A 64020-nucleotide genomic window follows, 5' to 3' on the forward strand; every position below is an offset into this window, starting at 1 on the left:
AATAAAGATATATAAACAAGGTTTCTATACAATTTTTTTGAACTCGATTGACAAAAAAATAAAAGCTCCAAAATAAAAACAAAAAAAATGAAGTTGTTTCAGTATCCTCTTCAGTTTCACCCAAATTTCGTGAAATTTGTAGAATCACGTTGATGAACAGCAACAAGCAACATACTTAAATTTTAAATACCATATTCCCAGGAGGTACCCCTTACCTGAATGTTGTATTCCGTCATTTTGGTAACATTGTGGTTCAATGCCAATTGTGCTTGGACAGTCTGCCTCAATAAATATTTCGTTAAGTCATTACTTCCTCAATGAGAATTTAATGTTAAAATCTTCCATTGTAGGATTTATAATGACTGACAGTGAAAAAGGGTAATTCTGACAAGACCTGCAGGGGTGTCAGGTCTGAGTCAAAACTCCTCAATGCTACCAAATTTTCAGTCTTGAAAGTTCTAACACAAAACTTACGAACTTGCCATTCCTTCAAATCACGTGATAGAGCAAATTTTAAGGTGTTTTTTTTAAAAGCTCTACTCCAGAGCATTACAAAAAGTATTTGAGCAAAAAAATCTGAGTTGTTTTTGTGGTTGTTTTTTAATGCTCTATCCTGACATGACTGAAGGGTGTAATTGGCAGTTTTGACAACATTTGACTACAGATAGTGTTGTTTGATATATGACTTTGACCGAACACTCAGTCTTGAATTGAAACTGGGATTATGGTGGGAGTGACGAAAGCTATTTGTGATAGTGAGTAGTCACCAGCAGGGGACCTGAATGGTACGAAAACGCCCTGTTGATAGAGAAGGACCTCCACATGGTTCCCACCGGGCAACAGTGTTTAATATGATGACATTGCTCGCAGATTAAACTCTGGCTAGTAACACCTCTCTCTTCGGGTACAGCAAGGGAGGCCCACTTTTGTAAGTGGAGCCTAGATATTCCTGGCACATATTTGCCATCCCATTGGGTTTGGTCTCTTTTGTATTTTTGTATTCTATGATTAACGAGTTTCTATCTCTACAGATAGTGCAACATAGAGTGCAAATTAGAAAAAGGGTTACAGGTTTTTGTGCTTGAGTGAATAACTTTCACAGACAAATAGTGCAGTGCATAAAGTGACAAAAGGGTTCTGACTGTCAGTTCTAGCAGACAGTGATTACATTGGAAAGTGGAAGATGAGGACCTCTTTGCCAGTGCAAATCAGAAAAAAGGGTTACTAGTTTTTGTGCTTGAGTGAATAACTTTCACAGACAAATAGTGCAGTGCATAAAGTGACAAAAGAGTTCTGACTGTCAGTTCTTGCACAGTATTTTACATTAAAAAATGTCTGCCGAGGACCTCTTTGCCAGTGATGATTCCGACAGGGATCCTGACTTTGACATAAACACCTTTCTAAAAAAATGAAAGGCAGCCTCAGTGATGAGGAAGAGGAAGCTATCGTTGCTCCAGGAGACCCACAACCAGGCTGCTCTCACTGGGTTGAAAAATCTGCCAACCATGATGACAAACAGGATGAGGATGAGGATGAGGATGAGGATGAGGATGAAGATGAGAATGAAGATAAGGATGAGGATGAGAATGAGAATGAGGATGAGGATGAAGAGGAGAAGGAGGAGGAAATTGATTATGAGAAAAAAAAAGGAAAAATGCATCTCCGTCCTCAGTTATGCTGCTTCCTCATCCTCTGGGAATAGAAAGAAAGTTCTTGACGAAAAAATGAAATAGCCAGAACTACAAAGACTCTAACGGAGGTGGCATCTGTCTTTAAGATCAAAATAGATGCAGCTGAGAGGAAACTTAAGTCTCTGAAAAGGATATGTCAAGAGAATTGACAGTAAACCAGGCATTCTGGAAAATAACACCGAAATCACTACCTGTAATAGGTAAAAAGGTTTTTACAAGGTGGAGAGAAACTGAGGGTACTGAAGGAAAAAAACTACTATCCTGCCCCATGCCATACTGCATAGGGTTGGTGAAAATCTCTCACGCCACCTTTCCTTGGTACATAGGATCCCAAAAGGGGAACAAAAAAGTATACTGCCCAAAGTGAAGGCTATTTCACAAAAGGAAGCACCACAAAGCAAAAAGTCCCATACCAAACGCTTGACTAAATGTTGCATCTGCGACAAGAAGCTAAGCAGGATTGACGTCCATCTAGTTCACACCCACCGTTTAAAGAGGGGAAGTGCTTCTTTCAAGGAAATGTTCCAGTTGGTAAGTGTCTTACCTCTTACATTTGATTTGAGGTTGATATGTACCAATGAATAATGATTGCTTACCCTCATTCTTACGATGGTTTCTTTACAGAACTGTCAAGAAAAAGGGGGTGATCATGAAGACGATCAAGAAAACGAACCACTAGGGACAACGAAGGAATTCGTTGGGCTTTTTAACAACACTTGCTCAATACATCAGTATTGAGCCCATCATCAATAAATGTATCTGGCAGACTTGTTGGAGACCTAATTAAGCATTCCTATGCCAACACAGAGGACACTCTTAATGGAAGAAATCTACAAACGTTCTCTTCTCTGGGAGACGCTGATAGCTTTATTCAGAGAAGAGGCGGTACCCTCTCTGGCAGTTACTGCTGCAAAATAATTCATGCTTGCCTGAGTTATAGAATTCCTAAAGGAGAAAGACCCTCCTCCATGGAGGATTGATCATGCAGAAAGTAAGGAAGTTGAGGAGTGCTAAAACGCCTTCTGGTAAGATATCAGAAGATAGAAAAGAGAGGGTCCATTCCCGTGAGAGAAAAGAAATAGATATGCTCTCTCCTACAGATATAAAGAAAATTCTGACATCTCCAGCTGTAAATGTGATTCTTAAGAAGGCCGCTCAAAGTCTAGAGCATGAGGATATGCGCCCAATTACAAGTAGGAGCTTCCTTGAATTGAGAAATGCTCTTATATCAAGCTTCCTGGTGAGATCTCTGCAGAGGGCGCAAGAATTCACTGAGTACACGATAGAGGAATGGGATAATAGATCCCTAAATAAAGATGGAACCATGCTAAGGATCAAGACGCACAAAACCATGAGCTATGGTAGTGCAGAAGTAGTGTTAAGTGAAACTGAGGAAAAGGCAATGGAGGCTTACATTAAATTTGCAAGGCCCCTGGTAATGAAGTGCACACTGCCAACGTGCCCCGTATTTTTTAGTTCCTATCTGTCAAGTAATACTGCAAACTGTTGTTCAAAACTCCATATCTCTAACATTACCGCCATCTTAAGAAAAATGGCGCTAAAAGCAGGTGTAACTTTACGTGTTGTTAACACCAGAATGATGAGGAGGTCAACGATATCTTCAGCATGGAGTAGAAACAAGGACCCTTCATTTCGTCAGGAACTGTCACACCTGGCAGGACATAGCTATGAGACAGCCAGGCGTTACTACGCTGTTTATGACACCTCTGAACAAGTGTAGCAAAGCCAAATTCTGTGGCCGCATGAGACTTCACTTCATAGCTAAACTTACTGCCCTTGAGAACAACTTTGGGTATGAATACTCAAACATCATCACTCATCTCCTTGGAAGTGAAGCATCTATACAGGAAACTATGAGGTGGTTGGATAAAGAAAGAGTTCAGCATGCAACACCAAAAGTGAAAAGGAGAAAACAGAAGAAAAGGACGACTCATATCAACCTGGGGAGTTCTCAGATAAAATCTGGCGACAATGAGGAAGGTGGTGCCTTCTGAAACCCTCACCTTTGAGTGAATCATTCCTTTTTAAAAGGGGGACCAGATACCATATCTAATCCAGGAAGAAGACAGAATGAGCTACATTCTGTGAAGTTTTCATGCCAATCAAAGCACTACAATAAGCAAGACACCAATAAGATGAGAAAAATTTTCAGGAGCCGTTTTCTCGAAAACGTGCAATTTTCACTTGAAAAATTTCAAAAATCAACAAAAATCTCAGAGTCCATTGTGATATATCAATGAAAAGTACAACTAAAGAGCTATTTTTGTGTGGAGGAAATTTGGAAAAGATGAAAAAACATGCTAAAAAAGTATAGAAAATCGAAGGTGAATTTTTTTTTTTTTTTTCTCGAAAACTAAAGAAAACTTTACAATTTCATCCACACAAAATAAAGATATATAAACAAGGTTTCTATACAATTTTTTGAACTCGATTGACAAAAATAAAAGCTCCAAAATAAAAACAAAAAAATGAAGTTGTTTCAGTATCCTCTTCAGTTTCACCCAAATTTCGTGAAATTTGTAGAATCACGTTGATGAACAGCAACAAGCAACATACTTAAATTTTAAATACCATATTCCCAGGAGGTACCCCTTACCTGAATGTTGTATTCCGTCATTTTGGTAACATTGTGGTTCAATGCCAATTGTGCTTGGACAGTCTGCCTCAATAAATATTTCGTTAAGTCATTACTTCCTCAATGAGAATTTAATGTTAAAATCTTCCATTGTAGGATTTATAATGACTGACAGTGAAAAAGGGTAATTCTGACAAGACCTGCAGGGGTGTCAGGTCTGAGTCAAAACTCCTCAATGCTACCAAATTTTCAGTCTTGAAAGTTCTAACACAAAACTTACGAACTTGCCATTCCTTCAAATCACGTGATAGAGCAAATTTTAAGGTGTTTTTTAAAAGCTCTACTCCAGAGCATTACAAAAAGTATTTGAGCAAAAAAATCTGAGTTGTTTTTGTGGTTGTTTTTTAATGCTCTATCCTGACATGACTGAAGGGTGTAATTGGCAGTTTTGACAACATTTGACTACAGATAGTGTTGTTTGATATATGACTTTGACCGAACACTCAGTCTTGAATTGAAACTGGGATTATGGTGGGAGTGACGAAAGCTATTTGTGATAGTGAGTAGTCACCAGCAGGGGACCTGAATGGTACGAAAACGCCCTGTTGATAGAGAAGGACCTCCACATGGTTCCCACCGGGCAACAGTGTTTAATATGATGACATTGCTCGCAGATTAAACTCTGGCTAGTAACACCTCTCTCTTCGGGTACAGCAAGGAGGCCCACTTTTGTAAGTGGAGCCTAGATATTCCTGGCACATATTTGCCATCCCATTGGGTTTGGTCTCTTTTGTATTTTTGTATTCTATGATTAACGAGTTTCTATCTCTACAGATAGTGCAACATAGAGTGCAAATTAGAAAAAGGGTTACAGGTTTTGTGCTTGAGTGAATAACTTTCACAGACAAATAGTGCAGTGCATAAAGTGACAAAGGGTTCTGACTGTCAGTTCTAGCAGACAGTGATTACATTGGAAAGTGGAAGATGAGGACCTCTTTGCCAGTGCAAATCAGAAAAAGGGTTACTAGTTTTTGTGCTTGAGTGAATAACTTTCACAGACAAATAGTGCAGTGCATAAAGTGACAAAAGAGTTCTGACTGTCAGTTCTTGCACAGTATTTTACATTAAAAATGTCTGCCGAGGACCTCTTTGCCAGTGATGATTCCGACAGGGATCCTGACTTTGACATAAACACCTTTCTAAAAAAATGAAAGGCAGCCTCAGTGATGAGGAAGAGGAAGCTATCGTTGCTCCAGGAGACCCACAACCAGGCTGCTCTCACTGGGTTGAAAAATCTGCCAACCATGATGACAAACAGGATGAGGATGAGGATGAGGATGAGGATGAGGATGAAGATGAGAATGAAGATAAGGATGAGGATGAGAATGAGAATGAGGATGAGGATGAAGAGGAGAAGGAGGAGGAAATTGATTATGAGAAAAAAAAAAAGGAAAAATGCATCTCCGTCCTCAGTTATGCTGCTTCCTCATCCTCTGGGAATAGAAAGAAAGTTCTTGACGAAAAAATGAAATAGCCAGAACTACAAAGACTCTAACGGAGGTGGCATCTGTCTTTAAGATCAAAATAGATGCAGCTGAGAGGAAACTTAAGTCTCTGAAAAAGGATATGTCAAGAGAATTGACAGTAAACCAGGCATTCTGGAAAATAACACCGAAATCACTACCTGTAATAGGTAAAAAGGTTTTACAAGGTGGAGAGAAACTGAGGGTACTGAAGGAAAAAAACTACTATCCTGCCCCATGCCATACTGCATAGGGTTGGTGAAAAATCTCTCACGCCACCTTTCCTTGGTACATAGGATCCCAAAGGGAACAAAAAGTATACTGCCCAAAGTGAAGGCTATTTCACAAAAGGAAGCACCACAAAGCAAAAAGTCCCATACCAAACGCTTGACTAAATGTTGCATCTGCGACAAGAAGCTAAGCAGGATTGACGTCCATCTAGTTCACACCCACCGTTTAAAGAGGGGAAGTGCTTCTTTCAAGGAAATGTTCCAGTTGGTAAGTGTCTTACCTCTTACATTTGATTTGAGGTTGATATGTACCAATGAATAATGATTGCTTACCCTCATTCTTACGATGGTTTCTTTACAGAACTGTCAAGAAAAAGGGGGTGATCATGAAGACGATCAAGAAAACGAACCACTAGGGACAACGAAGGAATTCGTTGGGCTTTTTAACAACACTTGCTCAATACATCAGTATTGAGCCCATCATCAATAAATGTATCTGGCAGACTTGTTGGAGACCTAATTAAGCATTCCTATGCCAACACAGAGGACACTCTTAATGGAAGAAATCTACAAACGTTCTCTTCTCTGGGAGACGCTGATAGCTTTATTCAGAGAAGAGGCGGTACCCTCTCTGGCAGTTACTGCTGCAAAATAATTCATGCTTGCCTGAGTTATAGAATTCCTAAAAGGGAGAAAGACCCCTCCTCCATGGAGGATTGATCATGCAGAAAGTAAGGAAGTTGAGGAGTGCTAAAACGCCTTCTGGTAAGATATCAGAAGATAGAAAAGAGAGGGTCCATTCCCGTGAGAGAAAAGAAATAGATATGCTCTCTCCTACAGATATAAAGAAAATTCTGACATCTCCAGCTGTAAATGTGATTCTTAAGAAGGCCGCTCAAAGTCTAGAGCATGAGGATATGCGCCCAATTACAAGTAGGAGCTTCCTTGAATTGAGAAATGCTCTTATATCAAGCTTCCTGGTGAGATCTCTGCAGAGGGCGCAAGAATTCACTGAGTACACGATAGAGGAATGGGATAATAGATCCCTAAATAAAGATGGAACCATGCTAAGGATCAAGACGCACAAAACCATGAGCTATGGTAGTGCAGAAGTAGTGTTAAGTGAAACTGAGGAAAAGGCAATGGAGGCTTACATTAAATTTGCAAGGCCCCTGGTAATGAAGTGCACACTGCCAACGTGCCCCGTATTTTTTAGTTCCTATCTGTCAAGTAATACTGCAAACTGTTGTTCAAAACTCCATATCTCTAACATTACCGCCATCTTAAGAAAAATGGCGCTAAAAGCAGGTGTAACTTTACGTGTTGTTAACACCAGAATGATGAGGAGGTCAACGATATCTTCAGCATGGAGTAGAAACAAGGACCCTTCATTTCGTCAGGAACTGTCACACCTGGCAGGACATAGCTATGAGACAGCCAGGCGTTACTACGCTGTTTATGACACCTCTGAACAAGTGTAGCAAAGCCAAATTCTGTGGCCGCATGAGACTTCACTTCATAGCTAAACTTACTGCCCTTGAGAACAACTTTGGGTATGAATACTCAAACATCATCACTCATCTCCTTGGAAGTGAAGCATCTATACAGGAAACTATGAGGTGGTTGGATAAAGAAAGAGTTCAGCATGCAACACCAAAAGTGAAAAGGAGAAAAACAGAAGAAAAGGACGACTCATATCAACCTGGGGAGTTCTCAGATAAAATCTGGCGACAATGAGGAAGGTGGTGCCTTCTGAAACCCTCACCTTTGAGTGAATCATTCCTTTTTTAAAAGGGGGACCAGATACCATATCTAATCCAGGAAGAAGACAGAATGAGCTACATTCTGTGAAGTTTTCATGCCAATCAAAGCACTACAATAAGCAAGACACCAATAAGATGAGAAAAATTTTCAGGAGCCGTTTTCTCGAAAACGTGCAATTTTCACTTGAAAAATTTCAAAAATCAACAAAAATCTCAGAGTCCATTGTGATATATCAATGAAAAGTACAACTAAAGAGCTATTTTTGTGTGGAGGAAATTTGGAAAAGATGAAAAAACATGCTAAAAAAGTATAGAAAATCGAAGGTGAATTTTTTTTTTTTTTTTCTCGAAAACTAAAGAAAACTTTACAATTTCATCCACACAAAATAAAGATATATAAACAAGGTTTCTATACAATTTTTTTGAACTCGATTGACAAAAAATAAAAGCTCCAAAATAAAAACAAAAAAATGAAGTTGTTTCAGTATCCTCTTCAGTTTCACCCAAATTTCGTGAAATTTGTAGAATCACGTTGATGAACAGCAACAAGCAACATACTTAAATTTTAAATACCATATTCCCAGGAGGTACCCTTACCTGAATGTTGTATTCCGTCATTTTGGTAACATTGTGGTTCAATGCCAATTGTGCTTGGACAGTCTGCCTCAATAAATATTTCGTTAAGTCATTACTTCCTCAATGAGAATTTAATGTTAAAATCTTCCATTGTAGGATTTATAATGACTGACAGTGAAAAAGGGTAATTTTGATTATATACATGGAGGAGAAATGAGCAGAAAAGTGTGATAGACTATGCTTTATGTAATGACAAAATGTGTAAGTCTTTTGAAAATATGAATGTAGACCAGAATCAAGATCATATCAGATCGTAACCTTGTTGAAGTGAAACTGAAAATAAAGAAGAGAACAAACCCACATTTCAAGAAAATAAAAGAGAGAATTCACAATATTACGGTACAGATACAAACAAACTAGAAATATATACACAGAAAGTGGAAGAAAACCTAACACAAGGGAAAACAAATGATATACAAAGCATCAACTATGTTATTGTGCAGAGTGCAAACAATACACTTAAGAAGACTTACAGCAGGAGAACGAATAAAAAGGACAACACAAATAATGAAATAAGAAATGTAATAAAGAACAGAAGAGAAGGAATGCAGCCATAGAAGAAGCCAGAAATGAATTTGAATGTTCATACGAAATACAGAAGAAAAAAGTACAAGCATTAGTAAAGACAAAAGTATATAGATATGAAAAGAAACTGACTCAAGAAATACGAGACAGTGCAGACAGAATTAAGATGTGGACATACATAAACAATCTAAAAGGAAAGGGGAGGAAATGACGATATACGGATTTTTTATGGAAATGATGGCAGTAGAAGCAATAAAGGAAATAGAGAACAAGTAAAAGGAAGTGCATAAAAAGTACGACAACGGAGTTACAGAGGCTTGGAATGCTGAAGCCAGTAGACACTATAGAGACAGCAACCATACAAAAGCCCATTTGATGGAAGGAGATGCAGATTACCGAGTACCAGATGAGATCAGGGAACACATGGATATGGCAAGAGTTATAATCAAAGAAATACAACCAATGGCAAAGGCAACAATAAGTACACAGGAAGCAATTAAGGTAATCAAAAACTTGAAAAATAGAAATAAGCTAACTGACCAGACTAATGTAAGCCATAATTCCTCAAGGCATTATTAGAAAAGAAGGAAAGTATTAACATCATCACCAGAGTCCTTCATAACATGCTAAGCACTGGAGACATCCCTGAAGACTAGAGACAGTCAAACACCAAAATGATACCAAAAATAACAAGCCAACAGGAAAAGATTGAAGAACAATTACACCTATAAAATATTTATGGCAATATTAAGAGTCAGTATTGAAGACCACCAGAAGAAAAATGAGGAGATAAGGCAGACACAAGCAGGATTTACTAAAGGAGTCAGAATAAAAGATAACTTATTTATTCTACAATATTGTATAGAAGACACTTACAAACAGAAGAAAATGTAACCTCAGTACACTATTCTAAAGCATTTGACTCAATAAGAAGAGAAAAATAATGGAAGTGCTAATGAAATATAAAATACACTCAGCAATAACTAACATTTACAAAATGACATAACAACAATCAATATATCAGAAGAAACAAGTTGTGAAATGTCAATAACAAATGATATAAGGCAAGGGTGTACTGGATCTACTACTTTATTCAAACTCATAACATACATCATACTAAAGAAGAAGGAAGAAGAAGGAAAAGGATTTAAGAGTAAGGGCTTCCATATTAGTCAACTGTTCTTTGCAGATGACGGACTACAGCTGTGTCAAAGTGTCAAAGAGGCAGAGGACAATATAAAAACATTGACAACAATCAACAGGGAGTGTGGAATGGAAATAAATAAAAGCAAAAGGACATAATGATATTTAACTGTGACAACCAGCCAAGGACAATAGAAGGTATAGAAGTAAAAGAAGAAATACAATATTTTGGAATTACGTTAACAAATAAAAAAAAAAAATGTTTTATGAAACAAAAAAAAAAAAAAAAAAAAGAAACTATAAAATAGGCTGAGCAATTGGCAAATATGAGTTAGCCCATAATATTAAAAAGTTATAATAAAGTAACCATCAGTAGAACTTATTGGAAGAACATATGCCCACCATCAATCCTACATGGAACAGATGTTATAAGTTTTACAGAAAAGGAAATAGCTAAACTGCAGACAATTGAAAATAGTGTATACAGACAGACTCTAGGACAGTGTTTCTTAACCTTTTTCGACCTCACACCTCTTTTGGTCAGGCCTAAGCAGTCCAGCACCCTCCATCATTGACTAACACCGTACCGAACGTGTACACTGGTAATATACACTGGGCTCAGCCGCGGTGGCGAGGGAGCGGGGGCGTCTTGCCGTCTGGTGTACACGTACCGAACGTGTACACTGGTAATATACAATGCTTGTAATACTGATTAGATATTAAATAGTGGAATGCTCGTACAAATCAAGTATCTTATATCACTATGCTACAACATATATGAATATGAATCAAGAAATATGCAGTTGAAAGAAGAATGCAGGAGAAGTACAGCTGGACAAAGAGTTTAAATAGATACGTAGAATGTTTAAAGATTAGAAAAGCAGACCTGGAAACAATGACTAGGGAAGAGCTAAGAAGAAATATAAAAAGCTGGTACACAGACCAATGGAATAAATCATCAAATAAAAGAGTCTGGAAATTTATCAAACATTCAAGAAAAATATCGACTGTGAAGAACAAATATATGACAACACATCAGCCTCCATAACCCTTTATAGAGCAAGGACTAAACTTAGGATTGGGTGACAGAGAAATATTCACTAATGGACTACACGAAATGTATAATGTGTGAAGTAGAAAATATGGAACATTTTATTTTATACTGTCCGGGATATCAAAGTGTGCCAAACATCCACAGCGCTGCATATATATCATATATATATATATATATATATATATATATATATATATATATATATATATATATATATATATATATGTGTGTGTGTGTGTGTGTGTGTGTGTGTGTGTGTGTGTGTGTGTGTGTGTGTGTGTGTGTTTAACGAACAAGGCTTGGTAACAGTGGTAGAGTGACATCTCTAAAGTTTTGAAATCTGTGGCATCAAAAGGACGATCACTGATATGTGAGTGTGCTCTGAAAGCAGTAAAGAGGAATTAACTAATTGTCTATTACTTCTAACGGAAAAACCTTTGTGCTCCGCTATCCTGTGTGTAAGGTTTCTGTGAGTCTCGCCAATGTATCGTCCTTTACAGTAACAACAATTGCACTCATAAGCGACATTAGAGGCGAGATTTGCAGGAACACTATCTTTGAATTTGAAAAAAGACCCAATGGTATAAGAATCGTGAAAGTAAAAAAGTAGTAATAAAAAAAATAGCGTCAGGATAATATATCTTTAAAGAATTACTGAGAGTTTTCCTGACGGAGTAACTCAAGTGACCATAAAAGCGTAGCGAAATGTATTTTTTGTTTTCACCGGAATCTGAGAAGGGAGGGAGGCATTGGTAAATTTGTTTTCAAGAAATTTTGAGACAGTTGTGTTAATATTACGAGAAAACCATTAAGAAAAAAACCTCGATAACTCCGATCCCGTTAACTTGGATTTTGCGATAACTCGGACCCTGACCGTGGCAGGGACTGAGGTCCGAGCTGATCTGCCCACCCGTTTTTATTTATTTATTTTTTTTTATTTTTAACTTCTTTCGTTTTATAATGACATTATCAAACATCTAATACCAACAAAAACAACTTTTTTGTTATAGTTTGAAATAAATCCAAACAAAAGACGATCTGAGGTTAAACCGATTCTGTGAAAAATTTTGAAGTGTCAAACAAACACCGAGATATTCGCCCTAAAGATTTTCCATAATTTCATTCTTGTTTTGCTATTTGTATTCATCTGATTGACATGAAATTTTCACACAAGATTGTTTATTCAGTGGTGACTTCCAGGAGCATGATAGGATGATAATGCATCAGATCTCTGCTTCTCTAGAAAATATCACTCACTCGTACATCGCAAAAAAGTTTAGGGTAATAATTTCTCTAATTAGGCTGCAGAACACATTCATTGGTCACTTCCGCAGCTGGGTTTGTGGTTGAGTAGGGCTGTGAACCCCCACCGTGAAGGAAGGGACTCAAGGAGGAGGAAAGTGAAGGAGGGCCTATAGTCCTCCAAATCTAAACTTGGCTTTCTGGCTGGACTCCTTAGGGAATAGCAGACCTTCCAGATCTGCCAAGTCTACATGAACTGGCAAATTAGGAAGACTCCATATACATAAGTAAGAGGCATATAATATGCTTTAACGGAAATCAGTGTAATCAAATGTTAAAAGAAATTGATTAAAGAAAAACAAACATTCCACGCTTACAATATGCACGTCACAATAACAAATACCGGCATCCTGTGTAACAGTGTTGCTGTGAAAACGTTATAATCTTTTTGAACGTTCACCATAGTCATTAGTAAGACAAATGGTGCAACAACTGTGTTCCAAATTCAATACGAATGAACATCTAAAGAACTGGGTTATTCATAATGAATAACCTGGTTCTTTAGATGTTCATTCATAATCAATACGAATGAACATCTAAAGAACTGGGTTATTCATTATGAATAACCTGGTTCTTTAGATGTTCATTCGTATTGAATTTGAACACAGTTGTTGCACCATTTGTCTTACTAAGGACTATGGTGAACGTTCAAAAGATTATAACGTTTTCACAGCAACACTGTTACACAGGATGCCGGTATTTGTTATTGTGACGTATATCGTAAGCGTGGAATGTTTGTTTTCTTTAATCAATTTCTTTTAACATTTGATTACACTGGATTTCCGTTAAAGCATATTATATGCCTCTACTTATGTATATGGAGTCTTCCCACTTGCCAGTTCATGTAGACTTGGCAGATCTGGAAGGCCTGCTATTCCCAAGGAGTCCAGCCAGAAAGCCAAGTTTAGATTTGAGGACTATAGGCCCTCCTTCACTTTCCTCCTCCCTTGAGTCCCTTCCTTCACGGTGGGGTTCACAGCACCTACTCAACCACAAACCCAGCTGCGGAAGTGACCAATGAATGTGTTCTGCAGCCTATTTAGAGAAATTATTACCCTAAACTTTTAATATATATTATAAGATAAAATATTTCTGACTCCATTCACGCGGCAACACTCACTACTGACAAGGGCACGTGTCACGGTGGTAGGTACCCATCCACACACACACACAGTGCGAATTTAAGGATGGAAATTGAAAATGGGCATAAGGAAGGATTGTCACGGAGAGAGAGAGAGAGAGAGAGAGAGAGAGAGAGAGAGAGAGAGAGAGAGAGAGAGAGAGAGAGAGAGAGCGGAGCTGAGGAAGGAAGGAGAGCGATACACGAGATGTGGGTCAGGTCACACACTTGGCCATTCATATTCTGGATGAAACGTGGCAGCATTGGAAGGCCTGCTATTCCTCAGGTAACCCGCCAGAAAGCCTCGTTTAGATTTGGAAGACTCTAGCACCAGCCTGGAGCTGCTTCTCTCTCTCTCTCTCTCTCTCTCTCTCTCTCTCTCTTGTTATTTATTATCATTATTATTATTATTATTATTATTATTATTATTATTATATTATCATTATTATTATTATTATTATTATTATTATTATTATTACCATCATCATAATTATTATCAGCGTGCGCATGCGCAAACAGACACACACCACACACACACACATGCAGTGAAGTGCAGAGTGAGGCGAGGGTCTCTCTCGGATGGGAAAACAACACGCGTGACGGAGGGGAGGTGAGGGTTCAAGGTCAAGCCGTCAGCCACAGCTGTCTGCAATTAAACGTTTGTTTCTAGTTGACTTCTTTTCTTGAAGTATCTGATTTTAATGTCCATCAAATTTATGCCTGTAAGGACGTAACTATTTCTGAAAAAAATTGAGAGCTATATGACCACGACTCCTCTTGACGCCTGCCAGTTACTGAGTCTGAGTGGGAGAGAGACACACCAAAGGTAAAAATTTATCGAGAAAAATATTCTTATTTTATTTATTTATTATTTATTTATTTATTTATTTATTTATTTTTTTTTTTTTTGCGTAGACACAAGCATTAAATGATACATAATTTTTTAGGGCGTGAGTCATGCTATGATGCAACCGCACAAGACATTTAAAAATGGCATCCTGATGAGAAGGGTATTTAATTATCTGAAAATAAACTACACCATCTGGTAATTTAGGATCTGAAAAGTTCGGAGACAGTAATCCCAAAATAAATCTTGTATCCTCCAATTGAACTGCCGCCCTTTTTTTTTTTTTTTTTTTTGAGGGAGGGCGGAGGAAGAGGTGAAATTCGTTTAAGTCGGACATTCCCGTTTGTTGGACCAGCCTTTTCCCTTTTTAGTCCGACTTGAAAAAAAAAAACTTAATCTCTGTCAAATAGATCCCAAGAGAAAGTTATGCTGTAACATCTATATAAGAATATCTTTATTGCATTAACTTTGAAGAGCTGTGACACAAAAGAAAGGAAATTTATTCCTAATCCAGTGAAAGTTGGTTTACAGTAGACAATGGTGAAGCTTATTATCGACACAAGATAAGAGTACATCCAGAAAAGATAGAGTACCATTATTCTTTATTTCACAAGTAAATTCTATATTCGGGTGCCTAGAATTAATGCAATCCAAAAACAAAGGAATTTGCGTGGAGTCTCTGAAAAGCACAAAGCAATCATCAGCATATCTACACAAGTAAACAGGTTCAAATGAGGAGGGACAATCCCCTAACCAATTAGTTTTATTTAAACAAAAAAATATTCGCTAATGTAGGACTCAAACAAGAACGTTCACCATAGTCCTTAGTAAGACAAATGGTGCAACAACTGTGTTCCAAATTCAATACGAATGAACATCTAAAAGAACTAGGTTATTCATAATGAATAACCTAGTTCTTTTAGATGTTCATTCGTATTGAATTCAATACGAATGAACATCTAAAAAGAACTAGGTTATTCATCATGAATAACCTAGTTCTTTTAGATGTTCATTCGTATTGAATTTGGAACACAGTTGTTGCACCATTTGTCTTACTAAGGACTATGGTGAACGTTCAAAAAAGATTATAACGTTTTCACAGCAACACTGTTACACAGGATGCCGGTATTTGTTATTGTGACGTGCATATCGTAAGCGTGGAATGTTTGTTTTTCTTTTAATCAATTTCTTTTAACATTTGATTACACTGGATTTCCGTTAAAGCATATTATATGCCTCTTACTTATGTATATGGAGTCTTCCTAATTTGCCAGTTCATGTAGACTTGGCAGATCTGGAAGGCCTGCTATTCCCTAAGGAGTCCAGCCAGAAAGCCAAGTTTAGATTTGGAGGACTATAGGCCCTCCTTCACTTTCCTCCTCCCTTGAGTCCCTTCCCTTCACGGTGGGGGTTCACAGCCCCTACTCAACCACAAACCCAGCTGCGGAAGTGACCAATGAATGTGTTCTGCAGCCTATTTAGAGAAATTATTACCCTAAACTTTTTTAATATATATTATAAGATAAAATATTTCTGACTCCATTCACGCGGCAACACTCACTACTGACAAGGGCACGTGTCACGGTGGTAGGTACCCATCCACACACACACACAGTGCGAATTTAAGGATGGAAATTGAAAATGGGCATAAGGAAGGATTGTCACGGAGAGAGAGAGAGAGAGAGAGAGAGAGAGAGAGAGAGGAGCTGAGGAAGGAAGGAGAGAGCGATACACGAGATGTGGGTCAGGTCACACACTTGGCCATTCATATTCTGGATGAAACGTGGCAGCATTGGAAGGCCTGCTATTCCCTCAGGTAACCCGCCAGAAAGCCTCGTTTAGATTTGAAGACTCTAGCACCAGCCTGGAGCTGCTTCTCTCTCTCTCTCTCTCTCTCTCTCTCTCTCTCTCTCTCTCTCTCATTGTTATTTATTATCATTATTATTATTATTATTATTATTATTATTATTATTATCATTATTATTATTATTATTATTATTATTATTATTATTACCATCATCATAATTATTATCAGCGTGCGCATGCGCAAACAGACACACACACACACACACATGCAGTGAAGTGCAGAGTGAGGCGAGGTCTCTCTCGGATGGGAAAACAACACGCGTGACGGAGGGAGGTGAGGGTTCAAGGTCAAGCCGTCAGCCACAGCTGTCTGCAATTAAACGTTTGTTTCTAGTTGACTTCTTTTCTTGAAGTATCTGATTTTAATGTCCATCAAATTTATGCCTGTAAGGACGTAACTATTTCTGAAAAAAAAATTGAGAGCTATATGACCCACGACTCCTCTTGACGCCTGCCAGTTACTGAGTCTGAGTGGGAGAGAGACACACCAAAGGTAAAAATTTATCGAGAAAAATATTCTTATTTTATTTATTTATTATTTATTTATTTATTTATTTATTTATTTATTTTTTTTTTTTTTTGCGTAGACACAAGCATTAAATGATACATAATTTTTTAGGGCGTGAGTCATGCTATGATGCAACCGCACAAGACATTTAAAAATGGCATCCTGATGAGAAGGGTATTTAATTATCTGAAAATAAACTACACCATCTGGTAATTTAGGATCTGAAAAGTTCGGAGAGACAGTAATCCCAAAATAAATCTTGTATCCCTCCAATTGAACTGCCGCCCTTTTTTTTTTTTTTTTTTTTTTGGGAGGGCGGAGGAAGAGGTGAAATTCGTTTAAGTCGGACATTCCCGTTTGTTGGACCAGCCTTTTCCTTTTAGTCCGACTTGAAAAAAAAACTTAATCTCTGTCAAATAGATCCCAAGAGAAAGTTATGCTGTAACATCTATATAAGAATATCTTTATTGCATTAACTTTGAAGAGCTGTGACACAAAAGAAAGGAAATTTATTCCTAATCCAGTGAAAGTTGGTTTACAGTAGACAATGGTGAAGCTTATTATCGACACAAGATAAGAGTACATCCAGAAAAGATAGAGTACCATTATTCTTTATTTCACAAGTAAATTCTATATTCGGGTGCCTAGAATTAATGCAATCCAAAAACAAAGGAATTTGCGTGGAGTCTCTGAAAAGCACAAAGCAATCATCAGCATATCTACACAAGTAAACAGGTTCAAATGAGGAGGGACAATCCCCTAACCAATTAGTTTTATTTAAACACAAAAAAATATTCGCTAATGTAGGACTCAAACAAGAACCCATGGCTACTGCATCAGTCTGAATATACAACTTCTTATTGAACAAAAAAGGCGATCGAGTCTTTCTCAGCAAGAGATGAATGAAATATTGTTGAAGTGTTTTCGAAAAGTTGCCAAAGGTCATGTTGTCCTTAAACAAGTCATCACAAAACAAACGTATATCCTTTTTTCAAGAGAGATATTAGTGAACAGTGATTTTATACCGAAACTGATAATGACCATGTTGCCAACATCTAAATTACGTATTTCATTAATGAACTGATATAGATTTTTAAGAGTAAAGTAAGAGGTTCAAGGATGAGAACTAGATACTTAGCAAAGTTGTAATTAAACGTGTCAATAGTGCTGAGAATAGATTCGAGGGTTTATGTGTTATCGGAAGACCATACAAGATACCTGGGAACGAACCACTAGTGAAAATGAAATTATATGTATCTTTAGAAGTCACATTAAGTTTAAAGAGCCGTCTGAGAAGTCTGACTAGTTAATCTCTGATTTAGTAATATACTCAAGGCATTGGACTTGATACGTTTAAACTTAGAGGAATCACTAAGAATTGCTTCTTAGAGATATAATCAACTTTATCCATTATTACCGTGCCTCGTCCCTTCTCAGGTTTAGTAATAACAACAGATGAATCAGATTTATTAAATGAAATGAGAAAGTTGTACAAAACATTGGGTAATTTGAAAAAGAACGTTGGGCTAACGGTAACTCACGAAAGCTAGAATGGACCAACTTTGAAACCTGCTCGACTATATTTTCCCACAGAGAGGGCATAAGATAAATTCTTGAAACTGTTATTTCTTCAAACGAATAAAAATGGTTAACAAAATCCACATTAATTTAGGAAGGCCAAATGAAAGTCCAAGGGACAAAACTTCAAGTTCAGAGCCAATCAGCACTCTGCTAGAAAGATTAATGATAACTTTATCCTTGGCAACAGAATGATTAACAGGAAAGCCTAGATTATCAAGGTTTTTGTAGTGTATAGTCCCAGTGGTATTCAATTTTCTGTCATTATATACCTACTTTGAGACGAGCAAACAAGCAACTGAAGTCGAGAAAAGAAAGGTTATCTTTAAGTTTGTTATATGCAATTTCAAAGCCAGACAATTGCCGTTTGAGGAAGGTATTCTTGTTGCTGATTTAAGTAATTTGAAGTGGAAAGACAAACAGGTTTTTATTTCTAATTTGCACATTATGTAGCTTATAATTAAGAAAATTAGGAATTACGGTGAACAATTTACACTTAGTTAACAAGCTGATATCTAATTTGGTTTTGTTAAGTCTGAAGTATAACCTGTCAACTTTTCTATAAAAAACGAATAGGTACATTGGGATTATACCTTTCACAACAACACTCGTATGAAAACAACCTCTAGGAAACCTTAACCTCAATAAAAAAGAAAAACATATGAGCTCACTATAAGCCACTGCATGGCAACTTGGTGAGTCCTTCAAAACCATAAGCACTAGTGTTCACTATTTCTTATGGGAGGAGGTTGAAAAATCCTCCAAAGCGTGTAGGTGCTCCCTGCTGGGTCAGGTAGATGTAGATGTTGATAGTTGGAATTAAAGATACGAAACAACAGGGATACCAGCGGACACCTTCACATTTCTCTTGCTCTTTTATACACGTTTCGTCTTCAGGATCTGCAAAAATATTGAAGAACTAAAACACAAATAACAGTAAGTCTTACACAGACATTATAAAAAGTTAAAAGGATAAAAAAAAAAAAAAGAAATTCTAGAAGAGAAATACCAATAATGCACAGGTGATGAAAAATGCAGATTACAATAACACAAGAAAAAAAAAAAAATAAATAAAAAAAAAAAAAAAAATATATATATATATATATATATATATATATATATATATATATATATATATATATATACTGTTGACCCTTGCTAACTCGGACTAATAGGAGGAAATGTTGGTCAGAGAGACGAGACGGACAGGTCAACTTGGACTTTGTAAGAGCGGTGCAGGATTTATTTTAGGACTATCTCTCCAAAACCTTCAGTCTCTAAATTACCAGATGGTGTAATTCATTTTTTTATAATTAAAAATACCCTTCCCATCAGGATGCCATTTTTAAATGTCTTGTGTGGTTGCATCATAGCATGACTCACGCCCTAAAAAGGATGTATCACTTAATGCTTGTGTCTACGCAAAAAAAAATTACATGAATATTTTTCTCTTGATAACTTTCAACCTTTGGTGTCTCTCTCCCACTCAGTGACTCAGTAAGTGGCCAGGCGTCAAGAGGGGTCATGCGTCATTTTCCTTTACTTTTTAAGAAATAACTCCTTACAGGAATAAATTGGCAAGAATCAGAATCAGAAATTTCATACAGAGACGACAACACAAAATAAATGTATAATTGCCAGACAGCTGTGGCTGACAGCTTGACCTTGAACCCTCGCCTCCCCTCCGGCACACGTGTTATCTCCCCCTCCGTGACCTTCACCCTTGCCTCATCCCACGCCTCGCTGCCACCTTGATCATCCTCTCTCTTTATCATAAGACTTCTATGATCTCTTCGAACAGTTTTTTTTCTTTCTCACTACCTTCATCATCACAACTATACATCACATAAATCTCATAATAACAATATTACAAAATATAATTTTGAGGCAAAGGTATAAAGCTGAACAAGACAGTAATAATGCTTTCTGGAAGTCAGTCGAAGTCAAGGCCTCAACCAGTGAACACAACGCCTCTTGGACTACCATGGGATCCACCTCACCCAGCGCTTCACCACTGCGACACCTCATAAGTATCACTTCCCCTCGTCCCGTTTTTTTCCACATTGCCTCCATATAGGATTAGTATTATTGTTAGGTATTAAGTTTGGTTCTTTATTGTTGTATTTATTTATGTGTTATGTATATGTGTAAGTCAGTTTCATGTGTTTCATGTTATATCTATATGTGTATGTCAGTTTCATTATTGGGTTATTAAATAGCTTTTAAGTGCCCCTTTGCATTTCCTCACCAGTTGAACCTGTGTGTTTTTTTTTTTATTGTTATTGTTCACCGGCTCCCCGATGCCAATCTTACCCGTTTAACCGGTGAACGTAACAATTGGCGACCGTGACAGGACCATTATAACCCTTGTTCAGTGTTCCATTTTTCCAGTGACTTTTTTCTGTGATTACATTATTTTTCTTGTGTTTCTGTGGTGTTGTGACTTTGATGTGTTTTTTCTGTGACTTAATCTGCGTGTGGTTTAAATTTACTTTTGTGCGATCAAGTGGCTCCCTTTGGCTTAAAAGTGCTTCGTGACTTTCATTGGTATCGCATAGCAATGGTAGAGCAGAAAACCAGGTAGAAAGGCGTGTTCACCGATAGCACTTATCTCTATCCAAGTGTTGGGATCATCATATGTTCATGCGAATCCTCAATCCCCTCACTTAGCGGATAATTTTTCTCGCTAGTTAGAATTGGCCTTTTTTAACTAGTCCCTCAGACTAATCCGCCTCCTTATCAATAACAAGTCTCAGTACAATTCGCTCCTCACTCTCAAGTCTCGTAACTAGAGTAATCCGGATCCTTTTTAATGCCGTAATTCTCTAGTTTACCCCTCATTAGTGATTGTACTCATAAGTGTTTACTTAAGTATAATCTAGGTAATTTCCAAGGTTGCCTTTATTATCACTCTGCCAAGTTCCTCACTTAAGTAATTCACTTATCATTTTGTTGTTGTTTGTTTAACATCTATTTAATATGGCTTCCGCTCAGTTTAACGTTGAAGATTTTTGTGCTGACCCTTCTCTGGAACAACTTAAAGGTGCTAATATAAAAAGGACCAGTGGAAAGCCATCGCTAAACATTTTGATGTTCCCATCACGTCTCAGATGACTAAAGAGGTCATTAAGAATGTAGTTGTTGAACATCTAGTGCAAGAAGGTCAGTTGCTAGGAAATGCCATAGAAGAGTTAACTCCCATGTCAGCAGCCTATGAAGACTATAATACACAGTCCCCAGGAAGAACAGGATAAGAGTAGGATAAGTCAGTGGGAAATTGAGAAGCTTAGACTAGAATACCGGATGCATGAAAAACAAATGCAACTACAGGCAGGAAAAGAAGCGAAAGAAATGCAACTACAGGCAAAAAAAGAAGCGAAAGAGATGCAACTACAGGCAGAAAGAGAAGATAAAGAGAGAATTTCAGTTACAACTTAAAAGGCAGGAGAAAGAGTTAGAAATTCAGGAGTTAACCCTACGAAATGACGCTAAGTTTAGAGGGAAGAAATAGATATAAAGAAAAGTTAGCAAGCTTTAATCCTGCTACAGCTGCTCCGCTAGTTCCCCCTTTTGATGAATCTGATGTTGACGGGTCATTTCGCGCTTTTGAGAGCATTGCTAATAGGAATAAATGGCCCAAGGATCAGTGGGTGTCTCTCCTTGTCCCCAAGCTAGTAGGAAAAGCTTACAGGGTATACAACGGCCTTAGTGATGAGGTAGAATATGAAGAGATCAAAGGTAACATTCTAGACGCTTACTCTATCACTTCTGACGGATACAGACAACAGTTCCGAAAGTATGTGAAACCAGACTCTCACACCTATGTTGAATTTGCTAGTGAGAAACTAAGACAATTTAAGAAATGGTTAGCCGCCCTTAACATTACCACCTTTTCGGAGTTGCTCAATCTAATGGTCCTGGAAGAATGGAAGAACAAGTTACCCTTTAATATTCTGAGGCATGTGGAAGAACGGGAGAGAGTGATCTTATGTCTGCCGCTAAAGTGGTTGATGCCTTTGTTTTGTTGATGGGATCCCTGGGTTGTAGAGGTCGTGGTTCACTATCTAATGTTAGGTCCTCCTTTGGGGAAGGTTTTGGGGGCGTGGGTGGTATGTCGACCGGATTCTCGCCAAATGCGTATAATTCCCACTGGTGTACACTCTGTAAGAAACCAGGTCACACGATCCAAAAATGTAGACACCTAAATTGCAAGGCCTCTCAACGTCTACCTTCTTTTGTGGCCGCTAAACCTAACACATTTGAGAACAAGAAACCAGTGGCCCTAGCTAACCCTGTCAACTCTCCTCTAGAACTTTATGACTCGTACACGTAAAGTGTCCCTGACTGATGAAACAAGGCAATAAATGTCAAGGTTCTGCGTGATACAGGTGCTGCCCAATCCATCTTAAGGGAAGATGTCATCCCTAATATCAAACAGGCTTTCACTGGGGAGAAGGTGATCCTTACCGGTCTCGAATCACAGCTCTCCTATCCCTTGGCTAAAATTAGCTTACATGCCCTTTCATTTCAGGAGAGGTTGTGGTAGCCATTAAACCTGGTGAACTGCCAGTACCGGGGGTACATCTTGTACTGGGTAACGATCTTGCGGGTAACTTGGCTGTTCTAAACTTAATTGTTTTTGATTCCCCCTTAACAAAAAGTCCCACTAAGACCCTGGACGAAACATCCCCTCACTTCTTCCCAGTGTGTGCAGTCACCAGGTCTCAGTCCAATTCCCCTGCCCTTTCACCACCTCCTCCACCAATGACTGCCTCTACTGACAACTTATACAATAACCTCATTTGAAAGGAGAATTTGATTAATGCTCAGGAACAGGATCTCACTTTGGCTAAGATCAGACATGTTGCCAGTGAGACAAAGGATATGTCTAAATTGCCTTGTTTTTATTATCAGGAAGGAGTCCTGATGCGTGCCTACAGACCTCCTGAACTGAAACAACTAGATACCTGGTCAGAAACACATCAAGTTGTCATCCCTTGTCTGTAAGACCAGCCATTATAGAACTAGCTCATGATGGATTGTCAGGTCATCTAGGCATCCAAAAACCTACAAGAAGGCTCTTCAACATTTTTTTTGGCCAGGAATGAAAAAAGATGTCACACTATGTAAAAACATGTCATATATGTCAAATTGTGGGTAAGTGTAAGGGGTTTGCCCAGTAAAGGTTGAATTAGGACAATACTCTGTAGCTAGACGGCCACGACCCCTTTAGATTCTTTTATATAGACCCGGGTAATAATCTCACCACGGAAAATAACAATATATTTCACAAACAACACCTAAGCAAAACACTCACACCCCAACTTTCACACAACCCTCATTCACACAAGTCATTCACACATTAACAATGGATGAGATGAAGTGCGGGAGTAAGCCTCGACAAGCGACACTCCTGTGAGCAGGTGGTGGCAAAGACAGATATCCTTATAGCTTTCCCGACAGGTAGCTGGCGTTCACACAGGACAGGCCACACGTCCATCGACGACTCAGCTCCATGGGGCGTAGATAAGTTGACCACTAGCGGCAGCAGGCAGAAACCACGGTACCAGAAAGAGGAATCCATACGTGCAAGATTCTAGAGGTACCTTCTCACAGGTATCCGAACCAAGGCACGGCGTAGGCCAGGTACGCCAGACGCTGCAGGTCGAATATGCGCTGGTAAGAGCCGGCAGGCCCTCATGGAAGCTGTCAAAGGCACAGCCATCACTTCACGCCCATGCACACAACATAACACACAACACATATTATACAACCATAACATCCCAAAAATGCTGTACAAAAATTAATAGTATAAACGTCTTACCAAGGGCAGGATGTGTGTGTCACACACATGTCAAAGCAAGTTAACATTGTCAAAACATGAACCCTGACAGTAAGCCTAACGAAGGCCTTGTGCCAGCTCCTCTGACGCCTATTCCAGTTCAGACGGAGCCCTTCGAAAAGATCGTTCTGGACTGCGTAGGGCCCTTACCCAAAACCAAACGAGGGAATCAGTATTTGTTAACCCTCATGGATCCCACTACCAGGTACCCTGAAGCATTCCCTCTTATAAACATCACATCAAAGACCATTGTAAAACATCTAATACATTTTTCACCTCGGTAGGAATTCCAAAACAAATTCAGTCTGACAAGGTAGCAATTTCACTAGCATTTTTTCCAACAGATAGTGAATGAGCTAAACATCGACCATGTAACCTCCTCGGCTTACCACCCCAATCCCAAGGCTGTCTGGAGCGGTTTCACCAAACATTAAAATCCATGATGAAGAAGTATTGCTTGGAGCACCAAGGAGACTGGGATGAAAGTATCTCTTTCCTTCTTTTCGCTTTAAGAGAATCTCCTCAAGATTCTTTAGGTTACTCCCCTTTTGAATTACTCTATGGTAGACAGATCAGGGCGCCTTTCAAAATATTAAAAGATCAATGGTTTACTCAAAATACTCCTTCAAGCCCCAGTGTGTCTGACTACATCACTAACCTTAAGAATCAGTGAAGTCAGATCTTTTGCCAATCAAACTTCCTCAAATCTCAAACTAATATGTAACAACAACCAGGAGACAAGGTTTTACTTTTCTCCCCACTCCAGGCAATGCTCTTCACAGTAAGTTCATGGGACCTTATGTTGTGGCTCAAAAACTAAGTCCATTAAACTATGTGGTCCACACTCCTGACCTTCATAAGGATTCCCAAGTAGTTCATATCAATCTAATGAAACCTTACCACTCCAGAGAACCAGAGGACGACTTGTCTCGCACTGTACCTGTATGTCTGGTAGGGAAGGAGTCTGGTCCTGTGCCCCCCAAGGAACAGTCCGACATCGAATTCCTCTTCTCATCACCTAAAGGACGCCTCTCAAACAGCCAAATCATGTCCAACCTTGATGAGGTTTTTCTTTCCTTAACACCTTCACAACAGTCTGATCTTAAAAAGTTATTGCTAGACTTTTCAGAAATCACAGGTGACCTTCCAGGACTTTGTACTACTATCCAACATGATATAACATTAATATCTAATGACATCAAGCCTATAAGACAACCAGCCTATCGCATTTCACCCATTAAAAGAGACTTGATGAAAAAGAGGTAGACTATCTGCTCTGTCATCACCTTGCAGAACCTAGTATATCCCCTGGGCTTCTCCTGCCTGTTAACATCTAAGCCAGATGGTAGTAGTCGATTTTGCACCGACTACAGGAAATTAAATAAAGTGACGGTGCCAGACTCCTACCCATTGCCCTTGATAGAGGACCTTATAGATAGCATAGGAGTAGCCAAATTTGTAACCACCATAGATTTACTTAAGGTTACTACCAGATTCCCTCTCGGACGAGGCCCGAATAATATCCGCCTTCATCACCCCTTCGGACTATACCAATACACAGTGATGCCCTTCGGCTTGTCTAATGCTCCCGCCACCTTCCAGAGGGCTATAAATTACATCACCCAGGACTTGGAGGGAACATCTGCCTATCTGGACGACCTGGTGGTGACTTTGGACGACTGGGTGACACATCTGACCCGTCTCCGGAGGCTGATGGGTCGGTTGCAGGAAGCCGGTCTTACAATCAACCTGGCCAAGTCCACCTTCGGGAAGTCTACGGTGGTCTACCTGGGACATGTGGTGGGAACGGCAAGGTTCGCCCCAAGAGAGCCAACGTGAGGCCATCCTTGGCTTCCTGTCCCTACCACCAGGAAAGCTCTCATGAGGTTCTTGGGGATGGCTGGTTTCTACAGACGATTCTGTAGGAACTTCTCCACCCTGGCCGCCCCCCTGACGGACCTTATCAGCACTTCCGTCCCCTTCCACTGGACCCCGACCTGTGACCAAGCCTTCCAACATCTCAAGGCGTTCCTCTCCTCGGAGCCAGTGGTCTGGACGCCAGATCACTCCCGCCCCTTCCATCTACAAGTGGACGTGAGTGGAGTTGGAGTGGGTGCTGTCCTCCTACAAGCGGACCCCACAAGCGGCATCCTCCATCCCATCGCCTATCACTCCACCAAGCTGAAGAAACACCAACTCAACTACTCCACCATCGAGGAGGCTCTGGCACTCGTCCTGGCGCTCCAACGTTTTGAGTGCTACCTTCATCCTGGTCCTCAAACTACGAAGGTCTTCACCGATCACAATCCTCTGGCCTTCCTTCACGCCATGAAGAACCGAAACCAACGCATTCTTAGGTGGGCCTTGTTAACTCAACCCTTCAACTTGGAAGTCCACCATATCAAGGGGGTGGACAACATCATCGCCGACGCCTTATCAAGATCTCCCGTCTCACCTCCTTCATGAGCCCATTACGGAGGTCTTAGGGGGGAGGAAATGTTACGGCCTGCCCGTAACATACTCCACTACCATCACCTCCTCCGCTTGCTACCTCGTTCGCCACCTCTCCACCTCCCCTTCCACGTCACCGTCTCATGAACCTTCCACGCAACCGTCTCATGAACCTTCCACGTCACCGTCTCATGAAGCCCGCTACTGTCCCGAAGTTGGATTCACGCGGCCCCATTCGACTCAAGCGGAAGTGTTAAGCAAGCTCCCTGCTTTCTGGAAGTCAGTCGAGGTCAAGGCCTCAACCAGTGAACACAACGCCTCTTGGACTACCGTGGGATCCACCTCACCCAGCACTTCACCACTGCGACACCTCATAAGTATCACTTCCCCTCGTCCCGTTTTTTCCACATTGCCTCCATATAGGATTAGTATTATTGTTAGGTATTAAGTTTGGTTCCTTATTGTTGTATTTATTTCTGTGTTATATGTATATGTGTATGTCAGTTTCATGTGTTTCATGTTATATCTATATGTGTATGTCAGTTTCATTATTGGGTTATTAAATAGCTTCTTAAGTGCCCCACTCTGCATTTCCTCACCAGTTGAACCTGCAGTTTTTTTTTTTTATTATTGTTCACCGGCTCCTCGATGCCAATCTTATCCATTTAACCGGTGAACGTAACAATTTCTTGTAATTGTATTTTCTGAATAAAATAATAAACATCATTTCACTTCAAACAAGCCATTTAACTGACGTCACAAGGGTATTCAACGAGATGCATGCGTGGCCAGTCACCCGTCAGTTTGCTGTCGGCTCCCGCTTAGTGCACACCTTCACTCTGCTCTGCTCAGTCTGCTGCCGGCTTCTCCGAGGAGTTGCTCTGGTTAACCTACCTACTCTACAGCCTACCCTGAGGGTAGTTGTTCTTCTATAGCGATCTGAGGATCGTATACGACACATACATGTACGTTTTTATGTGTTTGTTCTTGGCTGCTCATGGTGTTTTTTGTTGGCAGACTACCGCTTTGTCCTGTCATGGCGGACCACCTAAGCCAGTGTCAGGAAACGCCGAGGCGTTCCTCTTCCTCGTCCGTAGACAAGAAACGGCAGAGACGTGAGGATGACGTGCCTCGTGGAGAAGTTAAGAAAAGGAAGGAGAACGCTGGCTCCACACCTCGGCAACGTGATGATGACGTTCCACCCCCAGCTGTTGTGGGTCCCAGTGGTCATAACGTAAACAGTGCCGCCGGGGACGCAAATTATGAACGCTTGAGCTGCCTGTTGGGCAGTTTAATAGAAAAACTTGACAAGAAGGCAAATGCTTCTCGGAGTGGTTTTACTGGGATTCATGACCTCTCCTCTTCAGAGGGCGAGGATGGCGAGTTTTCAGAGTGCTTGCCAGACCCTCTAGACAGCCTTGACACCTTGTGCTCCCCGCTATTTAGTGGCGCAGATCCTGAGGAAGAGATGTTTACTCAGGCCTTGGATGAATTTCTGGAGTCTTCCACGGTGAGGAAAAGAAAGGCAAGCCGTTGGCAGACCGTCTGGCGTCTATTCTTAATGATAGCCTAAGGCGCCGTCTTTCTACAGAAGGCGTCAAGACAGCCTGTAGCAAGATTAAGGTACCTAGTAATGTGCCAAATATGACGGTTCCTGCAACTAACTCGGCCATTACCAAGGCCATGAGTGTCGGTGGCAAACTTTTGGACACAAGGATCTGCCATACCAACGGTGTGCTCGTTAAAGCTTTAGTTCCTATCGCGCAGTGCATCAGCGATATTGGTGAAAAAATAGAAAAACCGATCTCCTCATACTTGGGTGATTTAAACAACAGTCTCAGACTTTTGTCCTCAGCAGTGAACTACTTAAACCAAGTCAGGAAGGAAGTTGCCCGCATCCACGTTAATGACTCTGCCCTGGCGGAGTTATGCAAGTGGGAATGCGAGGTAGGGCGAGACGAGTTGTTCCCTTTTGATGTGATCAAAAAAGTGTGAGGAGATACATAAATCCCGGAAGTTGGGCAGACCATCCTTCCGACCCTACAAGTACAACAGGGCCAGGAGGCAAGTTCCCCACAGGCAAGACTCAAGGAGGTCCACCTACCCTCAGACCAGACAAAGACATTCACAGAAGTCTTTTATAGGCCACAGAGCCCCTCAAGGAAGGGGCATTCAGGCCTACAGAACTCCCCAATAATTCCTCCTAAGGTAGGTTTACAAATATCTCCACATAATACCCCAGAAAATTTTTTGGGTGGTAAGATTAATATGTACAGTCATGTATGGCAAGCCCTGTCTTCAGATAACTGGATTCATGAAGTGGTGAGCGGTAAGATCCTAGAATTTGATAATTTGCCTTTTCAGGAGTCTTTACCTAGGCCTCTGAATCTATCTTTTACTGATCAAAAGGCACTGGACAGTGCTATGCTACACTTCATCAATCATAAGATAGTGGAGAGTTGTGAGCCCACGAATAAACAGTGTTTTTACTCCAATATTTTCCCTACTCCAAAGAAAGATGGCACATGTAGAGTAATTCTGAACTTGAAAGAATTTAATCTTCATATCAGATATGAACATCTTAAGTTGCACTCTATTACAGATGTTATAAATTTAATACAACCAATGTGCTTCTTCATGACTATTGACTTTAACAACGCATACTTTTCTGTGTTTGTAAAACCTGAGGAAAGAAAATGGCTCTGCTTTATGTGGGAGGGTCAACATTTTCAGTTCACATGCTTGCCTCAGGGGTTGACTTCTGCCCCACGTATTTTCACAAAATTGCTCAAACCAGTCTTAGCCCATCTTAGGAAACTTGGAATAACTATTTGTTGTTATCTAGATGACTGCATCTTTATTGGTGCTTCGGAGAAGGAATTGATGGAGAATGTGAGATATGCTGTATTTCTTTTTTTTTTTTTTACTCCTTGGGACTCACAGTTAATGTTAAAAGTTCGTTTTGGCTCCCACTCATGAGGTAGAATTTCTTGGAATAATTCTTAACTCTGTCAGCATGACTGCAACACTACCTCAGCGTAAAAAAGACCGTATCAAGGATCAAGGTATCTCTTTACTCAAAAGTGAAGTTTCCTTATTTTCCCTAGCTTCTTTCATCGGCCTCGCCATAGCTGCAGCTCCAGCTGTTAGTTTAGCTCCTCTCAGGTATAAGTACCTAGAAATTATCAGAAATCAAGGACTTAAGCGGAATTTTGGCGACTACAATGCCAAAATTTTTTGGATGACCATTCTAGGGAGCTAATAACTTGGTGGATTAATAACGTTGACTCTCTTTCCAAGTCATTGCTTTCTTGTCCACCTCAACTCGAGATACATACAGATGCCTGCCTCACTGGTTGGGGGGCATCAGTCAGTGAGTTAACGACAGGGGGTCACTGGGCACACGAGGAACTTGACCATATAAATTGCTTGGAGTTGAAGGCTATCTTACTAGGACTGAAGTCCCTCTGCAAAGACTATAACCAGACCCATATCCGACTTAGATCTGATAATACTACTGCAGTTGCTTGTATTGACAGGGGCGGTAGCACAAAGCACTCTCTAAATTCTTTGATTGAGGAAATCTTTACTTGGGCTGAGTCAAGACAAATCACTTTGTCAGCACAACATATTAAAGGGCTTGAGAATGTGGAGCTGATAGAGCGTCAAGGGCAAAGAATCTAGATGGAGAATGGATGCTAAAACCTAAAATTTTTCAGTTACTTTGTCATGTGTTTTTATTCCAGACATTGATCTTTTAGCCTCACGTATAAATGCTCAATTGCCTATAGTAGTTCCACTCTATGAAGCCCGTTCAGGGCAGGGCACATTCTGGAATTCCCATGAGTGCGACGTTGCCAGTTCGACTCCCAATTATCATATTAAGTACCGACAACCACCCATCTGTTGATCTCTCTCTCTCTCTCTCTCTCTCTCTCTCTCTCTCTCTGTAATTATTATTATTATTATTATTATTTTAATTATTATTATTATAATTATTATTATTATTATTTAGGTAGTGTGGAAAAGTCAAAATGAATAATAATAAATAATACTCCGGCGCATTAGTTTTTGGTCCTTTTTCTCTCAAACTTTCAGAAAACTCCTTTTGTGTGTGTGTGTGTGTGTGTGTGTGTGTGTGTGTGTGTGTGTGTGTGTGTGTGTGGGTATTGTTACGGTTTTACGTACTTCACCCGGCTGCGGTTAACTGCTACAGATCATTACACTGTTATTCTGGCAAAATCGCCAACTTTGTTACGGTCAGTACCATGGGGAATATAAAAACTCCACCGAGTCCCCACTACTGTAACTCACAGCCGCCGTAACCCTCAGGTTCTTTCAAGGTCGCCAACAGTGTATAATTTCCCCCACTGTAAGGGAATCTCCTCAGCAACTCCTTCTCCTCCTGTACCCAACCAAGTAGAATTTATAAATGGTAGATGCTATGTGTAACAGGGCGAGGCCTTAATACCCCCTAGAGAAACAGCCCACAAGGACAATTCCACCCACTTCTCTATGAAGTATTAATGCCTCTCCGCACGCCTTGCACCCAGGCTGTGATGGTTCACAGACTGGGACAAAACGTGCAGTATATATATATTAATATACTATCCTACTACAACAGGTGCATCCTAACACCTCTCAGACTGACATCCCTGGCCTACTACTACTGCAATATATGATGTGTACAGCACATCCGGTGATGTACACACAAGCCCAGACACCACCTACGGGTGACACCAGCTATACACGAGTCCAAATACTCGTCGCAGAAAAAGTCTGGCGGACGACAACTATGCACCACTGGCCGACATGAAGCCTCTCAGCCTTCAAAGGTGTGCGTGGCTACTACCACTACAATACAGTTTATTACTGAAACTATCCAAAAGATGGTGGGGGCACACAGCCGCCCACCAAACCCCACTGGTGACCACGGCCACCAACAAAACAAACAGGACGAGACAATGCCGCGTCTCTCCCACGCGTTGCCGCCACAATACATAGTCCAAGAGCCAGGGGTCATTTATTTATTGGAAGTGACCAGGTGTTTGAGTGTTATTTCCTTATAGGGTATGGCTTGAAGTATCAGAAAAGCCAATCCTTAAGGTTAGCCAGTGGTGGACGAGGTCATGAGGTCAGGTCAAAGTTAAACTGCATGCCAAAATTTTACGTCTTAAAAATTTTATTCAAACTTATGTAACTCACTTATAAATAAAGCAACTGACCTGGGGTTTGTGGCAAATTAAAGGGTGATAATAGTTCTTTCTTTCATATTCAGTAAGTAAAATACCTAGAAACAATATTTAACTGCGAAAAAATAAAATGACAGTCGGAAATAGCAAAAAATTTTACATACATAATAATATAATTAACTGTAATTTCCTTAATTACACACTTATATAACTATAAAATTTACATGTTATAGAGAATTTAATGGGCTATACACTGAACTTTTAAAAAATACGATTGCTTGAGTTGTTTGAGCGTGAGAGTGAAAATAGTGAGCAGCAGTGTAGTGTGCGGTGGCAGCGTGTGACCTCCAGCCACCCGCATTTATCTGTGTTGACGTAGAAGTGAAGGCTAGTTACATTTTGGTAGTGAACAGATATTTGGATGGGAATTTTTGGAAGATTATAATTAATTGATATTAAACATTTAATAATGGGTATTGATATTTAGTGAAAGCGATTGTCCATACATTTAATTATTTCACACGAAGTCATATACCTTTTTTCTCTCACGCAAAAGGCGGCGACAATTTGAACCCCAGGACCATACAATCTTACCCTATAAGAAGAAGCCTTCACTTAGAAATTTTGAATACAATTTATATACAAAAGAAGATCCACCCAATCTTGATAATATGAAAAAATGGATCAAATATGGATGTTAGCATGCTATCTTCTGAAAGAGACCCCAATGTGGCGAGGATGGAACTCCTTGACCTATAAAGATACTTTACCACAGCAGGCTATAGGTTATATGGAGAACATTGATCTTCCTCCAACACGACTCGATGTGGTCCAAGAAACACTTCGCTTAGCACAAAGGGTGGCTGGGGAGTGTGGAGAAAATATGCAATCGTTCATTATGACCTTGGTATTGCTAAACCTGCACTCCAAATACAAGCCCAAGAATCACCAAGATATGACAATGTATTCATTTGTATAGGCACATTTCACTTATCTTTGGCTTATTTTGCTTCCTTGGGTTACATTCTAGATTCATCAGGAGCTGCTGAGATTCTCAGCAACTCAGAGGTCCTTGCTTCTGGGTCAGTACGCGGCTTCCTAAGTGGAAAACACTACAATCGCTGTAAGAGATTGCACCCCCTTCTAGCGACAGCCCTCCAGATTCTACATTTTCAGAGGTTTACAGAAGAATATGGCCCGGTATCAGATGAATTCAGAGAATTATTAACTGCGTTCTCAAAGGCACCATCACAAGAAGCTCTTTCATGCCTTCTAGAGAATGAAGTCTGTAATTTATTACTTGAGCAGTATACTGCTTACTGTGAGAAGACAAGAAAAGGTGATCATGGGAAAACAGCCATGTTCTGGATGATTTATGTAGACCTGGTTCATTACTTTTTGCTGTTGGACCGTGCTTGTAGAACAAATGATGTTGATCTATATATCTTCATTCTCAGTAAAATATGTCCAATATTTTTTGCTACACATCGTCCCAATTACGCCAGGTACACCACTAGATATCAACTCAATATGATCAATATGGACAGCACACATGAAGGAATCCGTGCCAACTTCGAAGGTGGAGCACTCTCTATTCGCCGTACTTCAAAGTCCTTTTCTCGCTGTGCTGTTGATCTCACGCTGGAGCAAACAATTAACAAAGATGCAGCATCCGTCACACAGGTATTTCTGCCTTTACCCAGTGTGTGAGAGCCAGAAAGCGATGGACTGTAACTCGGTCCATGAGAGGAGCAGTCTTTGCCTGCCTTCTAGATATGGCTGCTATTACCACCAAAGATGACATAACACAGAAACTGAAGCCATATCGAATCAAGCGTGACAATTCTGACTTGGAAAAGCTCATGAAATGCCTGGAGGACACCATGAACCCTTTCCAGGACAACCTTTAAGACAAGCTCTACTGTCTTAGTACTGGTCGGGCTGCATCAAGTGAGGTACAAAGAGACTTAACAAATCTTGAAGAGAGAGGTGGTTTAATGTATCAAAATTTTATCAATGAATGTCAAGAAGATCCTACACGTTTTGAAAGACCAATAAAGAAGAATAAAATCAAGAATTTTGCAAGTGATGCATTGAAAACAAAAGTTAGTGCAAAGGATAAGACAATAAAGGAGGTTCGCTGCACTCGTGATCTCTTTGGAAGATTACTCTATCTTGGACTAACTGCAAATTTAGACCTAAAGTCAATCCTCTCACATCCACTGACTCCTGTCCCTTTTTCTCTATGTCATATAACAGGAGCTATGAACAAAACAGAGAAGTCAGCTTTGATGAGAGCACTAGAGGAAAGGGTACCAAATAACAAAGAGCTATTGGATAATAACACCTATATTATAGATACTATGTTCTTCTTACGCACTTTACCTGAACTACCTCCAACATTTGGTGGTATAGCTAAAGTAGTTCTTGAACGTGCATGTTCATTTTCACAAGATGTACACATAGTCTCTGACACTTACAGAGAAGGACCCTCAATCAAGAGCTTTGAGAGGGACGAGCGTGGGAACTACAGTATGAGTTCATACCAAATTACAGGACCATCCCAAAGAAGACCTTCCAACTTTAATTCAGCACTATTATCTAACTCATTCAAGAATGGTTTGTTGAAATTCTTTAAGAATGAATGGATGTCTGACAAATATGCACCAACATTAGAACACCACACAGTATACTTTGCTCTGGAGGAAAGCTGCTATCTCTATACAGCAAAAGATGGACATGTTGAGCGAACTGAAGTAGTGGACCTTCAGAGTTCCCATGAGGAAGCCGACACGAGAGTTATATTGCATGTTAATTATATATCTGAAAAGAGTTCAAACCCAGTTATTGTTGTAAGAAGCTGTGACACAGATGTCTTCATTCTGTTACTCTACCATTCATTTCACCTCAAAGCAAAACTCTGGATGGACACAGGCTTGTGCTCGAAGAATACAAGACGCAACATAAACATAACAGAACTAGGAGACGTACTGACCCCTGAAATATGCTCAGCTTTGCCTGCCTTCCATGCCTTTACTGGCAGTGACTACACCGCTGCATTCCTTCGTAAGGGAAAAACTAAACCCTTCAAACTAATGGAGAACAATAAGGTATACAGACGAGCATTTAGTCAACTGGGATCATCAGAAGTAGTAGATCAAAACGTTCTCTCCATCCTGGAGGAGTATGTGTGTACCATGTATGGTGTCAAAAATGAAAGAGATGTAAATGCAGCTAGAACATACCTCTTCAAGAAATTCTATGGTCCAGGGGACTCAGACAAGCCTTTGAAAAAAATAAAGTCAGCTGACCCATGCTGCCTACCACCATGCAAGGATGTGTTGATACAGAAAATTAAAAGAACTAACTATGTAGCCCATGTGTGGAAGAATGCACACCAGTCTGATCCAGTTAAATTTTCTCTTGATGGTAATGGGTGGAGGACTGATAACCACAAGATAGAATTTGTGTGGTATGAAGGTGAACAAAGTCCAAGTAAAATATTCGTTGAAGCTGGTGAAGCAGTAAATATTCTAGGTGATGAAGAGTCTGACGAAGAAAATGAGTTACAAGAGTACAACCTGTCATCAGATGAGGATGATCTTACATAAACTTAGTGAATATCAATGAACCACAGACATTGTTTACCTCTTAGAGCATAATAAGTGAATAGAACATAAATGAGTTGAATACACACACTGTAACAATGTTGGAAGAATTAATTATTTTTATTGACTAAATAGTTATTAATGATGTATAATAAAGCAGTGACATATGCAGAGCAGCTAACAAGTGTACGTGGATAAGGGAAAATGTAGACTCTTCTGTCGTGGCTATCTCCTGGGGGAGGGAGGTGCTCCTAGGAACAGGTGTCAGATATATATATATATATATATATATATATATAGAGAGAGAGAGAGAGAGAGAGAGAGAGAGAGAGAGAGAGAGAGAGAGAGAGAGAGAGAGAGAGAGAGAGAGAGATACATAGATAGATAGATAGATTTATACTGTATAATAAAGGTCTGTTAAGGGATGTGTAAGAATTTAATAATCACGAATACTTTTCTGTAACCTTGTCTCCCTTTGGTCAACTTTAAGAAGTGTTTTATAATCGCTAAATTATAATCTTCCAAAAATTCCCATCCAAATATCTGTTCACTACCAAAATGTAACTAGCCTTCACTTCTACGTCAACACAGATAAATGCGGGTGGCTGGAGGTCACACGCTGCCACCGCACACTACACTGCTGCTCACTATTTTCACTCTCACGCTCAAACAACTCAAGCAATCGTATTTTTAAAAGTTCAGTGTATAGCCCATTAAATTCTCTATAACATGTAAAATTTATAGTTATATAAGTGTGTAATTAAGGAAAATACAGTTAATTATATTATTATGTATGTAAAATTTTTTGCTATTTCCGACTGTCATTTTATTTTTTCGCAGTTAAATATTGTTTCTAGGTATTTTACTTACTGAATATGAAAGAAAGAACTATTATCACCCTTTAATTTGCCACAAACCCCAGGTCAGTTGCTTTATTTATAAGTGAGTTACATAAGTTTGAATAAAATTTTTAAGACGTAAAATTTTGGCATGCAGTTTAACTTTGACCTGACCTCATGACCTCGTCCACCACTGGCTAACCTTAAGGATTGGCTTTTCTGATACTTCAAGCCATACCCTATAAGGAAATAACACTCAAACACCTGGTCACTTCCAATAAATAAATGACCCCTGGCTCTTGCTCTAACAGGACGGACGCAAAATAGAAGTGAAGCCAGACCTACTACACCTCTCCCAGAGCAACAAGCCCGTTGCTCTAACAGTCACGGTCTACCCAGTAGCAAGCCAGCTACTCAAGGGAGGGCACAACTCCCAGACCAATGACTAATGAGTACTTGTAAAGCACAGTCCAGCCACACACACGTGTCTCTTCCTGTGCCGAGAACGTACGTGTTAACTCCGCTGAAGACTGGCCGGTACTATACACAGTATACTACTGATACTACACAACAGATAGTGGGGGCACACAGCTGCCCACCAAACACACTGGTGACCACGGCCACCAACGAAACAAACAGGACGAGACAACACGTATCTCTCCTCCGCGTCGCTACCCCACGAGTGGACGAACGCACAACAGGAAATGCAGCCCCAACCGGCTACACTTTCCTCAGGACCACAAGCCCGTTGTCCTACACAGCCACGGTCTACCGAGTAACAAGCCAGCTACTCAACAGGAGGGCACAACTCCCAGACCAATGACTAGTGAGTAACAAGCGAAGCCCAGCAACACGACTCTCCCTAACACTGTGCCAGACCGACGAGAGTGCGTGTCTATCTCCGCTGAAGGCTAGCTGGTTACTAACTGGGAAGCTCGCAGGCACACAAAATGGTGGAGAGGGAGAGGCGGGTTGTCTGCTCAGCAGAACAGCCCGAGGGGCCCGCGATGAGTGTCTATAGGCTACGCATATAATGAAATAATAAATTAAAGGGGATTAAGACGGTGCCCATCACAGTATATATATATATATATATATATATATATATATATATATATATATATATATATATATATATATATATATATATATATATATATATATATATATATATATATATATATATATATATATATATATAAACCACACATTTGGCGGAAACCCGCCAACCTGGTAACTCTGGCCTGGCCTGACTTGACCCAGCGCCCAGCGGAGAGATGAAAGGGACACCACCACCACCACCACCAACGTGGCAACATGGGAAAAAAACGCTGCCACATGCCATAGAATTTATGCAAATCGTCGTTATCATCGTAAACATAGACAGTCATTGTACTATGTAACTTCCTTTACTATACACGCAATACATAAAATATCACTTTCAAACACCACATGGATGATAAATAAGAGAGACGCATGTATACGAATGTTGATTTGGCAGCATGGCTAGTTGTAAACGACCATACCTGCCCCACCCTGAACGGACTTCATAGAGTAGAAAGACTATAGGTATGTTTCTTGGAAACCTGATCCTATCGCTTTTAGTGCTATTGCTTTTGCACTTCATTGGGCTGATATGAATCCCTATGCCTTTCCACCTTTCAGGATCATAGGCCGGATGCTCAAGAAATTACTAGAGGACAAGGCAACGCTATTAACAGTCCTACCGCTTTGGCCAACCCAGGTATGGTTCCCGTTGGCGCTTCACTTACTGGCAGACACTCCATTCATTCTTCCACGCAATTCACTAATACTTCCACAGGACCCGTACCGTATACACCTACGGGCACAGAAGTTGACGGCCATGCTGTTATCGGGAGATCTCTTGAAGACCAGGGCCTTTCGCCAGAGGTTGCCGGATTCTTCCTTAAATCTTGGAGAAAGGGTACAGTTGCACAATATGGGTCACATCTCCAGAGATGGATGTCAGTTTGTCTCAGCAGGGAAGTGATCACGTTAGACTTTCTACTACAAGAATTTAATAAAGGGAAGGGCCGTAGCTACAGCACTATTAACTCCATTCGTTCGGCTATTTCCGCCATAGCTACGATTGATGGCAAGCCTGCTGGCCAACACTCCTTAGTTAGCAGATTTATGAAGGCGGTTTTTCAGGAGAGGCCCTCCCTTCCTCGTTACCGTAGTACTTGGGATCCAGATTTGGTTTTGTCTTACTTGCAGATCTATCATCCAATTGTCCCGGAAACTAACTGGTCAACGTGGCCAGGTCTTACATTTTCTAGATACTCGAAATATGACAATTACAGAAGTTGCGGTTTCCTTCACGATAGGTGACCTTCTTAAAACCTCTAGGCCAAGTGATCATCTTTCTGAGATCGTATTTGAGTCCTATGCCCATGATGAACGTTTGTGTGTTCATGCTGCAATCGTTAATTACCTAGACAGGACGTCAGTTTTTCGGGGCTCAATTACCAGTTTCTTCTTAACAACCGTGCCACCTATCACACTTTGAGACATTGGACAAAAGATGTGCTCTTGGCTGCTGGCATTGACCTTTCCATTTTTTCGCCCCATTCCACCAGATCTGCATCATCCAGCAAAGCAGTCCTGACACTCCTCTCTCTACCATCATATCTACTGTAGGATGGTCTAGTACGACCACCTTCGCAAAGTTCTACTGTAGGCCCCTTAAGAAACAGGGCCTTTTTGCACGGGCTATCTTACCCTGATGAATTATGCACCTACTGTTTTGGGGTTTCTTGTACACCTCATGGGATTTATTTAAGAATGTGTTCTTTATAATAATTTTTATTGAGATGTGACACATTGTGGGCATTTTGTTTATCTGTTATCAAATATACTTTGGTCCGGATTGCGTTTTTTTTTTTTTCCCTACCTAATTCAGAGGGCACCGTCGAGTGTTCCTGCGGGTTGAGGGCCTTCTCTAAAGCTCTCGTTGAATACCCCTGTGAGGTCAGTTAAATAAATGGCTTGTTTGAAGTGAAATTGTAAGATTAAGCGAGTACTTACCAGTACGATGGTTGATCGTAATTTCACGAATGCCATTTAACTACGTCACTGCGGTATTAAACGCTCGCCCTTTCCCTTCCCTTTGTTTTCTTTGTTTTCTTAGTTATTATGGTGTCTTTTTGTCCTCAACCCCTACTCTAAAGGACTGACGGGTGACTGGCCACGCATGCATCTCGTTTAATACCGCAGTGACGTAGTTAAATGGCATTCGTGAAATTACGATCAACCATCGTACTGGTAAGTAGTCGCTTAATCTTACAATTATACAATAAAGCACGAAGATCAACTTACTGACATTGGTGATAGTAACCCTTACTTCCTGTTTCTTTCCTCCGCTCTCACATACATATAATCCTTGATCTTCCATTGTAACATTTTCTATTGAAAATCCTTTTGTAGGGTCATACTTCACTCGGTCCTCTTCGGTAACCTAACAAGAAGAGAGAACAATTTATCAAAACATTGGATCTATTAGAAAGAAGCGAGAAAAAAGTCAACACCATGAGAGTATATTTGCAAAGAGCATCACAATAGTATTTTGCTTTTAAACTTGGTATTATACTGATGCATAGCAGTTGACTCATCACTCAACAAGTACCAATAAAAGTCTCATTTTGATGCACCACTTCCTTATTGAAAAATTTATTAACTATTTAGTAAACACAGTCATCCCTCAACATTAGGGAGACGAAGGCGTAGTGGATAAGGTGGTGACCGTGGGATCGAGCAGACGTCCAAGCGTAGGTTCGAATCCCACCACGTACAACCTTAAACACTTTGCCATTTGCCGAGTGGTTTAAAATTACCTACATGTCACCATGATACCCAGGTTCTAGGTGATTACACCCAAGATGAGCTTCGCGGGTGGTGATATGGGCCCTAATATGAGTACAACTATAAATAAAATTGCCTGCGCCACTAATGGGCGGAAGCTGAACAGCGCTTTCCATACACTCTTCAAGTGTGCCTACAGACGCTATGGGCCTTGACGTAAAAGAAATAAAAAATCAGATTCGGTCATTCACAAATTGATACAATATGGGAAATTTACGTAATTTTAACTTTTCAGTGTGACTCACCACACCACACACACACACACACACACACACACACACACACGTAATAAAATATCACTAATACTAATAATACATACATCTATTCCATTTATCTTCAGGGTGACATTGTAGTTACGATTAGTGACAGCACAAAAAATATGCAGAGTTTCTCCAGCGGGACGAATCGGTGCAGGGTTCAGGTGATGGTACAAAAATGACTGGTCTCGTCCTGCGGAACAATGTGTAAAATCAAAGTTTGAAATGACCACTCATACAAAATGCTTAACTATCTGCGTTCACAAAACAATGTCTCACAACATGGAACAACACATATTAATGAAAGTAAATGCAATCAACACCATCAATGACATCATCAGCTGACAAATACTGGTTAATGGTGTTCATCAATTTCAAGGAGGAAATTACTTTTACATGCTGAATTCATATAGCTACACAGATAGTAACAATTTTTATTTTAAATTACTGGTTCGTAGGATGGAGAGGAGAAAGCACTGGGTGATGGCAAAAAACACACAGGTTACATTATTAAATGAATTTCCTTGTTTTGCCTAGTTTAACCCAAGCTAACCTAATCTATCCTATAGTGCCACTATCCACAGCCACTGTCATTACAATATTATAAATTTCTGATTGATATGAGATTCAAATTATTCAAAATTAAAAGATCCATTGAATGAAATAGTTAAGTAAGAATAATTAGAGATGGCAATGCCTACTAACGAACACGTAGTACCTTTGTTTTGAAAGGCATTTTCTGTGTTTACTTGTGCAAGCCCTTCTTACCTATAGAGCCCAACTGAAAATGAAATATTCAAAGTGGGAAACTAGACACTGAAAACAAATTGTGCACCTCCAGCAATCATGTGCATTACATGTATACTTCACAGCAAAGCTTGGCATAATCTGAACATAACTATTTACAGTTATAATAACAAATGATTTGGACTTGTAAAACTGAGATTCCACAAAAGAGTGGACATGAGTGGTTGACTCCTAAAGGACCAGAGGCAGCTGGAGCCACTTCCCCAGGCCAGGACTGGAGGTGGTTATCACTAGCGGTGGTCAGGAACCGATAACTCAAGTATCCAAGGAACCGGTTCCTTGGGCGGTCTTGAAACGCGTTGCTTGATGGTGATGAGGGCAGGGTGTAGCTAGTGTTGCGGGATTTATTCAGAACATGATTAAACAATACAGAGTACTGACTTCCAGTCCTGACAGACTTATGATCGGTGATGGATATTGAATGTGAATGGATGCACGGTTAAGCCAATGATTAATCTTGTCACTCACAAGATTCCTTTGATAATATATGATGTCTGTTCCATGTGATTCCACACTGCTTCGATGCCATTGTTTTACTAGGTTTGAACATGATCACTTTTGTTTTCTAATACCGCAAATTTAGATATAATCTCGATACGTGCACTTTTAACTCTATGTTCTAGAAAAATCTTTGGTGCCAGGGAAAAATTTAAGTTATGATTCGAGAAAAGAAGAGTTAGAGTACAATAAGCAAATAAGTAATTATGTGTGTGTAGTCATATTAGGTTTTTATTTAATCGTGATAACGGTGGCCACTTCTCACTTGGGCAGGCTTAGGTCTTACGACGTGTCAATAAAGGAAAGGCTTGGAATTAATGCTTATCGACTGCACAAGGGTTATTAAGCAACCATGTCATCTTGTAGCCAAGCCTTAGCTGGGTTGAAGAGAAAGCACCACCAATCTCACTAGGTAACTGCCGTGGGTCAGGATCAATCTTGCGACATCACGGCCTCGAGCCGACCTCTTTATCACGGAGCCACCCAGCCCCCAACGTGTCAATGGGTGCGCACCAGTAATATATACCCTATGTTATAACGTCATAGGATTTTTACCGTTCAGAGTACAAAGAGAATTGATGCCTACACTATACCAACACAGTGAACCCTGGCACTGAGTACATTCTAGGTTATGTTAAGAGTAGCATTAGTGATCAGTTGGAGCCTTGTTGCCATAGGGGCAATAGCACTAGTCTTCACTATGCACGTGTCTCCCAGAGCTGTGCTTACACCTACGGGAGACACACTGCATCACACGACATAGTGGCAATGAGGCCCAGATTAGGCTACAAATACTTTTGGGAAGTCAGTGCTTCTCCTGGTGTGTACTGTATGCTGTTTGTTGCACCAAGGGGGGGACAATCTGTATCACTATATCATGGAATGTCCTCTCATTGCTAAATTTAGACCACAAGGTCAGCATTACATGTACAGCCTCATTGACCATCTAGACTCAACTGCCGTGGGTCAGGATCAATCTTGCGCCATCACGTCCTCGAGCCGACCTCTTTATCACGGAGCCACCCAGCCCCCAACGTATCAATGGGTGTGCACCAGTAATATATACCCTATGTTATGACGTCATAGGATTTTTACCGTTCAGAGTACAAAGAAATTATTATGATTTGCCAACACTAAATTGGTGCCTACAAGTGACCAATTTCTTTGAATAATGGAGGAAAGATACGAAAGATTTTATCACATCCTACTTCCTTCATCTGTAGATACTGAGGTTTGCAACAATTCCTAAATAATATTATTGATAAGAAAGAATAATAATTAATATTTTACACACAAAAATGTAGCTTTACATATGAAATTGATAAAAGTTTCTAAACATAAATAAGTGTCTGTCATTCAGAAACCTTCAACGTTTGCATTACTTTAAAATAGCTTATGGAAATTGATTTATATATATATATATATATATATATATATATATATATATATATATATATATATATATATATGATTGAATAAAACAAACAAATAAACAAACAAACACAACAAAAAAACTATATAACTAGAAATAAAAAAAAACTAGAAAGGTCACCTATCTATGTTCTTGAGAAAATGCACTTGAAGTATTGCTTCCTTTATTCAAAATCAGATAATAACTAAAATTAAAAATTTTCAATAATTACTAAGCTTATAAATCCACAATTCTAAAACTTTGTGTCATTCCTTTGCATTCAAAAGAAATTATGAGAATCCAAATCTTTTAATTTTCAACATCAAAAAACTAGGAACAGTTTAATCTCTTACCGTTTACAAACACAAAGACAGAGGCCACACTTTTCTTGTCATTGCTGGAGTCGTTCGAATCATTGTAGCGGCAATAGTAATATCCAGCATCAAAGGGAAATATTTCTTTTATCTGTTTATAGAGGAAATAAAGTAATCATAACATTATAAAATTAATCAAAAGTTACTAAGAACACAACTTTTGAGGTCATGCACTTTGAGATCTTAAGACAACGGTAAAACCTTACTATACTCAGCGCAGCATAAAATGAACATATAGGCATTGACTCTGGGTTTACTGTCACCTCTCCATAGATAACCTGCTTGCCTTCCTTCTTTTTTTTTCATTTACAGGTTAATATTAAATGGCATTTTAAGTTGCCAGAAGTGCACAGTGAGATGCCGAAAACTATCTTTGGCAGAATATAAGAACATGAAAAATGCATTGCACAATACAAATCATTGCATACGCTTTCTTGGATATACACGCCTTTCTCCAACAGTACCCCACCTGTCTCAGCCTTTCCTTCTCTCCCTCTGTTTCTATATACATGTGAGAATTGCATACCCCACTGAGTCCTCCTCTGCCAGGTGCAGTTACAAAGAGAAAAGTTCATAACGAGTATTTCAATAGTAGTAGTTCACTATCACCCAGCCCACGGAGTCAAGGTGATCCTCATGGCATGGTTGTATGTCAATAGGTACACAGATATGATATCCATATTGACACGTGTGAACCTGCCTTAAGTTGAAGGATATGGGTTGTGGGATACATACCATATGTTTGGTAAGCCACTGAGAGAGGAGAGCGGAGGGAGAATTCAACGCTAGCAGTGCGCGGGTATGATGAAACATCTTAAACATTTTATTATCACATATAGATAGATGTTTGTTTGTTTTTTTCCGTAAGGAAGAGGACCAGCCAAGGGCAAAAAAAAAGAAAGGATTAAAGAAAAAGGACCACTTGAGTGCTGGCTCTTCAAAAAGTGACAAAGCGTCAGCGAAAATTCTGGAGCAAATGTTTCGATACCTCCCTCTTAAAAGAAGACAAGTCGTAGGAAATCGGAAATACAAATGCAGGGAGGGAGTTCCAGAGTGTGCCAGTGAGAGGGATGAATGATTGAAAGTACTGGTTAACTCTTGCGTTAGAGTTGGACAGAATAGGGATGAGAGGAAGAAGAAAGTCTTGTGCAGCGTGGCCGTAGGAGGAGGGAAGGCATGCAGTTAGCAAGATCAGTACAAGAGTTAGCATGAAAATAGCGATAAAAGATAGAAAGAAATGCAACATTTCGGCGGTGAGAAAGTGGCTGAAGACAATTAGTCAGAGGAGGGGAGTTGATGAGACGAAAAGCTTTTGATTCCATCCTATCTAGCAAAACTGTGTGACTGGGACCCCTCCAAACATGCGAAGAGTACTCCATACACGGGCGGATAAGGCCCTTATACAGAGTAAGCAGTTGGAGGGGCGAGAAAAACTGGTGGAGACGCCTCAGAATAATTATTTCTTTAGGGTGCCCATTTAAAGGCAAGCTTTTTGGGCACAATTAATGTGTTGGCTGGGAAAACATATGGTGACATCTGGTAGCCGCCTCACGAAACAGAACCAGCTAAGCAATTTGATTTTTTGACCGTGTTATTGTAAACAATCCGTGTAATTTGAAAAAAAAAAAAATCCTACATTTTCTACCTTGCGTTATTCCGAAACTGCATAATCTGAATGCGCCTAGATTGAGAAATATCTGTACACATACACCCCGCCCCCCGGCGCGGCGAGGCAAATGGGCAAGCCTCTTAATGTGTTGCCCATGTTCACCTAGCAGTAAATAGGTACGGGATGTAACTCGAGTGGTTGTGGCCTCGCTTTCCCGGTGTGTGGAGTGTGTTGTGGTCTCAGTCCTACCCGAAGATCGGTCTATGAGCTCTGAGCTCGCTCCGTAATGGGGAAGACTGGCTGGATGACAAGCAGGCGACAGTGGTGGTGAATTACACACACACACACACACACACACACACACACACACACACACACACACACACACACACATATATATATATATATATATATATATATATATATATATATATATATATATATATATATATATATATATATTTTTTTTTTTTTTTTTTTTTTTTTTTTTTTTTTTTTTTACATTACAAGGGCACTGGCCAAGGGAAAACAGTGTTGGAAAAAAAAATCCTGCTGGTTGCCAGGCCCTGTTGAGAGGAAAGTAGGAGAGAAAAAAAAAAATCTAAAAGGAGGGTCCAGTTAACGTAAGAGGTGTCTTGACACTCCTCTTTGAAAGAGTTTAAGTCATAGGCAGGTGGAAATACAGACACAGGTAGAGAGTTCCAGAGTTTACCAGTGTAGGGAATGAAGGAGTGAAGATACTGGTTAACTCTTGCATTAGGAAGATGGACAGAATAGGGATGAGAAGAAGTAGAGAGTCTTGTGCAGCGAGGCCGCAGGAGGGGGAAGGCAAGCAGTTAGCAAGTTCAGAAGAGCAGACAGCATGAAAACAGCGGTAGAAGACAGATAAAGATGCAACATTGCGGCGGTGACTTAAAGAATCAAGACAGTCAGTTAGAGGAGAAGAGTTGATAAGACGAAAAGCTTTAGATTCCACCTTGTTTAGTAAAGCTGTGTGTGGATCCCCCAGACATGAGAGCCATACTCCATACACGGGCGGATAAGGCCCTGTACAGAGCAAGCAGCTGGGAGGGAGAGAAAATGGACGAAGACGCCACAGGACACCTAACTTCTTGGAAGCTGATTTAGCAAGAGTAGAGATGTGAAATTTCCAGTTTAGATTTTTAGTGAAGGATAGACCGAGTGTGTTTAATGTAGAGGAGAGGGAAGTTGAGTGTTATTGAAGAAGAGAGGATAGTTGTCTGGAAGGTTATGTCGAGTAGATAGTTGTAGAAATTGAGTTTTTGAGGCATTGAACAAAACCAGGTTTTCTGCCCCAATCAGAAACAAGTGAAAGATCAGAAGTTAGGCGTCCTATAGCATCTCGCCTTGAGTCATTTAATTGTTGTTGGGTTGGGCGTCTGTTGAACGCTGTTGAATAATGCAAGGTGGTATCATCAGCATAGGAGTGGATAGGGCATTGAGTCAGATTTAGGAGATCATTGATGAATAATAGAAAGAGAGTGGGTGATAGGACAGAACCCTGTGGAACACCACTGTTGATAGTATATATATATATATATATATATATATATATATATATATATATATATATATATATATATATATATATATATATATATATATAAGAGAGAATATATATATATATATATATATATATAGAGAGAGAGAGAGAGAGAGAGAGAGAGAGAGAGAGAGAGAGAGAGAGAGAGAGAGAAAGCGAAGGAGAATGGCTTGGTGAACTGAGTAAATGTGGCAACAGTAGAGGAATGGGATGCCACGCCTAAACTCTTATTTTATGCTCTAATAAGTATAGTAAAATATAATAAAAATAAAAATAAATAAATAGATAAATAAACATAAATAAATAAACGAAATGAAATAAATAAGTTAAAAAATCTGACAGGTTGTGTTACTGGTTTGTGTTGAGCTGGTCGTGTAATTTTGCTGGAAATGTGCAAATAAACTACACACTTGCCGAGCTGCTCTAACCATGTAAGGTAGAGTTGATTACACTGACAGTAATCACTTGCCATTTTATTGCAAACACTAACAGTAGCATTTTTTTTCTATCAATAAAACAAGTTAACTAACAGCAAAATATGCTTAAAGAACATTAAGTGTAGGGAAAACTCTTCAGTGTTCAGTTATACGTAACAAATGTTCATCAGTTTGAAACACTTACTTCAAGTGTGGAGAGATGGGGCAAATCTGCGCCCTCTTCTACTGTATTTGTAACCTGCACATAATCAGACGTTTGCTGAAAAAAAGTTCATTCATTTCAATAAATTCTTTATAATGACATGAGTTTTGTCTCAGCTGTAACTTGAAAGGAAATATTATTAAACTGAAAATTAGGGTTTTACCACTTCAAGACAACTCAACATACATTTAACTCATAAAGTGTTCACTGTCTGGGAAAGTAAGACCATTGCAAGGTAAAAGGCAACATGCATATCATGAGGCAGTTTCTATTTAAAATTCTACTTAGTATCTAAATCAGGGGTTCATAACCCGAGGTTAGCAAACACAAAGCAGTTCACAAGATTTCCAGGGGTACTTAGATGGCTGATCTCATAATATCCTTTGCAGTACCATTGCATATTGAGTTAGTTCTAGTCACTAAATTAATGGAGCTTCAGGCAGATGGTATTATAACTCGGGATTCTTACCAAGAAAAAGGTTGAGAACCTCCTGATCTAGATGTTGGGCATATACATCCTACATTAAACTCTTTGGGAGAAGATGCATTCAGCATATTGACTAAGTCAATCTTAGACACAAGTGATCATGAGAATGAAGAGATCTAGTAATGTCTAGTTGTTTCCCTAATCTAAAATTCAGTTATTCATGAAGTAGATGCAGACTCTAACCCAAAAGCAAATCAGGTGAGGAGCTGGGCGCTCATCTTTGTTTTTGTATCTGTGGTACAGGAACTATACGTCCAAGAGCTCTTGACAAGTCTTTTATAACAAGTATCTATTTGAATACTTTTTTTGCAAAATGCTTCATTTGTGACATTTTCCACCATAATCCTTCTCTTTGGAGTGTTGGGTATTTCAGGTATATGTATGGCTGTACATGATGTTGTCTTATGAATAACAGCAAAGTGGGAATAAAATTGTAAGTGTTAATTTTGTGTTTGAATTCAAATTGATAGTTTTCCAGAAATTAAATACTTTTCCAGAATCCTTAATTTCTCTAATGCTTTTTTGTACAAAACGAGCAGGTTTGACAGAGAGGGAGACCCACATTTTGTAGTGTCAGCAGTGGGGAAACTTCATTACCATCCCTTGCAACTTTTCTATTTGTCGTTTGCTCTCCATTATTTGAGGGATGTGTTTGTACAGTGCTCATTAAGGGTGGAGATGGGGGAAGGAAGGGTAGGGGGGGATCTCATGTCAGGCAAGGTCAGGTAAAGACAGCGTTAGACAGTACAGTGCAATGAGTCCCATGGAAGCTGACTTGGCAAAAGATGAGGTATAAAATTTCCTGTTAAATTCTTAGCAAAAAAAACTTCCTCAAAACGATGCGATGTAGAATGGAATCCTTTCTCTCTGTATTCATTATTATTATACTTTTTATGTATCTGGGAGACGAAATGAGGAGAGCAAAAAGGGATACAAAAAATCCCATTCAAGTGCCAATTATCCATTTGGCAGACAAGGCACAGTGCCAGGTAGTACGAAGCTCTGTTGGCCTACGAAAATATACACTTTACTTTTGTGCTTGACTGTTTGTTATATTTCATATTCATCTTGTGGATAAGTGTATTAATAAAAAGCTTTAGATATCAGTAACAATGCAAAAATTGAGGAAAACGTAAATATAAGCTGAGCAATACAGCCTACAAAATAACAAGGAAAAGAAATTAAAGTTGTTTAGAGAACATCGAGATGCATTTGTATACCTACAAACTGATGGTCAAAACTCAAGGCGGTGAGACATGCAGTCACATACTTTACACTTTATTTTCCTAATTAAAGCATCTCTCAAACCAACAACACTACATTGCTTTCCTTGAACTAAAACATCACATGCTGTGGCTTGGCCTACAAAATGTATAATCCAGCCAATCCCAAAAAGAAAACACCAATACTAGGGCGGAGGAAGAAGGTATATTATTTCTTCTGATTTATCTTAGTAGCTCTTGGAACAGTGGAGCTGTAGGCAGAAGGAAACACAGGAGGACTTTCTGAGTCTACCAGTAAAAGGAATGAAAGTGCAAGTAAACATGGTGCAAGACAGTAAAGATAAGCTACATTTAGATGTAACTGAATATTTTCCAAATCAAAGGATAAAAAAGATTTATCATTATGATGACTGAAATGTGCCATGACTATAGACGTACAGTCTATATACTGTGGATATTAAAAGATGAGAATAATTACAACTAAATATGACTAACAAATGAATATTCATGAATTATATTAAGTTTACTTGTCAATAGAAAAAAAAGTGAATACTGACATCAACATTTTCCCAGTGTAGGGCCTTGGAGCCTCGGCAGTGCAGGATCAGGTCACCAAACTTTTCTACATCTTGCATTTCTTCACCGTCAATTTGTGGTGGTCTGATGCTCCACACTGCTGGAATTTAATCAGAGGTGGAAATGCTACTTGTTTACTGAACTTATCAGAAACATGTAATAATAAGGATAATAAAAGATAGTAATAACAATACTACTACTACTACTACTACTACTACTACTACTACTACTACTACTACTAATGAATATCCCTCAGAATATGATAATCACATGAAGTAAACAACTGTCAACCTCATTTGCTGCTAACCTAATATAAACCATGAAACCATTACACATACTTTATATCTAAGAACATTTCCTTCTCCTGTCTCTGGTAGGAGTAGTTAGTAGTGGCGTTAGTTATGGTACATGTTAGTCTGACTGGAGCATCAGCCTGATGCCCACCCTCGCCCAGTCTTGGCTTGGCTTTACCAGGTAAGTCAACCAGGTGGGTTAACTAGTGTAACCTCACCTAATTAACATTACCTTACTGTCTCCCCCTCCCCTGACGCCCGGAAGGTTACGCGCCGGCCCCCTGCACACCGGACCCCCAATGGATTAGTAATGTAGCCTCCACAATCCATATGATCCGTAGGGAATCACCGCAGCTTCTCACCAAGACCAAAATCACTGTAGCCTCTAACGAAAATAAGAAATAACTACGAAATATTCATCGCGAGGATCTCAAGCTGCGAGAGAAAATTAGGAATCCTGGCTGATGAGAGTGTACCAGTTGTACAGCACTGGTCCAAGTCTGAACAGTGAACAATTCATGACGGCTTTCACTAGAGACTAGAGACTAGAGACTTGACTGGTAACAAAAGTGAACCGCGGTCAGGCTACCAGCCACGAGGTGGTGGAATAATACAGTGCCAGCATTCCCGGACCCTGTCCTGAGGATATGCCTCGCTACCTCAACGTCTCGCAGTGAGGAAAAAATTGAAAAAAAAGTCAGTAATTATACTTTCTAATCTTGTTTATCTGCAACTCTCAAAATTCCTGTGAAATAAGATTTTCTGTACAGTCAAGTGGGAAATATCCATGGATATTATAATACCACCAAATCTTCGCTAATTAGCATCAATGATTCTTGGTTGGTTAGTATGTTCCGACAATTCCGGTGGTTATTCGCTAATTACACGACTTAATATAGGGCACGTTCCTTCACGGAGGAATACAAGATATACGCCTTACGTTGTGCCTCGTGATTTACCGGAAGACAACTACAAGTGTTATAAATCGCTTGGAGTTGGAGCATGAATGAATACTAGAAATAGGTTGAATAAAGAAATTATTATTCGGAGTTACACAGTAATATATATAATCACGTTGATGGAAATGACACAGAGGAAGGAACTACAAAGCCTCCCGCCGCCGCGTTGTGACTCGGGCAGCATTGAGGCTCACTCAGTTTACACTTTGAAAGCCGCAAGGGAGCGTGGCAGGGGCGTTTCTTGGGACTGAAAACACTGGGAGCTGAGCCCAGACCCTTATAGGGATGTCTAGGAGATCCTTCCGGGGAGAAAAACTCTATTTCTGTCTTTTCTTTAGCCTTGTGGTGACTTCAAAATGTGTCAAAATTAATTGTATTATACAACTACAAGTTCTTAACTCTTTAGTGGCTCGTTAACGTACACTTCTCTTATATTTCTTCTTTCTTTGGCCGTCTCATACCGGAGACGACACACTACAGTAGGGGTGACTTTGTCCAATATGAGTATGTTCACACCAGGCGCGATGCTAGGCCATTCGCTGTAGTGGAGGCTGGTTGACTGACAGTTGTTGACGTGGAGGAGGAAGAGGAGGAGGAAAGAGGAGGAGGAGGTGAAGGAAGAGGAGTTATTAATGTTATCTTTGGTCTTGAATAATAATAAGAATAATAAGGAAGGAACTGGGTATATCAAGCAAATATGAAACGACTGGAATGTGGTGAATATCATCATCATATTTAAGAGACAGAAATGGATGAGGGAAATTTGGATAGTATTTCAGACTGACTCCAGCTCAGTTCTCTGAGGTTCTATCATTCAATGAACAAGGAGGCGGTGGCGTAGTGGATAAGGAGGTGAGTGTGGGATCGGGCAGAACCCCACCCGTATGTTCAAATCCCACCACACATCACTTTGAAACTATGCCATTTGTCGAGTGGTTTAAAGTTACTTACATATCACCATGATATCCAGGTTCTAGGTAGTTACACCAAGGATGCGTTTGGATGATGATATGGGCCCTAGTATGGGTAGCACTATAAATAAAATTGCCTGCATCACTAATGGGCGAAAGCTGAACAGCGCTTCCTACGTACTCTTCAAAGGCGCTATAGGCCTTAACATTAAAAAAGAAAAAAAAAAGCAAGGCACCAACTACAGGACATCCATCAGTTCACGGTGAAGAACGGTGAGTGAGTGAGGGAGAGATGAGGAGTCAGGTCAATGCGGTCAAATAAAGTTATGCCTCTGGAGACGAGAGCACAAAGGCGGGAGTCTCAAGGCGATCTTGGAATCGGTGCAGGCAGATTGGGTGGCATCTGTTCCAAAGTTTCTAATCCGGTGTGAACACTCCAATGGGGAGTTTTCAGAATTAGTGGTTGCCACCAGGTGGCAGCACCAGGGTTGTCCCCTTGTCACTCATAAGAGCAATATCAGATATACCTACACTGTCATTCTACATACATAAAGATACAATAAGCTTATATTACATATTTTTCTACATACTTTCTTCAAAGTAGTAACACATGTAAAGCCAAACTCTATTCATGAACAAATGTATACAAGTTGATTTTCTAATGAATCGGCAGTTTAGATTTATTTAGTCATCTCAGATTTCCAAAACAGCACACCCTTGATCGGAAATGTATTAATCCAGACGACAGGAGACATACGATAACGTTTCGTGCTAGTTAAAAGCCCAAAATTACATAGATCTACTTTCTAGTACATGAAAACAGCAATATGAATTAAAAATAGGCAACTCGAGTGTCTTGGCTATAGTAATGCTGTATCTCTAACCAAAACAAACACCTGACTCTGCCGCGCTGGTTGAACCTGAGAAACACGTTGTTATACAAGAAGTTGATTCTTTTATGTGGTGCCCATCTCCACTACGCCGTGAGCAATGGATTACGGTAGCTGGACAATACAACAGCTCGTCTGCTGCTCGATTACTTTGCCATGTCGCTCGCTTCGTGAGAAGAGATGCTAAAATCCCCACGAAAATAACTAGATCTATTTATCACGATCTTACTGAGTATGCAGTGTCATATTATATAGCGCAGTCTGATTATTTATCTTTGCCATTGTCCAAATCAATAGATTTTATACTTGTAGTATCCCTTATTTAATATATTGAAAGCAGTTTACTCGATAATCACAAAAAAATATTTCTGTTTCCCCCTATATTATCCACACAGGATATTTAATAGTCGATACATCATTTCAATACTATCATGATAATCAATGTTCTATGTATATGTAACCAGCTGGGATTTACTAAAACAATATTTTAGCTCATGTCACTAGGGGACAACCGGCGGCCATGACAGTTCTCAAAACTCCCCATTGGAAATACGAGTACAGTGAGGTGATTTTAAGCCACACGGCTTCGCGTCTCGTGCGTCGTCTGCGTCGTCTCCGGTGTGAAATGGCCTTTAGGCTCCACCCATTTGACCTTCCCTTCCCGATCCATGCCCTGTTCCTCCCCTTGATCAGCCCCCCTAGATGGGAACCGCCTTGTCGTGGTGGGGGCTTGCGTGCCCTGTGACCTGGCGAGCTAGGCTAGAGGGGCTTAGGCCCCTGCTCTGCCCTTTCGAGGGGAGAGGGCTACCCATGCTAGTACGGTCGCCAGTGAGGGGCCAGACTAAATGGTTCCTACGTAGGCTGCCAGTGGACCAGCGGAGCCACCCGCTGGAGGGATCGCCCAATAGGGGCCGTCCTGTGCTGGATGGTTGGGTGTCCAGGCTGGGATGCTTTGGGAGGGGTCTCAGCTCTGTCGTGGACAAACATTCGTATCATGTGGGGCCTTTTTAAAACGACTGGTCCGCATGGGGACGAGGTACCCGTCCACGGCAGCCAGCGCTCCTCCCATTGTAGTCCCAGTAGGTGGTTTCCTTGCCCCTGGAGCCAATTTTTGTGTAGCTGTTTTTTTATGGGAAAACACAAAAACATTCAGGTTCTCGTGAGGTGGCTGACCTGGCCCACGAGACGTCATCTTCAGGTCTGAGTGGGAAGGAGGATTCCCTCCACAAGGGCCTCCCACAGCAGTCTCCTGTTCTGGGAGTTCTTCTGAGGGACGCATTTCTGCTGCATATGACTCTCTTGATGGTAAATGTTAATCCATCATTTTCCTATCATGCCTTGCACTCACTTCTCAAGGCGTATGGCACGGTTGTTCGCATTCGACTGGTTTATGATAAGGACTTTCCTTCTAACCGCTGCTATGTAACGTTTATGTCATGTGATGAAGCCCGTTTGGCTTATGAACATGTAGCATCTCTGCCCTTGCCGGCCATGGCTTTAAAACTGAATTTCTCCAGTCACGTAATATTTCAGACAGTGACATGGATTACATCCCAAATGTTTTTGAAAACTATTTAGAGAATTCAGTTCCTGAGTCCGCCAGATCCCGCCTCCACGTTGGTTTGTGGCGTACTATAGAAATGGGCGTGGGAATTTCATCCATGCCTCCCGGTACCTGTCCAAAGAAATCGGCACGATTCCTGAGGGAAACCTCAAGAAATATGGAAGGGGTGCTAGTGCGAGCTAAAGATATTACGCAAGCGAGGATGTTGCAACATCTCCCATGCCCTTCTGACAGCATGTTTGAGACTGTTAAGGCTCATCCCACCTTTAATTATAGCAAAGGTTGTGTTTATAGTCAAGATCTTTATGAATTTCCAGAAGAGGAAATACTAGCAATGTGTCCTAGCTCAGTACAAAAGGTGACTAAGATGAGGAACTCCTCCAACATGGTCCTTCTCACCTTTTTGGTTCCACCCTTCCTGACCGTGTTAATATCGGTCCTATTAATCTTAGGGTGAGGCGTTTGTTTCTCGCCCTCTTCAGTGCTTCTCATGCTATGGGTACGGTCACGGCAAAAGCTCGTGTAAGGAAGCTTCCCGATGTGGTAATTGCTCTGCACTCGACTCACATTCAGAGGAGCATTGCAATGGTGCAGCTTATTGTTTCCATTGCCGTGATGCTCACCAGGTACGTTCCAGGCAATGCCCCAGGTATCGCCTGGAGCAGGACATTCTACAACTTGCTAACACTCAGTTCATAAGCCTAGGTAGCGCCCGCCGTGAACTCCTGTACCGCCAGAAGGACGGTACTGGTGCGACATCCTATGCTGCATTGGCCGCTCGCTCTTCTGCTGAGTTGGCCGGTCCGAAGACGACAACTCCTGCTACCTCTCGCTCTGTTGGGGCGGGTGGTCCTGTTCATTTGGCCAATAGGTTTGCCCTATTGTCCGATGACTCGGTTGAGTCAACTCTTAGAAGTGACGAGACAAATACGGACTTGACCAAAGTCACCCATGTAGTAGATGTCCATTTGCCACCTGTATCGCCTAAGCCTTTGAAGGGCCTGACCAAACGGCACCGCGGCTCTGCGGAGTCGATAGATTTAGCTCAGCCTAAACAGTCTAAAGTTTCTCCCGGTGTACGTGATCGTGAGTCCTCGAGGGACCGTTCTGCAATGGTAGCTCCAGTAGTTTCTGTCCAGCCTCCTGTGACGCCCTCCGTCTCAGATCGGGCTTCTTGTGATGAGGACGGTCTGAGCATGGAGACGTCCGATGATATTGTCACAGCCGTCCCTCGTGGACCCACTGTATCGGAAAGTGCAGTCCAGCCTGATCCTCGTCCTCCGAGGACCGGTAAAAGTGATGATAGTTCGCATCACCCACCGATAAGCCGAAAGGCTGCGGTCCAACGACCCGGCACATCTCAACCCCGGTGTCTTCTCGTCGTTTGATTATTTCTAGTCAGGTCAGTCACGGGCAGCCTCAAAAGGCTCGCTCGTCCACTGCACCCAAATAGTCGTCTTCAAGCTTCTACAGTGGAACTGTAGAGGCCTTCGCGCCTCGTGGGGAACTCCGAGCTTTGCTGTCGGAGTTCTCTCCAGCCTGTGTAGCTCTACAAGAGACTATGATAGGTGATAGTACTTATTCTAGTCCTCCTGGCTATCGTGCCTTTTTTAACACTCCTTTCCCTGACCAGGGCCACCACGGTGGCACAGCTATTCTAGTCCGTCAGGATATACCTGTTATCCCGGTACAACTTAACTCTCCCTTCAGGTGGTTGCTGTTAAGGTCTTTATGGGACGACTGTACACCATCTGCAGTTTATATCTCCCTCCTCGGCTTCCTGTCTCCAGGGGTGAGCTTGACGGCCTGGTGCGTCAGCTACCTTCGCCATTCCTCTTGTTGGGAGATTTTAACGGCCGTCACCCATTGTGGGATGAAGGTGCTAGTAATCCTCGTGGGGTTTTAATCGGTTCTTTTATTGAGGATGAGGGATTGGAGGTTTTAAATTCTGGGGATGTTACACATTTCCATAGTCCTACTGGGACTTTTACAGCTATCGATCTTTCTATTTGTACATCTAATTCTTTACTTGATTTTAATTGGCGGGTCCTACCAGATTTACACGGTAGTGACCACTTTCCGATTTTATTAGAATCTGTGAAATCTGAGCCACAGTCCCGGCCCCACGCTGGGTTTTAGACAAGGCAGATTGGCCTCGATTCACAGACCTTAGCTCTTTTATCCGTCCGCTGGCTGACTTTTCTACTTGTGCTGAGGCTGTTGATTATTTTACCGATTTTTTATTTCAGTAGCGCTTCAGACAATCCCTAGGACGTCAGGTCGCTTTACTAAGCGTCCCGTTCCTTGGTGGAACGCAGCATGCACTGCAGCGGTGAAAGAGAAACGGGCAGCTTTCTCTCGTCTCCGGCGACATCGTGGGGACCCGCAGTGTCTGGAAGCTTTTCGGCGCTGCCGAGCTCGGGCCCGCCGCGTTTTGAAAGAGGCACAAAGAGCCTCTTGGAAAGCTTATGTGTCTTCCATTAATGCCCACACCCTCTTACGGATGTCTTTAACAAAGTCCGGCGAATTGCTGGGAAAAATTCTGCTCCTCTTCCACCAGTTTTGTTGTCTGCTGGGCGAACGGTGGCAGACCCTAGGACTGTCGCCGACCTCTTCGCGGAGCACTTTGCCAATGTTTCCCGGAGGCATCCTGCAGCTCCAGGCGCACGTCACCGCCAGAGAATGGAATCTCTCGGCATAAATTTTTCTTCCACAGGAGGAGTCTTATAATGTCCCTTCTCTGCCTCCGAGTTGCGGACTGCTTTGTCCCAGTGTCATGACTCTTCTCCTGGCCCAGATGATATTCCATATGCCTTCTTGCGCCACATGTCTGACAGTGCTTTTAACTTTTATTAAATCTTTATAATATGATTTGGCATACCGGTGACTTTCCTACTTCTTGGGCTGTGGCAGTGGTTCTCCCATTTCCGAAGCCTGGGAAGGATCATCTCCAGGCTACGAATTACCGTCCTATATCTTTGACGTCTTGTATTTGTAAAGTGTTAGAAAAGATGGTAAATGTAAGACTCATGTGGTACTTGGAGAGGGGGAAGTACTTGTCATCGGTACAGTACGGCTTCCGAAAAATGAGGTCTACTACGGATGCTCTTTTATCCCTAGAGTCTTCTATTTGTGAGGCCTTCGCTTATCACCACCACCAGGTTACTGTATTTTTTGACCTGGAGAAGGCCTACGACACAGCTTGGTGTCATGGGATTTTACGTTCCTTGTTTAATTTTGGTCTCCGTGGCCACCTTCCTATTTTTATCCAGCAGTTTTTATCCAGACGTCTTTTACGGGTTCGTGTGGGGAGTGTTCTCTCCGATGCTACAGCTTTAAATGACGGTGTCCCACAGGGAAGTATTCTTAGTGTTACGCTATTCGCAGTTGCAATAAATGGTGTTATAGATACTCTACCGGATGGCGTTCACAGCTCTTTATATGTGGACGACTTGTGCATCTCTTTGCTGCTGCTAGGATGTCACTGATTGAGCGAAAGCTCCAACTGGCAATAAATCGGGTGTCCAGTTGGGCCAACATAAACGGTTTTCGATTCTCCACCTCAAAGACCGTGTCTATGCATTTTGTCGAAATCGTGGTGTCCATCCAGATCCCGATTTATATTTAGCCAATAGACGCATCTCGTGTGTGGAGGCCACTCGATATCTTGGCCTATTGTTTGACAGCCGTCTTACTTGGGTTCCACATTTCCGTTCTCTCAAAGCGTCTTGCAGGACGGCACTATCCCTTCTTCGCGTTTTAAGTCACACCTCTTGGGGTGCGGACAGGGACACTTTGCTGCTTCTTCACCGTACACTTATACTTCCAAAGCTGGAGTACGGCTGTGAGATCTATTCATCCGCAACGGATGCACGCCTACGCACGCTTGACCCCGTACACCATGCTGGGGTCCGCTTGGCTACGGGTGCATTTCGGACATCTCCAATACCTAGCCTTCTAGTGGATGCTGGTTTCTGGCCGCTCGACCTCCGGCGCCAGTCTTCGATGCTCCGGTGTTGGTTTCGCACCCACCGTCTTCCCGATTCTGTCCCTTGTATGTCAATGTTGCGGGACTCGCGTTCGCAGGCGTATGACACTCGACCGAGTCTACCTAAACCTTTTGGCCTTCGAGTGGCAAACCTGATGATGGATTTGTCCATCGACCCCACTCCTGTCTACTCTTTCCGGCTCCCACGAGTTGGTTATTGGCAGCTTCCGGTTGTTTCATTATGCCCTCCTGCCATAGATGGCAAGAAGGATTTTTGCCAGCTCTGTCCCACACACGGTTTTAGAACACTTTTTATCCATTCTGATGATATCCCCGTTTTTACTGATGGTTCCAAATCTGACGCAGGCGTTGGATTTAGTGTGGTTTTCCTCTTTTTATCGGTGTGGCAGCCTTCCTTCGGTAGCCTCCGTCTTTACTGCGGAGCTGTCTGCCATAGTTTTAGCTTTACGGATTATTTTTACTCTCCCGGTTTCGTCTTTTACAATTTTTAGTGACTGTCGCAGTGCTCTTACTGCTCTCTCTTGCACTGTCTCCCTTAACCCTTTGATTTTATCAGCCCTGGAGTGGCTATATCTTCTTACCCAACGAGGATATCGTGTTGGGTTCTGTTGGGTCCCTGGTCATGTTGGTGTTCCAGGGAATGAACACGCAGACCGCCTCGCTAAAGAGGCAGCAAGTCGCGCTCCGTCTCCTTCCCTGTTCCGTTTCGAGATATATTTCATGCAATTCGTGTGGCGATTGCAGCACTTTGGCAGAGGAGATGGCTAACGGGGGTCGCAACTTTGAAAATGGGAGAGGTTACTACTTCCACACTCCCTCAGTGGACTTATACCCATGTCCGGGATCGCCGTGCACAGACTTTATTGGCGCGACTTCGTATAGGTCACACGTACCTTACACAAAGGTACCTCCTGACCAGGGACCCTCAACCTTACTGTGATGACTGCTTGGTGCCGCTTACGGTGCGGCACCTACTAGTGGAGTGCCCCAGTTTGACTGACTTAAGACACCGCTACCTCTACCGCTGTCGCGGTAGAGATAACGGTGTCTATTATATCTCAAAGGTCCTTGGACCAGAGTGTCTGGCCCAGGGCCATGACGTTTTTAGGTTTTTGGGAGAAGCTGGGCTTCTCCCAAAGCTTTGAATTTTATACTTATTTCATTATATGCATTTTAATATTTTATTTAGTTTTATTGTCTTTTTAGTTTTAGATACTCTACTGTTTTTAACTGCCTTTATATAGTTTTTTTTTTTTAACTGCTCTGTCTTTTAAATTATTGAAGCGGCGCCAAATGACCTCAGCCGTTGCGGCGCCTTAAACAAAATCCATCCATCCATATCATATAGACACGAATTTCGATGGACTGCCTTACCTTGGCAACACAGCAGAAGCAGAGGGAATAAAAGCTTCGTCTTCATTGTCCTAAGTCCCGCTCACCGTGGTCAGCACGAAACCAGCCTGGAGGGAACAAACACAGGGTAACAATGGGTAAAGGTTCCAAATTACCAAATCAAACAACTTTATACAATCTCAGTATGAATTAATTTCATACGAAGAAATTGGTTAGTAAATTGGTAAAGAAATCAATTATATGACGCTGCCAAGTGGAAAAAAAAAGCAAACAGCTAACTCTGCTAGACTAAATTTTCAAGATGCTGGTCGTGTGCTTCACAATTTGCGCTGAGTCACCAGCCATTCATTCAGTGGTTCTTGCCTGGTGGTCTATGAATAGTGACTTACTGCATGGTTCTCGGTACATCCACTGTATTTATTGAGGAAATTTAATTGAGTACTCAAAGTAGTGCATTTGTGCTATAGAATATTGAGTGTGAACAATTTAATTAAAATAAATAACTTGCCATTAATTTTATAATACAATTTCTATTGGAATCCATTAACGATTCTTAAGTTGTAGCTAGTAATTACTACTTCAAATTGCCTCAAAATCGACAAAGAAAAAAGAAGAAAAACTATTGATCAAGATTCATGTTGCTATACTGTACAGTGTATATATACATATATATATATATATATATATATATATATATATATATATATATATATATATATATATATATATATATACACACACACACACACACACACACACACACACACACACACACACACACACACACACACACACGATGGATGAAGGAAACACTCACCACGAAAATAGGTCCTCTCTGTGATGCGTAATACTGTCAGATCCCACGCTGAGAGTTGATGCCACAGCGATATATCCAGCACATCCAACTCACCCTGCCCTCCTACCTCGCTCTTCCAACACACAGTGACAGGAGATGCAGTGGTTAGCGCTCGGCCAGCATGTTGGTGTGTTGTTGTTGTTGTTAAGGTTTGTCAGCCTCTGCTGACACGGGCTCCGTAGAGCCCGTCAAGGTAGGGGCGGATTATTACGAGGGTGTTAAAATAACAGTGGCGGTGGGTAGCTGGTGACAATGTGTGCTAGAAGGCACACATTGTCACCAGCGTCCTCGCCAGCATGTCAGCCACACTACAGATAAATCTGAGTTGCCAGTGTTGGCAGACAGACGTGCAAGTGTTTAGATACACAGGCCGCAATAGACCTTGCGATCATCAAAATATGACCTGACTTACGACTACTGAGGTGATACTAGAAGAAAAAACAATAAAGCAGAGAGAGAGAGAGAAAGCATAAACGCAGACTTTTACCTCATAGGTGGTGTGGAAAAAAGTCGAAAATAAATAATAAATAAATACTATCTACACATAACATAATGTAATGAAATATATATATATATATATATATATATATATATATATATATATATATATATATATATATATATATATATATATATACACACACACACACACACAGTGCTGCTGGGAAGATCAGTCTTCAGGTTTGGATGGTGTCACCAATCAAAGGGTGGTCGGTGATTGATCTCAATCAATGCAACTGTGGCCAAAAATGATGGTATTATGGAAGACCTCCTTGCAATGCATGGCATATCAGGGTGTGACACAATGGCACCATACTTCGGAATTGGAAAAGTGGTTTTCTCTAAGAGTTCTAAGAAGCCAAAAGCATCCTCTAAGTGCACTATGACACCTCAAAGTCACTCTCAAAAACATGATCAAAGAATGTACAGGCTTCGTTCTTGCATGCTATGGAGAGGCAGATGCTGATTCAGCAAGTTATGCCAGATACAAATTATGGATGAAGAAAGTGAGCAAGAACATTGCAAGATCTCCAAAGCTGGAGTCTCTGTCCCCAGCAGATGAAACTCTTGCTCAGAATGTGGCTCGTGCTCACATCCAGGTGGCATTTTGGAGGAACTCCCTGGAAGCAAACCCACCAGAACTTGACCCCTTGTTGCATGGGTGGTATATGGATAACGGAATTCTGGCTGCAGTGATGCTACCTCCCAACACAGCACTGGCTCCAGAAGCTCTACTCAAGATTATCAAATGTGAATGCAAGGGGGAAAAACCATGCAACACACGCAGATGCAGCTGCAACAGTTCTGGAAAGACTTGTGGAACATTTTGCAACTGTGAAAGAGTTGGTGATTGTTGGAATTACCACACCAGAATAAGTAGGAAATCACTCTGATGAGGATGATGATGATAGTGACTGAAATTGAGTGTTCAATTGTGTCTTTGTCCACAGCTTATTGTAACTATAGGAAAAAAAGATGTTTCAAAAGCTTTTAAGGTATAACATTGAAACTAGTTTGTGAACACTGTTTAGTGAAAGTAGTGATTGCATTGACGTGGTGACCATATTTTGTCGTACTGTACATTTGATTAAGAGATTTTGAAAATTAGTTGTTTCCTAATATTTTATGTGTAGTAACATTGAAATTCACAGGTAATGATTTATTCATAAATAGATTTTGGTTTCACTGTTGTGTCCATATCACTGCATGTTACGCATGGTCCACGTCTTCTCTAAAAGTGTAAAATATGTATCAGTGCGCATTTTATCTTGCAAAATATTAGATATATGACTTTTCAATGCTAGCTTTGAGTTTTTAATGCCCCAAAACCCCTTTTTTATGTATTACACGGCTTTCTAGCGTAATTAAAGGGCCTTCTAGCCTTCTTTTTGTGGTCGGCGGACATATTTGCCGCCATCGTGGATTTCTCAGTTTCCCCAAAGCTGAGAATTTCACACCCACCTTAGGATGTTTACTCAGACCCCATAGAAGGGCAATCCACAGAGAAAAAAACAGAGATTCTGAGGTTAAGGCCTAATTCCTGGTTTGGCGGACAGTCTATGCTGATGAAAAAACGCACTTGAGAATAGAGGTGAAAATGTTGTTGCAAAGAGTCTCGTGGTTCGTTTATGTATCAGAATTTGAAAAATCTGCTTCCACCATCGTGTTAAGGAGACTTTTCTTTAGCAGATGAAATATTTTGTTCTACTAATTAGATGGTATATGATCTCACGACGGGAGAAACCATTATAACGCTTAGTAATTCAAATTATATTTATCTTAGAGCAACCAAAATTTTATATATTGAATGCCATTAGCTTATCTCCATTGACAGTGATGGGTGTTTTCCTAAGGTCATTATTGTGCATGTGCGAAACAATCTTTTTTTTTAAATAAGATATTAAACTTAGGAAATCACCCATTATTGTCAATGAAGTTAAGCTAATGGACTACAACATGTAAAATTCTGGTTACTCTTGGAGAAATAGGATTTGAATTACCAAGCGAACCCCGTTATAATGGTTTCTCTCGTCTTGAGATCATGTCATCTAATTACTTATCTTACATATTGCATTGCATAACTCTCTACCTCATAACCTTCGGTTTTACAATTTCTTTTTTGATGAAAATGTCTGTATCAGTGTATCTCCAACATAAATGCATAATAATAAGTTTATTGTCATATTACACATACAATAACAATTTAGAAACTGCCCAAACACACCGATTAACATGACAAGGAGGACTAGATACCCGAAGGTATATGTGTCCTAACATACTCTTATAGAGATTAGAAATAATCTCAAAAACAGACAGGCGGGAAGAAATGGAAAATAATATAATGGTATTAATAAATAGATAAATAAATAGATAAATAGATAATAACGAATAATAATAATAATAATAATAATAATAATAATAATAATAATAATAATAATATAATAATAATAATAATAATAATGATAATAAAATAAATAATTACAATACCTAATACTGAATGATATCAATGATGATAATAATAAGGATACTTGATGATAATAATAATAAATTGATAATACATAACGGTAATGATAATAACCATAAATAATAATAATATCAATATTAATAACAATATTAGTAATAATGATAATAATAATAATAGTAATAATAATAATAATAATAATAATAATAATAATAATAATAATAATAATAATAATAATAATAATAATAATAATAATAATAATAATAATAATAATATCAATAATAATACCTAATAATGATATAGTAATGATAACAACAATAATCCAGATAACATTTGACTATTAAGCATCACTGCTATATGTTTCCAATAGAAAAGTCTTAAGTTTATGCTTGAAAGTTGAAATGTTACAATTATAGGGGATGGATTTGGACACATGGTTCCATATAATTGCCCTTTATATCTGAAAGTATTTTGAAACAAAGTTGTTCTACATTGTGGTACATGTATTTCTTGATTATGCCTTGTTGAATGAGAATGAACCTGTATGTTTCTAATAATCATATCATTAAATATTAAGGGTAA

General features: G+C 40.4%; 1 protein-coding gene across 2 annotated transcripts; it reads right to left on the bottom strand.

Annotated features, from left to right (window-relative positions):
• Positions 1 to 17246: 17246 nt before the first annotated feature.
• On the bottom strand, positions 17247 to 60742 carry LOC123507171 (vascular endothelial growth factor receptor kdr-like). 2 transcript variants are annotated; one of them, XM_045259840.1, is made up of 8 exons: positions 60438 to 60742; positions 59642 to 59727; positions 49623 to 49738; positions 47338 to 47412; positions 43523 to 43634; positions 40516 to 40646; positions 39654 to 39792; positions 17247 to 19282 (listed from the first exon to the last, which is right to left on the bottom strand). In XM_045259840.1, the coding sequence occupies exons 2-8, from the start codon at positions 59685 to 59687 to the stop codon at positions 19119 to 19121; spliced, it is 783 nt and encodes a 260-aa protein (XP_045115775.1). In that variant the 5' UTR covers positions 59688 to 59727; positions 60438 to 60742; the 3' UTR covers positions 17247 to 19118. The 2 variants fall into 2 exon arrangements, with proteins under 2 accessions (XP_045115775.1, XP_045115766.1); XM_045259831.1 differs by having other exon boundaries at positions 49623 to 49741; positions 60438 to 60741.
• Positions 60743 to 64020: the final 3278 nt, after the last annotated feature.

The sequence above is a fragment of the Portunus trituberculatus genome, chromosome 2, assembly GCF_017591435.1.
Source record: "Portunus trituberculatus isolate SZX2019 chromosome 2, ASM1759143v1, whole genome shotgun sequence".
NCBI classification, from domain to species: Eukaryota; Metazoa; Arthropoda; class Malacostraca; order Decapoda; family Portunidae; genus Portunus; species Portunus trituberculatus.

Bases quoted from the DNA above. Each gene is read 5' to 3' on its own strand.
- LOC123507171 (XM_045259831.1), bottom strand. From the start codon at position 59,687: ATGAAGACGAAGCTTTTATTCCCTCTGCTTCTGCTGTGTTGCCAAG. The intron at 49,742-59,641 runs GTAAGGCAGTCC...ATTAAATTCCAG, and splicing joins GCTTCTGCTGTGTTGCCAAG to CAGTGTGGAGCATCAGACCA. The intron at 40,647-43,522 runs GTAAGAGATTAA...ATTGTTCCGCAG, and splicing joins TGTCTTTGTGTTTGTAAACG to GACGAGACCAGTCATTTTTG.